The sequence below is a fragment of the Chamaea fasciata genome, unplaced genomic scaffold (genome assembly GCF_029207755.1).
Source record: "Chamaea fasciata isolate MVZ Bird 193981 ecotype frontalis unplaced genomic scaffold, bChaFas1.0.hap1 SCAF_34, whole genome shotgun sequence".
In the NCBI taxonomy this organism is placed as follows: domain Eukaryota; kingdom Metazoa; phylum Chordata; class Aves; order Passeriformes; family Sylviidae; genus Chamaea; species Chamaea fasciata.
The window spans coordinates 1,960,097-2,030,067 of NW_027094119.1; the positions used below are offsets into that span (position 1 = coordinate 1,960,097).

Genomic DNA, 69,971 nt, shown 5'->3' on the forward strand with positions numbered 1-69,971 from the left:
GGAGACAGAAGAAACAGGATAGATGAGGACAAAACCAGAGAGGCTGGGAGATGGTTTGGGAGTAGGTGAGGAGTCCAGGAATGGCATCAGGAGACGGTGCTGCCGTGGACAGGGAGATAGGCAAAGGACTGAGGGGGAAAAGGGGGGAAAAAGAATTGGGAATGATCAGTGGGAGGGAATCCAACCAAGAGGAGAACCTGGAGAGGAGATGTCTGAGGAGGCCAAAAGGATGGGATGGTAGGCTACATAGGGTAGGATATAGGGACATTGTGATATTGGGCCTCATCTTGGCCTGTACTGGGAGGCACAGCAGGATGGGGAGGAGCAGGGCCATGCTGAGCAGAGCCACCTTCATCTTCCTGTCACACTGGGCAGCTCTGGCTGAGGTGGCACCAGAGCGGGAGCACCTTAATCCCCTCCAGAACTTCTCCCTGCCCCCTCCCGTACATGCCTCAGGCCAAAACCCAGTTTAGCACAGCCCTCAGCCCTGGCTATGAGCCCAGCCCTGGCACAGAGTCCATCCCTCCTGCGGCCCTGGCATCTCGCCGACTTCCTGCATGGGCCGCCTGCCCCTGTAGGGCCCAAGTACCTCTGGGGGCCAAGGGATTTGGCAGGGAGCTGAAGGCAAGTGGATCCCTACTCCAACACTATCCATCCTCCAACAGTCCCCCAGATCCCCGCATCTCCCAGTGCTCCTCCCCTCCGGGAGCTTTCCCTGCAGGACACTCTAGAGCTGAACCCAGCCCCAAAGTGGAATGTGGGAGAACAATGGGGTCATGGCTAATAGGATCAGCCGCATAACTGGGATCTCCAGGCAATGGGGAATGGTGAACACCTGCAGACACAGCTGAAGCTTTGAGAATTACTCAGCTGTAGCACTTGCCACATCCACAGCACCCCATTTCTCAACCCTGCAGACACCAAACTGCTTCTGTCTCCAGCCCCAGAGCAGATTCCAGATGGGAGTATACCCTGCCTTGCCTCTCGCCCTGTCACACCTGCAGCCACTCTGCCATCTCAGAGTACCTGGCTCCCTCTCTGCACAGCTGCCCCGCACAAAGACTCCCAGGGATCCCATCCCCAACAAGGCTCTAACTGCCCCAGGCTGGGACCTGCCCACAGCTCCCCAAGGGCCCTTGTCCCCACAGAGGGTCTCTGCAATGCCCTGGCAAGCCAAATACTAGGACAGTAGACATCTAGACACGTCCACACACACACACACACACGCACACACACACAGAGGGACACAACTCTGGGTTTGCTGAAGGGGTTTATTGATCATTCAACAGGAATGTCCCTGGGCTCAAGGGAAAACAGGGGAGTCACTCAGGGATGATCATCTCCTGATGCCTGTGGAGCTCCCTGGGCGGCTGCTGGAAGGGGCCGAGCTGGGCACAGCGCAGCTCCCGGCCGTCCGGCAGCACCCGCTCCCTGTGCAGCAGAAGGAAGCCGCGGGGCGGGCGCCCAGGCGGCAGCGGCGGCCGCGCCCTGGGAAGCTGCTGGGAGCCGCAGGGCGGGCGCCTGCGCCCCTCCCGCCCCGCCGCTGGCCGCTGCCTGTTGGCCGCGCTCCGGCGCCTGATGCGGAGCAGGAGGTCGGGGCGGTCGCGGCGAAACCAGGGGTTCGTGTAGTGGCGCCAGGCGCCGGCATCGCCAGGCCGGCCCGGCACCTAGCGGCAGCCGTAGCGGTTGAGCTGGCGCAGGAAGTTGCGCAACCGCGTGGCCCGGAAGGTGTGCGGGGCCGGCCCCTGGGAGCCGCCCGGGCCGAGCGGCTCCCGCTCCAAGAGGGAGCGCTCGATGAGCAGCCCCTGGGCCTGGCTGTCCCAGCGCACGGAGCGGACGCGGGGGCTGTTCGCCAGGCGCCACAGCTTGGCGGGGAAGGTGCCGGCGCTGAGCCCGGCGGGCAGCGGCAGCTCCGCCATGGCGTCCATCGCCGACTGTGGCCACAACGGCCGGAGGGCAATGGCCGCGGCTCGGCTCGGCACGACTCAGCTCGGCACAGCTCGGCTCAGCGCGGCACGGCTCAGCGCGGCACGGCTCGGCTTGGCACGGCCCGGCTCCCTCCCCTGTGCCCAGAGCGCTGCACACACTGCTCACCTTGGCCAGGAGTTACAGGGCAGCCGGCACAAGGGTGGCAATCCTCAGCCAGGCCTGCAGCCCTTGGCTGTGGTTTGCCTTTCTCTGCTCCTGTGCACGCTCCGGACGGCCGATGCCACCGGTCTGTGCTGTGCCCAGCATGGCCACGCTTCCCCTCGGGAGCAGCCGGCTGCCAGCTGGGCTCTGAGAGCGCAGGATTCGCCCGGGGCCACCAAGAGGCACCCAGGGCCGGGCTGCTGCCTCTTGCAGCTCCAAGGGCCTCCTTGCAGCTGCCTCTGCCCAGGCTCAGGCTGCTCCGGGCTCTGCCAGGGCTCTGCTGGGGCTCCAGCCTGGGCAAGGCGGGGCCTGGGCTCACCCTGCAGCCGCTGACAGCTCTGCGCCAGCTCTGCGCCTTTCCCAGCAGCCTCCCTGATCTTTCTGCTGTCTCACTTGGGCAAAACTCTCCCCCAGACAAAGAGATTGCACTTAGGGATACAAATGCAAGTGGCAGGAACCCAAATGCTCTCGAGTCAGAGCTCAAGGCCTGCATCTGCACAGGGTATTTGGGCTGCCCCACTCGTCCTTTGGTTCTGCCTGCAAATGCCACCGCCCTTCCTGCCTCAGACACAAGTGCCACAGCTGGGTAAACCCAGCCAGTGGGCCATATTCCAAAGGCACTGCGGTCTGGAGAGCGTGACGAAAGAAGAGCCTACTCCCCCTTCAAACCGTACCAAAGAAGGCATCAATGTCACTTTCCACCTCTAAGCAAAAATGGACAGCTCAGAAGGAAATGTTGAGCATTCTCACAGGCTCAGAAGGAGGAGAATCTTCAAAATGACTTGAGGTTTCAGAAACTTTATTTACAATCCTAGGCCAAAATACTACCCTACAATCCTAGGCTAAAATCCTACTCTACAATCCTAGCTACAATCCTACTCTACAATCCTCTACGATGCTGGTGATGGAGGAAAAAGTTTTTAAGTGACTGGTCCATTCCTGTCAACTCCTTCCACTTCTTAAATGTAAGGATGAGTGGCACCAGGCTGGATGTAGGCTTGGCTGATGTTACAAATGGATGCTGCACAAAGGAAAACAAAAAAGCCAAGAATGAACCATTACTTTCCAAGCTAAGAGCCCCAAAGGCAGGGTAATCTTTTTTTCAATGAAAAGGGGATTGAGTCAGAGTAGGTCTAAGGAGCAACAGTGGGACAACAGTGGCACAGCTTGCTGCAAGAGCTGCTATGTGCCCCAGGCCTGGAAATATCTCCGGTCTGAGCATCCTGATCTCTTGAAAGAGGTCCCTGGTCATATTGCAGGGCACTTGGAGCAGATGACCCTTACAGGCCCTTGCCAGCCCAGCCCAGTCTAGGATTCCTGACTGTTCTCATTTGAACAGCACCAAGAGTGGAGGTGAGGAGGAGGAGGCTCCCCTGATGCCTTGCACTTCAGTGCAGGAGGAGCCCGTCCCTGGGACACTGTTTCCCCTGCAGCCCCTTGGCATTTTACCTGCAGCAGCTCCTTGGCAGACCAGCGCCGCGCCTCGTCTCTCTGCAGGCAGCAGCTCAGGAAGTCACACAGCAAAGGGGAGAGGAGCTTGGGCTGCTGCAGCTCTGGGATCCCTTTTGTGGCTATCAGGAATCGAGCAGCTTCAGAGTGCTCTAATTACTACTGTATATAAAAAAACCCTGAGAAAAAGTGTCAGGATACATTTCATGAAACTTCCATGTTTCAGTAGCTATTACTCCTCCTACTCCCATTTTCTTCCTACACAGGGTTTCTTTTGAACTCTGGAAACATTAAAAAGAAAGTATTGCTTGGAGTGAATCTTACTTGCACTTTTAATTCCGTGCAGCAGCAGCTGGTCTCGCCTCCGTTACCTACAAAAACCAAAGTGAAGGAGCAAAATACACAGGTACATTCCTTCCCTAATTTAAGAGGTAACATGTAGCATTGTCCAGGATTTTTAGAAGAGAAAGTCATTTAGCCACCCCCTGTGCTTACACGCCCTTCAGAATAAGTAAACTGAAGTAATCAAGCTAAAGTATGTACCTTGATGTGCAGGGTGCGAGTTTTCAGCACTGCAGGACCTGACCAAACCCTCCTTTAGCAGTTTGTCAGCTACATTCACAGAACCATTGTCAAACTGTTTCTCCACTGTGACCAAGTTAACATTTCCATTAATCCCTTTCACTGTAATTGTGACATATTGCTTCAATAATAGTTTTTTCAACTTGTCAAGCACTAATGGAGACCACTCAGCTTTCTCTATTCCTGCAAAAAAAGGAAAATCAAGTTTGTTGTATAAATAATTCCTTTAAGCTCTAACTTGAATCGTACGTACATGTTTTGGAAAATATGATGCTAAATTTTCCTAATACAAATAGCTTAAATTCTAGACATGATGAACTAAAATCATGTTTTCTAAACCAGCTTTTACCATGTTTACCAATATACAATTTCAGAAGATCATCATTTTGTTTACCAGTATTAAGGAATAAACACCACCACCTGTTCTGGTGGTATAATTTATAATGTTATTATTATTATGTTATAATTATATGAAATTTATAATGTTCAAGAAAACCAGTCAGGGGTTTTTGGGGTGGGGTTTTTTTTGCTTATTTTGGGGAGGCTTTTTTACCTGCAAGTGAACATGTAATTGTCTGAAAAGGCAGCTTCAAATAGGAATCTGTGATTGGCAGCACCTTTGAAAGGGGTAAAATTTCTGTGCTGCCATAGTCTCCATACAGTACTTTCACTGCAGCTTGGGAAACTTCCTGAACAACAGCCCTGTACCAATTGCCATTGCCTGAAAAGATTGGGACAAGAATGGTCATGTCTGAAGAATCATCTTATAAACACAGTTTATCCTGAGAATAAGAAACCATAGAGTTTTCCAGAAATTTTTAAATACTGTGGTGGATATATAAAAGGCCAATTGACAAGAAGCACAGTTAAGAGATCCATAAGCACTTTCAAGTTGTTTTTCCTTTGTCTAAAGCAAAAATGAAAGCTGTGTTTTACACTGGCCAAGGAAATGGAAGGACAAACGATTGTCTCACCTGAAAACTGAGCACAACAGGCTTCACCCAGTTTTGGTAGGAAGGGCTCTTTGTTACAAGATCTACAATAGTCTTCCAGTGAAATCAGCTCCTTAAGGAGCTTCTTTTGACCTAGAGAAAAAACCCACATTCACTAACCACATCTCAGTACAATGAAGAGCATACTTAAGCCCCCCTGCTCCCACCTTTGATATAAAATATAATTTTTTTATATTTTCCTCCTGCCCAAGATACATTTCCACACGGTTCAGTTCACCACACACATTCATTTTATTAACTAGCTTGTAACAGTGACTTCTTACTGCTACTAGGAGCAATGAACACTTTTTCTTACCTTTATTTGGAGCTGGTACAGCATAGAACAAATTTGGGCTTACAACTTCTGTTACCCAGACAGACATGGTTTCATCTACAGCCAATTCAATTGACTTCCAGTGCCCAACTGAGGTTGCTAATAGAAATAGCAAGAAAATGCAGTGTTATCACTGTCCACCAAGCATACATACATTTTAAGGAAGTGTTATTTGATATTTAGAATAAGTTTTTCAATTTCAGACACAAACACATTATCTTCCCTTCAGGAAGACAAATCTAAACCAAGATAAATTATCCTAACTTTGCTGCTCATAAACTGTTGGCATATAAAAACAGCTCAAGTAAAAAACACCTCAGAAAAAATAAGATCCTGAAAAGCAAACATGAGAAAAGGTTCAGTCATAGAAAACTTCTAATTCTCTGATTCCCACAGAGTCAAACAACCTTCATTTGAGACAAACACAGCTATTTTTACCTTTCTCTTTTTGTCTGTAATGCCACCTGCAAGGCAGCTGGTGTTCAACTGTAAAAACTGACAATATAACCAAAACTATGCATTGATATTAATTGTAGTTAAAAAAGAAAATAACAGTTAAAGGCTGGAATACTGAAAATTCTTTTTAAATGTAAAAGTTAACATTCCTTTAATTACCTTTTTGGTCAACAGACTTGTCTGGGAACTTATTTTTATCATGTAGAACTTCTTTTACAACCAGATTTTCTGAAGTTAGTATCTCATTGATCGTTTTTGGACAATCTGTGGAATTGTCAGTAAGCACTACACCTGCCCCATCCTCAGAAATAGAAGTTACTGTGGCTTGAAGCTCTAAGCCTGAAGTGTACATATGAAATCTTTTTGTAGCTTCTGGATTCCATTTGCTATTTCCAGGCTTTATACCTAGGAAGTAAAATAACTGTTAAAATATCTCCCTTCATTAATATTAATTTTCCTCAGCATTATAATTTCCTTTAAAAAATTTCTTTAGAGCATACCCTGAAATATCAAGGCCACTTTTACTACCCTAGGGCAACACATTGTCCTTCATCCTGTTAACTGCTCTCCCTCCTCCTCCTTTTTTCTAAATGCCAACATTTCCTCAGGACTCCAGAGTTTCATCTTCTATATTTTATGATTCAACCAAGTAAATCCTTAGCACAAACAACACCAGTAAAACTGTTTTTGAATCAGTATAATCAGACCTTTTTATCAAAGAAGCAGACAAAACCTATGTGTTTTAAGAGTGGGTGGGTGGGGGAACTGCAAAAGACACTTGAACAAAATGAGGTTTTGAGCTTATTCCTGTTTCCACATTTTTCATTTTTAAACCAAGCAGACTACATCAGAAAGAAAGAAAAATTCTGCAGAATTTTGAATGGTGTGGAAAAGGAATTTGCAGAGCATTGAGAAACAGCCAAATACAAGTACAAATACAAGTACAGTGCCAAATGAAAGAGAACTGAAAGGCCAACTTGCTTCATTAAAACAGATTAGCTCCCTTGCCTTCAAAAATTTTGAGAAGTAAAGTTGAACAAAAGCACATTTACTCCTAGCAGGGCAACAACCAAAAACCAGAAAGCACTACAGGATGACGCAGTGCTAAACAAGCACCCTTTGACCAGTGAAGCAGTAAGTGAAATCCATGGAGATCACTCCAGAGAACTGGCAGGAGTTCAGAGAAGTGAAAGCAAACAAACAAATCCAAAACTACAGAATTACAGAGCTCTGCAGAGTATTCCCTGTCACCACCTCCTTCCCCCAAAGCAGCAAGTCTCTAAAAGCAAGAGCCCTTGTAAGAGAAAGTTCACAGGATTCACCTGAGAGCCAGCATTTAATGGCTTGAAATGGAAGTTTCAGGAACGAGGATGAGATCAGGAGGATATTATCGAGTAGTACCTCCTCAGTATTGCCATAGTCCACAAAGCTCACTCGAACACTCCCATCTGAAGTGACATCTTGCACCACCCCACGGTACCAGTTACCATCCTCTAATTTTAGAAAGGATTAAAGAAAAGATTAATAATTACTTCACAAATTTGCTAAGTTTACCAGCCTTCACTTGTTAGTAAATAAAAAAAATTCTTTGCTGTCCTCTGCCAATGTAAACTATCAGCTAATTTTTCATGCTCACCCTATAAAAACAAAAGCATTTTAAGTCTGTTACTTGCCAGAGTAGAAAGCACAGCAAAGGTCTCCAATCTCAGGCTCAAAAACATCTGGAGGTGTTTTCTGACAGTATTCAGACAACGATTTGTTAAGTGAGTTTAGAGCAAGTAACTCTGAAAAAACAAGATGAGATCAGTGAAATGAGCTGACTTAAATTTTATCAATGCTGTTCACTCTACAGTTTCCTTGTTAACTTTCAAATGCATTCCTTGACTATGTAAGCCAATGAACAAACATCCCTGACTTTTTAAGAGCTACCCCATATTTTTTGTTTGAATGCCTTTAGCTCCCTCTTCAGCCACTGAATTTTGTCACATTCCTTTTCTAGCACTTAAAAGGCCAGTGGCAATCAGAAGTCTTTATATAGGCTTCTGATAGAGAAACAAGATTCCTTTTTAACTAATCCAATAGGAAGTCACATCTCAATGGCTGCACTTTCATTATTAGATCTCTTTAAGTTTTTATAAATTACAAGAGCGTACTAGAAGAGAGCTCCAGTAAACACTGTCTTGGCACAGGGAACATTTCTCTTACTTGCTTTTATTAACAGAATCAATAAATCATGAAGGGTGGAAAAGACCTTCAAGATCATTTAGTCCAACCATTAAGTCAGCACCACCATTATCACCCCTAAGTACCATATCCAGATGCCTCTTGCACACTTCCAGAGGCAAGAACTCTACCACCTTCCTGGAAAACTTATTCCAATGCCTGGCCACTCTTTCAGTGAAATACAATTTAAGATATCCTTTGGCTAGGTTATGGTAACTCTTTCACTCTCCTCTACTGCTTATCTTCAACATTTTCAGATTTCAATACCATGATCCAATTTCTTTGTCACTCCACTTGTATTCTTAGATAAAAACTCCAGAGGAAAGCCTTCGTGCTGTAAGCTGACTTGACATAGTAGTTCATTAGAACTATAATAAATGACAAATCAGACAGAATTAAGCTGAATAAACTTACCATGGCTGATTGAAATCTTACAGTAGAATTCTCCAGGATTGTACATTGTACATACTATGACACTGAGTGTTTGGTTAAGAGTTAATTTAATCCACTTGCACATTCCTTTGTTCGTTGTGTCCTCTAGAGAGGACAGAGAAAAGCACAGAATTAAAAGAAATTAAAGTAACTTTTACAGGAAAAAAAAAATAATCCCAAATGCTTATTCCCATCCTCGAATTTCTTGTTATAAACTGTCCAACAGACTAATTACCAGTGAGAGCCTCTTTGCAGACTAAAACCAAGTAAGAAAAGCATGCCAGCTGTTTGATGCATTTCTTCATTATCAAAAAGAGCAAGCCATAGATAAGAGGGAAGAGTAACCACACAGAAAGGTAAAGACTAGCTGGCAGCAGCCTGGGCAAGAGGGACACTGGGGAACCTTGGTTCCTGCAAACTGGGTAGGGAGCATAGAAGAGGGAAACTACTGTCACCAAGGCTACTGGAAACAATCTAAGGAGGAAGAGCAAAAAAGATGACTAGAAAGACTGGTCACAGAAATTGACACTGTATATTATACTCAGGCACCTGAAAGAAGCTTATGGACTTGTGAAGGCTGGACTTGATGAGCCAGACTGAAAAGTTTACTAGACAAGAGCTTGCATTCTCTGTGCCCACTCTAGCAGGAGGTTAAATAATGCCAGTGCAGCAAGATGTGTTCATACTCACCATGGGCTTGCTCATCATCACTCCCTCTGGCTGCTGGTAGGGCCATGCTCAGTTTCTCAGCTGCCCAGCCTTCCTTGATGAGAAGGCTTGATATATTTACTGCTGGGGTACCTGATGCATCTGTAAGCTCCACCACAGATCCAGAACTCTCTTTATCCACTACTTTTACTGTCAACACTTTGTCTTTCACCAGCCTTTTCATGTAAGAAATACCTTCTGAGGTCCATGATCCCAAGGGTGGCTTTACATCTAGAAAGTCGCATAGTATGGAAAGGTTTGAGGTCAGTCCAACTCTCATCAATGTGTGGACAGGTACAACAACTGCAAGGACATTCTGAAATATTTGTCGCATCTCGTAGATATGCCATAAAAGTTAAGAATTCTGGAAATAATGCCTACCATTACCTCCATCCTTCCCCATGTTTCAATGTGAGATAACTACAGGTGTGATGGTTATGTAATACCACTTGTTGTTCCCCTGTCTAGTTTGAAACTTTCATACCTGCCAGGCTACATCTTATGGCTTGAGCTGGCAAGTCCATTAAGCTTGGAATTATAGGATGAAGTCTGGTCAGTGGAAGAGAGTCAGAATTACCATAATCCATATAGTCCACTAAAACTGTGTCTTCAGAAGCATAAGCTGTAACAGCAGCACGATACCAAAGGTTGTCTTCTAGAAAGGAAGATACAGATGTAATGTCTGAGAACACAATTTTACTTTTTTTGACAGGCCAATATAAAAATACATCCATCCCAGAACAGCTCAGGACTACCAGGTGTTGGCTAAGTAGCATTTTGAGAAGCAGTCTATCAGAGCAGCATCATTACATATAATCCCATTTGTTCTGTGCTTCTTTTGGGGACTGAAATGTCAAAGATATACTTATTTCCAACCCTGGGGAAATAGTACTTAGCAACATAAAAACCACAAATTTTCCATTCTATTCTAAATAATCTGAATCCAGTATTAAGAGTTTGCTCAATAAAGGGACATTTTAAATTTGGTACTTTACAGATATCGTTTTTAAATCACTACCAAGCATTATCCACAGCCAAAAACCAAAACCAAAAAACTCTATATGAAACATTTCTGAACATAATTACAAAATGCATCTTTTTGGTAATAAATTTAAGTGACATAACTTAGTATTTGCACTCCATTTTTACCTGTGAACTGGGCACAGCACACATTGCCAGCAGCAGGACGGAAAGATGGACTACTGGGAAATTTGTCACAGTATTCATTAAGAGATGCTTCAAGCTCAGCAAGTTGACCTGATGTTAAAACACATAGGGTTTGGAACACAGCCTGTCTTGCAATCATTATAAAATAATTAAGCTCAAAGCCTGGAAGAACATCTTGTAATCTAATGGAGATTATTTCAAATGTTTAGCATTGATCAGACTAGGGCTCCTCAATCATTAACATCCAAGAGAGAGCCCTCATGTGTGTCAGGGAACAGACAGGGAAAACCAGTGATGGATTTTTTTGGCAAAGTGACAAAGTTGATGCCAGTGCAAATTGAAAGCAAGCTAGTGGAGGCATGCCAAGAAGAAACCAAGGAAGACAGCTCTTCCAACAACAGGCAGATGATGAGGTAGGCCACTTCTTCCCAAAGGACACAATTTGCTACTGATTACCCAGAATTAAAAGGCTGCACATGGACACAGATGAAAAAATCACCTTCCTCCAGCCACTGCGTACCAAAGAGAAAAATGCCATACTAGGAATTCTACATCCCATTTCTAGCCCATCACTTACGGGCATTTTGCATCCGCTGACAAAAAAAGGTGTCAGGATTTTTAATGTGAGAAACCACACCAGAAAATTCATCTCCGATACTTAAAGAGACAAACTTGGCAACTGAATCAGCACAGTGAGAGGAGTCTTCATCCTCGGGGAATTTTTTTGCACTTCCTTTCGAATGGTTTTCTGATACTGCACATAAAAAAGAAAAAAAGGTTGCCAGTCAAAAGCTAGCTGACTTTGAAAATATAAACATACTGGAATAGTTTATTCTTTCTATTGATACTTTGGATTTTGATAGCTCCTGTCCTATTATGAAATTAATGCTCACATAATAACCACTATACAAATGTTATGTACTATATAAATATATATGAGCTAATGCCAGTAGTGACCTGAAGGCAGCTCCATTAGCCAACATTTTTTAAGTCTGAAGTGATGCTAGTGAGCAGCTAGAATATTATGCAGCCCAGAAGGACTTAAAATTCCCCAAGTTCAGTTTGATTTGCTTGCTTACCGTTTGGAGAGTCTCCTTTGGCATCACATCCTGAAGTTAAAGGAGGCTTCATTTCTAAGGGAACTTTATTTAGGCAGTCTTCTAAAATACAGATACAAGAATAAATGATTTATCATACAAAATAGCCATCAGCTAGTTTCACTCCAGAACCACCCCCTGAGCCAGATCTATATCCCTATCACAAGGTGAGCATGTTCTACTTATTTGTTCAGCACTTAGTGTTTAAAATGCAAAACAAAGGTAATTTCAGAGCAGCTCAACTACTTGAGTTCTCTGAGCACATTCACAGCTCCAAGACTGTCTGACTTCATAAAATGAGCAAAGCAGTAACAATCAACATTTACCTGCAGCCCCTAAAGACTGTGGGCTGAAAAACTGATCATAGCTTTTCAGACACAAGGATTCGTAACTTACCTCATTATTTACAATACTGAGTACGGAATGATTTAGTTGAGATGTCTTTGTAAATTCGGGTTTCTCAGCTATTACATACTCCATACCTGATGCATGAAGCCGTAGTCCTAACTTTCAATACCATTATGTTGCTTTGATTTTTTTAGTTTTCTGATGTTTGCATTTTTGTAGTGGAGTTTCTCACGTTTCATGTAAGCTTAGCAAGGTATTTCAGGCACTGACATTTTATGGAAAGGTGAAATAAAGTAGAATTGAAAAAAAAAAGTCAAGGGAGTGGTTGGGAAAGGGACAAGAGGGAGGAGGGCAAAAGAAAAAGCACTCATCTTTTACAGGTGTTGGGGAGGGCTGTTTATTGTGGTAGGATTTTTACCCACACAATCAAGCACTTACGAGAATCTGGAAGAACATCATCTACAGCAAAACTCAACCTCACTTCCTCCTGTAATATATCAACACCAGTTAGTGAATAGCGCTTTCTCATGAGCTGTGGAAAACAAAGCTGGCAATGCCTACATCACATCCTCTCCTTTTGGAACATAATGGGAAAAGAAACACTTAATGGACTGGAAATAATTATAATTGGAACAAGAGGGGATAGTAGATTATTTCCCCCTAAGTGACTAAATAATTAAGGCCTTCAGAAATATTGCCTTGCATATTAAAGCTGCTTCAAGTGGGGCTTGAAGTGCAATCAATTCAACTACCTTCTGCACTCTCTTCCAAAGAACTGGCAAATTAAGGTAAAAATAAAGAATCCCCAGAAGTTGAACTACCCTATTTAAAACAAGTACAAGTTATGTTTAATATGAAGCTGTTCAGCTGTAGCTCCTTAGAGTAAGGAAGTTCAAGAAACTCTGCAAAGATACACTGAACATCAATGAAGAACAAGACTCACACATTCTCCCGGAGACTCACACATTCACCTCCTCACACCTGTTTTACAGGACAACTCAGCTAAAATTCCTAGTTATAACACTCTCATAAATGAGAAGAAAAGAATTCCACCTGCTTTCCTGTAACCTTAACACCCCAGAGTAGATTAGAGCTGCTGCTTTATCTGCTGGCATCCATTTTTAAAAAGTCTAATTTAATGTAACGCACCTTAATATCATTCAACATGCAATCTGAGCTCTCTTCTACAGAACTTCTGAGAGCTTCAAAAGGTGAACAAGATAAAAAAGCCCCTTTCATTCTTTGAAAATAAAGTGACTGCAAATTTTTTATTCATATTGTGCAACCATTTGGTAAAAGGGCCCTCACCATCAGTTGATCAGTTTCATTAGAACCCAGTCACAAGCACACACACAACAGGAACTAACAGGATGAGCTAACAGAAGTCCCATGACATGTAGCTTCCTTTCTAAATTCCTTCAAAAAGTTAAACAGATGAATAAGCTACTTCAAAGAAGTACATGACAAAGGAGTTCTACAGGCTAGTTGGAGGTTTGCAAACTTATTCACCTTCATAGATGTGATCCCAAGAAAACACGAAGAAAAATCAAATCCTGCAGAAGAGTTCATAGGAAAACTGGAAGAAATGTTTGGCTCAAAGTAAGATCAAGAGATTTCAGCACATTACAAAGGAGAACTGTGTCATCTAGTTCCTTCCACAGCAAAGAACAACAGCTTACCTGCATCTGTTACTGTAAAATACATTAAATGTATTTCTCTAATAAATGTCCAAGGCTCTAGGTCAGCTCATGATTTTGTCACAGAAACAAGACACCAGAAGTTTTCTGAATTGGACACAATACATCTGTATTCTAAGTGCTTCTAAGAGCTCTAGAAGTAACAATTTTCTGAATGCGTCCCCCAGTAACTTTTCGTTTGAAGCACTGATCTTTCTAAAAGGAGGAACTTGTTCATTTCCCATACAGGTTAAATGAAGCACACTGTCACTCACTCACAGCAGATCCATTCAAGACATAGTCAAAATCGTATTCCATACCTTAAGACAAACTTCTGTCTTGGATTTGCTATTACTTAAACTGTAATCAAAGAAAAACATGTCAACTTGAAGAACCAAAGACTGACAAGTAGCATTAATAATACAATCTACTTGCAAACAGATAAAAGGCTGTGTTCATAGTATGTGATTTTTGCCACCCCTTATTCCTCATTCACTATAATGCAGAATTACAAATAAGGTAATATGTAATAATGACAGGCATAAGATAATGCAGTTCTAGCCTAAGAATAAGCAGGACATTTTACTGTAACAGTGCCTTCCCATGGTCATTTATGTTGTAGTGGGAAGGACGTGGTCTTTCTGTGAAGATTATTTGGCAGAATTTCCAACAAACTTACTTCTGTTTAATGGGATCACAAACTACTCTGTGTGTTGGCCAGTCTTTTTTCTGACAATCTGCAGAGCAATAGTATGTTTGCAGATACTGTGAACATCTGAACTTCCCTAGAACAAACAAAAAAGATGAGAAGTCTGAGCAAAACACATGTTGGAAGGAACAACTGTTTAAATAACTGCTTTACAAAAACAACTTCCCTGCAATTCTAAGCAAATAAAAATAGGCATTTGTATTCACATACAGCTATCAGACATTGTTGCCCCAAATGTCCCAAATTCCTTCTACTTCTTTTTTCAAGGAAAAAAACCCACCACTTTTGATAAGGAAATGCTGTCTTCTGCTTGTCAGTTCTGTTACTCCAACTATGTTCTGAACAGTCTGTACTTGTGTCTGAGAGTTAAAAATATACATCCATTTAAAGACATTCCTGAGCAAACCTGATCTAGTTTCACTGATAAATGTACAGTATGTCACAGACTACAGGACAGCACTTACCAAACAGACCACGACGACGGCAAGTGCCCCCTTTACGGGGTGGTACTAATAAACTCAAGAAACTCTTATCACAGCGAACAGAAAAGGCACCCTTGGAATATTGCCATTTCTTTGGCTTCCCATTTATCCAATTAGAATGTGACACCTGTGGAAGAAAAACTCGAAGTCATTCTTACTGGAAAGAAGCTGCCCGTTGGGGTAGAAATATTCTAATACACAAAAATATGACAACAAAAGGAGACAAAACTTCTAAGTTCTAGAAGGAGAAATACATGCTGGTAATTCCTTCTATCTAGAAATGCTCAGAACACTTGGGGCAACTATAAAGTGAAATAACTCACAGTATTTTCTTTATCAGATGCAGCTATGCAGTTCTCTCTACCAGTTCTGTCTTCCATAGAACTTCCTAGAAGCAGAAGTATTTGCAAAAGGGATCTGATTAACAACGCTAACACATGCCTATGTTAAGGAATATTTGCAGGAAGAAACAAGGCTCTTGGCTACTCCTACTATTCTGCCAGCCCATTTGAGTGAATGGAGATGCCTGGACCATGACACACTCTGGAAGTCACTTGTTTTCATTCTGATACCACATTTGTTCAGTAATGCAATCAGTGGTATTACTAAAACAACAGTTTCACCTTTTGTGCTTATCACTCAAGACTGAGAAACAAAACACTCTGAAAGCAGAGATTCTGACTTTCCAGTGAGTGCCTTATAAACCCTCTGACTTTTTCTTTACCAAACAATTTTTAGGAGACATTCAGCTAAGCCTGCATATCAGTATAGTAGGAACTCTCTTTATAAGTGGGCAACTCATCCAGCTACAAAGAATTTGTTTCTGTTCTAGGCTACACATGCCATTCACATCTTGTCCCAGCCTGGCAGGCCTGTCGAAGGTCTCCACTGAGACAGCACAAAGCTTACGTGGCCTTTTTTTTCCCCACCTGGAAGCAAGTTAATCCTGTAAACTCTGCCTGAACTATAACTCTTGCCTGACATGAAATCAAACTCCATGAGCTCTCCAGACCTAAGGTGTTTTTACATAAAGCTAGTTCAGATCTCCCAAAGTGAAGCCTTCCCCTCTCCCCAGCTTGGAGTAAGAGACCATGGATCAGACAGTACTGAGGCACTTAAGAAGCAAGAAACATTGCTGAAGGAACTCCAACTCCCACATATCAGTCCAAATTCCCTAACACTTCAATTATCCTGGTGGGTTTTTTTAGTTTCTGAGACATTTCAGCAGGCAGAAGTTTGGATAATTAGTAGCTGTATTTATAAGCTATACTCATACTAATGATGTGCATCAATAATAAAGCATATACACAATCACAGAAGAATAAAATCAAGATACCTCTGTCAAGCTTAGGACAAAGTCTCTCGTTATTGCACTTGTGCTGCTGTTAAAACTTTCTGTACTGTTTCTACATTTGCCAAAAACACCCTCTACTGTTTGCTTACAAAATATTGGATTTTGTTAGATATTTCAGAAACTCAGCCTCAAAACTAAAAGTTTTCAACAGTAAGTTTGTACCTGTGACCCTGCTGCTTAAATCTGCATCTGCAACTTCATTATGTTGAAGATTAAGTGGTTCTGCCATCATGTAAAGGTTACCATTAGAGTATAACCAAAGGTGGCTGTCAGCCAGGTAACTGCAAAAGCATGGATTTAAAGATTAATTCAGGTAGGCACACAAATGAAAGCATTTTTGGGTCATATTCTGAAGATATATTTAAGCATTCACTTTGGAAGGCTAATTCTCTACCATCTATTTCTTCTATTTGCACAGCAAAACACTTTCTGCATTAAAGAACTCAACAATGAATACTGCAGATTGATGAAAATTCCTTTAGGAGAGGATCACACCGACAAACGGGAGTGACCATCAACACCTGCAGGTGAAGCTCACTGTGTTACTGGAGGAGACACCTCGCTGTGCTTCTGTTAAAGAAGTTTTTAGTAACGAAAAGCACAGGCTGCACTCCTGGGCTCCTCAAGCCCGGGAGCCTGAGGGGAGGCACTGCCCGAGGGGAAGCAGTGCCCTGGGCTCTGCTGAAAGGTGTCTTCAGCACCTGCCTTCCAAATGCTAAGACGCAATATAATTGTTTTAAGTGAAAAGTATAGGAGAAAACAAACCAAAACGAAGCTGCTAATAAAGCAGAGTAGTCTTCGAAGCGACGCTGCGAACCAACTCCACCAGTAACGCGCTTTCAACAACGGCAACTAATTAAACAGGTGCTATTAAAATTAAGTCATTTTGAATAACTCAGAATAAAATTAGACAGCCCCGTCCCACGGCCTCCAGCCAAGCTCGCAGCCACCGCGCCACCTCCGGTCCTCTCTCCCTTCAGCAAAGCGCACACCCCGGGCCGGCCCCGGCTCCTTTCCCGGGGGAAAGCGAAGAGACCACCGCCCGCCCCTCTCTCCCCGCAGAGCAGCGCTCACCCCGGGCCGGCCCCTGCCCCTGTATCCCCGCAGAGCAGCGCTCACCCCGGGCCGGCCCCTGCCCCTGTATCCCCGCAGAGCAGCGCTCACCCCGGGCCGGCCCCTGCCCCTGTATCCCCGCAGAGCAGCGCTCACCCCGGGCCGGCCCCTGCCCCTGTATCCCCGCAGAGCAGCGCTCACCCCGGGCCGGCCCCTGCCCCTGTATCCCCGCAGAGCAGCGCTCACCCCGGGCCGGCCCCTGCCCCTGTATCCCCGCAGAGCAGCGCTCACCCCGGGCCGGCCCCTGCCCCTGTATCCCCGCAGAGCAGCGCTCACCCCGGGCCGGCCCCTGCCCCTGTATCCCCGCAGAGCAGCGCTCACCCCGGGCCGGCCCCTGCCCCTGTATCCCCGCAGAGCAGCGCTCACCCCGGGCCGGCCCCTGCCCCTGTATCCCCGCAGAGCAGCGCTCACCCCGGGCCGGCCCCTGCCCCTGTATCCCCGCAGAGCAGCGCTCACCCCGGGCCGGCCCCTGCCCCTGTATCCCCGCAGAGCAGCGCTCACCCCGGGCCGGCCCCTGCCCCTGTATCCCCGCAGAGCAGCGCTCACCCCGGGCCGGCCCCTGCCCCTGTATCCCCGCAGAGCAGCGCTCACCCCGGGCCGGCCCCTGCCCCTGTATCCCCGCAGAGCAGCGCTCACCCCGGGCCGGCCCCTGCCCCTGTATCCCCGCAGAGCAGCGCTCACCCCGGTCTCCTCCCCGCCGTCCGCGCCGCCCCACGCGGGCAGCAGGGCCGGCCGCTCACTCGAGGCGCACGGGCGGGAAGAGAGGAAGCAGCCGCCCCCGGAGGCCAGGCCCGTCTCCAGCCGGGGCCGGCGGGTCCGGGCCGCCCATCCCGCCCCGCCCAGGCGGGACCCCGACCCTCAGGGGCGGAGCGGGGCGTGTGCTGCCCGGCCGCTCGCTGCGCCGCCATCGCGGCCCGGGAGGAGGGAGGAAGGTCGGAGGGGTCTTCTACTAATCCAGGTTACTTCAAGCTCCGTTCGGCCTGGCCTTGAGCCCTTCCAGGAATGGGGCATCCACAACTTCTCTAGGCAACCTGTGCCAGCACTTCGCAAAGGGTTTCTTCCCAATATCTAATCTAAACCCGTCCTCTCTCAGTTTGAAGCCATTTTCCCGAGTCCGATCGCAACGTGCCCTTGTAAAAAGTCCCTCTTCAACTCTCTTGTACCTTTAGGTACTGGAAGGTGCTCTGAGGTCTCCCCAGAGACTTCTCCAGGATGAACAACTCCAGTTCCCAGCCTGACCCTATAGCTGAGGCGCTCCAGGCCTCTGAGCATTCTTGTGGGCATAATTACCCACAGCTGAACCAGTAACACAAGTTTATTTCATACAAGTTCAGGAAATGGCTGTGGGAGCTATGCAAAAAGCTGAGATTTGATACATAAAATTGATGCATTTGTATTTTAAAGTATTTGAATTTTGCCCTGCAGCCGAGAACGTACATCACTTCATCTCCCATTTCCAACCTATTCTCATTTTCCTTTGTCCTTTTTTCCTCTTTCTCTTCTGTACAAGGTGTTTTTCCCTTTTCTTCAACTTTTGTTTCCCACCTCCATGTCTCTATCTTCATGGGAAAATACACTTCATCCTCAAGACTGCTGCAGGTTTATGCTGCTAGTCAGACGTGATCTCAGGTGTTCCCAATGCCGTGCAATTAAGCTTTCACCAAAAACTAAATTAATCTGATCTATTTTACTGCCTAAATTGTTGTACTTATTATTGAAGTGCAGAAAATCACTGATGGATTTTATTGTTACATGTTCTGTACAGCAGGGAATAATTATCTCTGTTCACAGAGAAGTAGCTGAAGCACGGCTATTTTGCCTTAAGTCATTTGGCATCTGGCTGTGACAGTGTTTCAGTCTAAATCATCTGTATTTAAGTCTAGGATCCTGTCTGCTAAACTAAGCATTCTCAAAAGTGAAAAACACATCTGAGGACTGCTGAGTTTTCTCTCAGTGCTTTAGATACCACCTACTAAAGTCAGAAGAAAGGCTTCTCCTGGCTTACATGAACCTCCAGCCCCTAGCTCTAGCCTGAGCAGAAGCTGGGTGGATCAGAGGCTGCTCTTACAATGAGAAGGAAAATTAGGTGGGATTTGGTGGGATGTGGTGGGATTTCAAGAAATCCACTTGCCAAAGCACTCAGCATTGCATATCAGAGTAGGCACACTTGTTATGTGGGAGATTGCGAGGAGACAGGGCAATCATGATCATACCGCCTTCATCATCTCCCTGCCCCTTGTCCCTCTGTCCCTAAGATTAGCCCAGTAATCTTCATGCCTAGGAAGAACTAAGAAATAAGGCACTAAGAAGTACTTCTCTGTCATTCAAACCTCTTTAAAAAAAATAAATTCAAAAAATTTAGGCTTTCTTGTAGCTTAAAACAGCACCCTGTCCAGCTGAATCTTAAAATTGCCCAGTGCTGGGGAATCCACCACTTTCTTGGGGAGATTTTTCCAATGGCTGATTTTTCCTATTGCGAAGCATTTTACTCCTGTGTCTAACTGGAATCTCCCCAGAAGTGATTTGAATCCATTATCCTTTGTCTTTTCCATGGGAGTCCATATAAAAAAAGGATTTTCCACCTTCTCTGTAGCCACCCTTTAAATACTGGGATGTGGTGCTAAAGCTTTCCCTGAGCCTTCTCTTCTGACAGCTGAGCAAGAACATTTCTCTCAGCTGTTCTTTCTATGTCAAGCTTCTCAAACCTTGATGTTCTTATTTTTGGCTCCTTTTGGGCCAAATTTTGGACATTTTTGACATTTTTGATCTTTTTTATCATTTTGGGTGGTTTTGGCTCCTTTTGGGTCAATTTTGGACAATTTTGACTCATTTTTGAATATTTTTGGGTCATTTTTCGGCCATTTTGGGTCAATTTTGGGTCAATTTTGAACGACTTTGTGTCTTTTCATCATTTTTGGTACATTTTGGTTCATTTTGGGTCAATTTTGACGATTTCTGTGACTTTTTCTCTCCCCTCCCCTCCTGCCGCAGAGGAGGCGCCGGAGCTGGAGCTGCCCCTCCCCCCATGTGAGGAAATGGGGGGAAATCCCTCGGATTTGGGTAAAAAATGGGGAAATTGGAGAAATTTGGGTGGAAATTTGGGAAATTTCGGGGGGACATGGGAAATTTTAGAGGATTTGGGGAAATTTGGGGAAAAATTGGAGTCAAAAATGGGGAAATTTGGAGAAATTTTGGGGGAAAATTGTAAATTTTGGAAAATTTGGGCCAAAACCTGGGAAATTTCTGAAAAATACTGGAAATTTTGGTGGAAATTTGGGAAATTTGGGGGGAAATGGGAAGTTTTAGAGGATTTTGGGAGCTTTTGGGAAATTTTGGTGGAAATTTGGGAAACTCGGGTCAAAAATGGAGAAATTTGGAAAGGGTTTTTTTGGAAAATAGGGAATTCTGGGAAATTTGGGTCAAAACTGGTGAAATTTGGGAAAAATTTCAGAAAATTTGGGAAAATTTGGGTCCAAAATTGAGAAAATTTAGGGAAAAATTTGGGGAAAAATCAGGTATTTGGGGGGAAAATTTGGGGAATTTTGGGATAATTTGGGGGAATTTTGGTGGTTTTAGGTAATTTAGGGAAATTTTAGGGAAAATTGGGGATTTTTGGGGAAATTTGGAAGATTTGGGGGAATTTTAATAGATTTGGGGAGATTATTTGAGGAATTTTTGGGAATTGGGACATTTTGGGGAAATTTTGAAGATTTTTGGGAAAATTTTGGGAATTTTGGGGAAATTTTGGAACAATTTTGAGGGATTTTGGAAAGTTTTCAGGAAAATCGGGAATTTCCGGGGAAATTTGGAGGATTTGGGGGAAATTTTGGAGAATTTTTATGGATTTTGGGAGATTTTTGGGAATTTGGTGAAATTTGGTGATTTGGGCTTTTTTCGGGGATTTTGGGGGAAAATTTTGGGGGATTTCAGGAAAATCAGGAAAATGTCTGGAAATTTGAGGGATTTTGAGAAAATTTGGGGGAAATTTTGGGATTTTTTGGGAATTTTTCGCTAATTCTGCCTCTCCCCCTCCTCAGAGCTTTTGCTGGAGCCGCTGGAGGAGGAGCCCACGTTGAGGCGGGGTCTAAAATGGAAGTGAGAGGAGCCAGAGCCCCAAACGAGACTCGGGGGCGAGGCCAAGACCAACGATGGGGCGAAATTCCCAAAGAAATCGTAAAAATACTGAGAAATTCTGGAGAGAATGTATAAAACGGTGAAAAAAACCAACATGGCGGCCAACAGTGGGTGGGGCTTAAACCGGAAGAGGGCGCGGCCTAAGCAGAACTTGAGTCGGGGCGGGACCAAAAACCAAAAATGGGGAGAAATTCCACAAAAAAATTTTGGGAAACTTTAAAGGAAAACTGAGATAGAGAAAGAAAAAACCCAAATGGCGGCCGGGTGGGCGGGGCTTAAACCAGAAGTGTGTGCGTGTAAACAGAAATGGGTGGGGCTTCGAACCGGAAGTGGGCGGAGAAATCCGGATGTTGAGATTCTGGCAATTTTAATTGTCCCTAATGAGTGGGAGGAGCTTCAACAGGAATTTGGCGGCGTGAAATCCGGACGTGGGCGTGGTTTAAAAAGGACATGACACCGTTTAAACACAAAATGAGCTCAGGGTGAGAATGTCAAGAAGGGGGCATGTCCTGATGATGTCACGACTTCTCTCCCTCATTACCATCCCGCCCCTTCCGGCCCCGCCCCCCGAGGTCGTCCCGGAAGTTCCAGAGCCACCGACGCTCGATCTCAAGAGGTGAAATCCTGAAATTTTGAGGGCGAGATTTGGGAATTTGGGGAAATTTGTGGGATTTTTGGGGATTGTTCCAAGTTTCTTGGGATTTGGGGGAGAATTTTGGGATTTTTTGGAGATCTTTTGGGGGGGGCGGTGAAAATTTGTTGGAATTTTGTCAAAATTGTTTTAAAATTTGTCCAAAATTCATCAAAATTTTGGGAAAAAATCGGGAAAATTTGGGGGGAAAATTGTGAAGAAAAAAATTTGTAGAAATTTGGTAAAAAAATTGAATCAAAATTCTTCAAAAATTCATCCCAAAACCATCAAAACTCTGGGAAAACTCGGGGAAAAATTCGGGAATTTTTTCCTGATTTTCCAGGAATATTTTAGGGAATGTTTTGTTAAACTTTTTCGGGATGATTTTGGTCAAGTTCAGTTCTGGTGTTTTTGGAGAAATTTTTCGCGATTTTTTGAGTCAGAACTTTGGATCAATTTTTAACAAATTTTTAAAAACAAATTATTGAAATTTAATGAAATTTGAATTAAATTTTTCCCAAATTTTGGCCAAAATTCCTCCAAACTTTGCCTGATTTTCCTGATTTTTTTAATTACAATGTTTTAATTTTGGGGGGAATTTTTTGGGAACTTTCGCAGTTTTTCGGGGAATTTTGGGAATTTTTCCCCAAATTTCTCCTCCTCCCCCTCCCAGGCTGCACCTTGACCACGCCCAGCCCCCGGAAGGGGCGGAGCTTGGCGCCATCCTCAGCCGGATTGGCCACGCCCCCTGGTGGCCGAGCTTGGGTGGGCTTTGGCCACGCCCCTTTCTCCTAAACCACGCCCACTTCCCCTTCAACCATGCTTTAAGCCCCACCTCTTCATTTCCCTCCACATTATCCCCCACCCACTTTACTCCACGCCCACTTGTCATTCAAGCCCCGCCCACTGAAGCCCCGCCCACTTTCCTCAACCCGATTTTACGCCCACTCCCGTTTGGCCACACCCATTTAAGCCCCACCCCTTTACCTTTAAGCCTCGCCTATTTCCACTTTAAGCCCCGCTCACACAAGCCCCGCCCACTTTCATTATCCCTGCTATAACCCCACCCCTTTAAGCTCCTCCCACTTCACTTCCCACTTACATTCTGCCCACTGAAGCCCCGCCCCCTTTCCCCCAGACCTCGGTGCCGCTCATTGGCTGCAAGTGGAGCAGCCCCGCCCCTACGGCCCAATCAGCATCAAGCTCCCCCCACGGCACCAATAAACCACGCCCACATGGCCGGAAATGGAGTTGTGAAGCTCGGGGGGCTGCCCTCGAGGGGCTGCGGGAAGCGGCGGGGGCTGGGCTCAGCCCCGCACGGCGCCAGAGGAGCCCGTTCAGCAGCCGGGCGGGGAAATGCCCGTTGGTGGCAGCGTCCCCCTCGAGCCCAAGGCTCGGCAGCGCTGCCGTTGCCCCAGAGCCGCTCCAGCCCGCACAGCGGCAGCTGCTGCGCTCCGGCCGCGCTCTGGCTCTCTCTGTTTCTCGGTCTCCTGGCCCAAAAGCAGCGCCGGCATCCCAGCTTTGCAAGGCCGGAGCCAAGGCCGCGTCCCCCGCACGGCATTTCCCCAAGGCTGAAGCCGCCGGGTCGCTCCGAGGGACGCCGCGCTTAGGGTGGATCCCTGCTCCGGGTTAGTTTGGGGGACCGGGGGCAGGGGGAATGGCGAACAGCAGCAGAGCGAAGGGAGCGGGGATGGGATAGGATGGGGCGGGAGGGGATGGACGAGTGGTTTAGGGTCCGTAGGGTGGAGGTGTCGGACTCTGAGGTGCCGTCCTGACCCGTGGCAGGTGTGAGAAACCGCCTTGCTTGGTGGGAGGGCAGGACTGGATTCGTGTTGTTTGAGGGCGGGGAGGGGATGTTGATTTTCTTTCGTTCTTTCTGCGGCCAAAACCTCGCCGGGCACTGGGTGGGGTTGGCTTTGGGGGGCCCGGGGACGCGAGGCTTCGAGGGAATTTCCCCGAGGCTCGAGGCTGCTAAAGCCCCTCCCAGGGCAGACGTTGCGGCTCCCGCGCCCAGCGCCCCGGGGACGCGTGTCACCCAGCGGCACCGGGGACACCCGGCGCTGTCCGGGTGCTGCTTCTCGCTGAACCTCAACCCTCTGCCTCTTCTCCCTGCAGCATCTGCCCCGTGCATTTTCTGCCTCCACGTGAGCCCTGCCCGGCGCCGAGGCCATGGCGAGCCCCAGCCCCGTGCTCGAGGCTCAGGAGCAATCCAACTCCAGCCAGGAGCAGCAGCAGCAGCAGCGCCGCGAGGAGCCCAACATGCTGTGGCTGGTCAATCTCACGGGCGCCGACCTCGGCCTGCCTCCCATCTCCGAGGATCCCAATGATCGCTGCAGCATCTGGGAGAACCTGGTGAGCCTGGTGGACTTCCAGAGCCCGGGTTTTCCCCTGACCTCCGAGGAGCTCTGCGACTTCCTCGACATTCCCAGCACGGCCGCGTCCTCCTCCTCCGCCTCCAGCGCAGGCGAGGTGACTGCGTCCCTGCCCCAGACCGTGCCCAGGTCCCCTCCGCCCGCCGAGGACGTCGACTACAAAACCAACCCGCACGTCAGGCCGCCCTATTCCTACGCCACCCTCATCTGCACGGCCATGGAAGCCAGCGGGAAGCCCAAGCTCACCCTGGCCGCCATCTGCAAGTGGATCCGCGACAACTTCAGCTACTTCTGCCGCGCTCATCCCAGCTGGCAGGTAGGAGCCGTTGGCAGGACTTCAACCCTGGGGTTTGTTCTCTTTTGCATCTAGAGCGCCATCCGGAACAACCTGTGCGTCAACAAGCGCTTCGTCAAAGTTCCCTGGGACAAGGGGGAGTCGGGCAGAGGCGCCTATTGGAAGTTTCACCCTCAATACGCCACGTGGCCCAAGAGCAGCAGCTCCGAGGGCCGCGGGGCGTTTCCAGAGCAAATCCAGCCAGCCTCCAGCAAGCGAGCCCAGCCAGCAGCTCAGCGTGCGCCCAGCCCGGCCCATGGCAGCCTCGAGGTGGGCGCGGAGCTGCAGCAGCCGCTCCAAGAGTTCGAGGAGTTTGGGAGCAACCTCTACAGCGATCCTGTGGGGAACGAGGAGGGGCAGCAGGTCCCGCAGCAGCTCCCGCAGCAGGTCCCAGAGCAGTTTCCAGAACAGTTCCCAGAACAGGTCCCAGAGCAGTTCCCAGAACAGTTCCTGGAGCAGTTCCCAGAGCAGGTCCCGGAGCAGTTCCCAGAGCAGGTCCCGGAGCAGTTCCCAGAACAGTTCCCGGAGCAGTTCCCAGAGCCCTGCCCCACAGCCCTGGTGGCCGAGGCTTCTTGCCTGCCCAGCGATGCCCCGGGCGACCCCGAGGAGCCGCACGAGCTGACCGCACTGATGGGCAGCATTGACTGGGAGGCTCTGCTCAGCCCCTCCCTGGAGCAAGATTTCCTCGCTCTCGACAACCTGGAGCTGCCACCTTCCACCCTGGCTGAAGTGTTGCCCCTGTGCCCGGCAGGGGAGCAAGAGCAGCAGCAAATCCCCGCCGAGCCCGGCCTCACCACGCCGGGCTTGGATGAAAACCTGACAGCCGCGGCTTTCCTGGAGGTTGCCTGGAACGAGGAGACACCGGAGAATCTCCTCCCCAGCTGCAGCCTCCTGGAGCAAGGGGCTGAAAACATCCAGGCCTCGCTGCCCAACACGGATGTCATGGACTTTGTGGACGACCCCTTTAAATCTCTCGTAGAGATGGGCAATTAGACTACATTAGATAGGATAGGATAGGATAGGATAGGATAGGATAGGATAGGATAAGATAAGATAAGATAAGATAAGATAAGATAAGATAAGATAAGATGCTGCTTCGCCTCCTGGGTGGGACCCGGGGGCGTGGGGGGCAGACAGGACCTGAACAGGATGGGGGGACACGGGCAGTGCCCCCCTGTCCCCGCTGTGCCTCCCCCGTCCCCGCTGTACCCAGCCCCCCAGTGCCCCCCCCCCATACCTCCCAGCGCCCCCTGCCCCCCCCAGGCCCCTCCTGACCCCCTGAATGCCCCCCTGCTCTGCCCCCCTCACCTCCCCGGCGCCCCCCTGCCCTGTCCCCCACCCCTCCCAGCTCGGCCCCCCCAAATCCCGCCCGCCCCCGCGTTCTCCGCTGCCCTGGCGAGCGGGGGGGGGGGATGGGGGGAGTGAGGTTTGAGGTGAGGGGGGGTCTGGGGTGCAGGGATGGGGACACGGGGGTCAGGGAGTGTCCGGGGGGGGTCACCACTCACCCCAGAGTCCTGCCGGGGGGAAGGGGGCGCTCCGTCCGGCACCTGGGGAGAGGAAAAGGGGGAGGATTCCAGGGAGGGAAGAGCAGGGCAGGCAGGATGCAGGCTGGGGGGAGAGGCCAAGGAAAGCCCCCCGGGGTGGGGAGGCACAATTTAACCCAGAGTTTTTGGTGTTTGGTCCCAAAGGGATCAGGGGATGGCTGAGGTTGGAAAAGGCTGTGGTCACCCCTGGCCACGTCCCCAAGTGCCACATCCACACAGCTGTGAAACCCCCCCAGGGATGGGGAGTCCCCCTGCTCTGGGCAGCCTGGGCCAAGACTGCCTTTTCCAGGAGGAATTTTCCCTCAGATCCAACCTAAACCTCCTCTGGGAGCCTTTCTGCCTCACCATGTCACCCGAGAGCAGAGCCTGACCCTCACCTGGCTGCCCCTCCTGTCAGGGAGCTGTAGAGACCACGGAGGTCCCTCCTGAGCCCCTTCACATCCCTCAGCCTCTCCCGGTGCTCCAGCTCCATTCCTGAAACATTCATTTTGAAGAATTAAAGATTTTAGTTGAACCAGATATTGCTGAAGTAAGACAGATAGACTTCCCTTTTGATAAGCAGAAGCCGGATTTAAGGAACTGATAAATCATGGGGCCTGTCAACTTATGTTTGTGTATTCTGACTAATCAATAGGCTTCAAGAAGGACAATGAATTCATAAATCAAATACTCCTGGGAAAACAGGATTCAGTTGTCACGCAACACTAAAAGGTTAAAAAGTCAAAGCAAAGAAGACTCACTTACTTCATCATTTTGAGACCCCGCCCCATAAAAAAGACCACTGACCCATTTCAAATAACAAACCACGCACGCTTAATAGCTTTTGGCTAATTACCATACGAAGCGGGGAATGGGATGTACTAAAGTCATGAATATGCATTTGTGTTTTGGGTATTCAATACTTCTGTAGATAAAAAGACCCTGTGATCTTCTGTGAGCGCGCGTGTGTTTGGGAGCTATCCCGCAGGCTGCCCGGCATCGTAATTAAACATACACTTTCTAACTTTAAACTCTTAGAGAGTCTTTTGTCCGTCATAGTTGGATATCGGCATTAGGGCGATATTCATATTTTTTTAATAATTCATTATGGCGAGCCAGGCAGGAGCCTGCTCTCTCTCGCTGAGGGGGCCATCGGGGTCTAGGACCCTTTTGGGCGCCCCCCAGGATTTTCTGGGTAGAAGGCTCCTGCGACCCCCTGACGCCCCCGGAGACAGACCAGAGCCTGCTGGAACTACGGACAAAAAGGTATGTTTAAAAAATAAAGTAAAGAACAAATACTGAAGACAGGTACCTTTGAATAGAGGCAGCTTGTAAGTCATAAGAGACGTCTTATGCAAAGCAGAGGCCTGAATGAGTTTTGGAAAAACTCCACGGAGTATCGTAGATGGTTGTTTTGTTTCCAGGTAAAGAACCTGGCAGTTGGTGGCTGCATCCCGAGTGGCGGGGCAGCAACGGCGGCAGCAGAGCCACTGGTCTAGGGTCTTGTTGGTTCTAAAGCAGTACTAGCTCCGGTTTCGGCTTGTAGTTTAAAGGTGCACCTTGGTAATGCATAATCTGAGGGGCTAGCCTGAGTTTTGAGATGCAAAGGGTCCCGTTTTGAGTCGTGGGCCCGCGCACCGGATGTGTGTGTGTGTATTGCGGGCAGATCTGTGTCTGCTTGGCGATCCCGAGGTTTTGTGATCGTGAATCAATTTTGTACCGTTTGTGCTGCGGTTTGTGAAAGCTTGTAGAGCAGTCGTTTCTGTTTGTGTAATTTTGGAATCTGCTACTAATCTCTAACCTCTGTGTTTTTGGAAATTCTGCAACATGGAAGAGATTTTAAAACCCCCGCTCATTGGCGGAGAGATACCTCTGTCTGAGAAGGAGAAGGGATTTGGGAAGGCTGTGGCGTCTCACGGGAAGGCTGTGTGCTAGTTTTGATCGTTTAACTGATAGTGTGACTTCAATTAGTTTGTTGTTCAGTAGAAAAGCCCCGTGAGTGAATAAACTGTTTGTAGAGAAAAAAAAAAAAAAAAAAAAAAAAAGGAAAAAAAAAGGAACAAAACAGGCAAGGAGGTTTTTTTCCCTCTCTTTCTATCTATGCCTGACATAGCTGGTGATCAAGGGTACTTAGTGTCACCTTGGTAGTCAGACAACAGGCTGAACTCACAGCCTAAGGCTATGTTTCCCAGCTCTTTGTAAAACGCCGAGGGATTTTTGGCAAGTGGAAGTTTGCAATTGCCAGAGTGTGTGATAATATCTTCAAAGTGCTGTAGTCCTCGGCTGCAACTGCAGAAGAGCGAAGGGGGAGTGTGGGATCGAGCCCCGCCCCCCCTTTCCTGCAGGAGGGTCTGTGCTGTGTCCCGGCCGAAGTCTGTAGGATTTTAAGAATGTATTCAGAGTCATAGAGGATCTCCCCCCCACCTTGGCTGCTTCCTTTGCGAGCCTAAAACTGTGCCTGACTGATTGGAAAAGTTTTCGTTTGTCTGTTTTTGCTTTTTGTTTGTTTGCTTTAATAAAAAGACGTTTATCCTTTTCTTAACCATAAGTTCTTGTCTCAACAGGTAATGCTTCGAGCCTTAGTTTGAAAACATCTGTTTTGCTTTTTATGCCTCGAGCCTTGTTTTGATTTTTCTTTTTTTGCTTTTTAACCATAATTCTTTCCTCAACAGCTGAAAGTACAGCTAACTTTTTCCTTTTTAAAGTCAACAAACTGGTTTTTGTTTCGTTTTGTTGTTTTTTCTCTCTTGTGTTGATTTTGATATATGCCCAGGAATAGGAGGCACAAGAATTGGGAAGCTGGTTCAAAAGAGTTCCCCTGCCCAAGGAGGGGCTGCTACTGTAAGCAGTGGACTGTGCTTCGTGGTGCAGTCTGTCAAGGCTCGTGGGTCCGATAAGGGTACAAGTGGCTAGTACCTAAGAGTGGAACCATAAGCCCGCGCAGCAGTAAAATATTTGAGTTGCTGGAAAACGAAATTTCAAAGATCTTAAAGAAACCAGTACAAATTCCTAAAGTTGAGTGTGGCCAGCATATTTTTGTACCAGAATAATACCAAGTGAAACTTAAGAATTAGAATAAGATCAAAAAGCATTAAAAAAAAAAAAAAAGAGAATTCTTAATAGACACAGGGGCAACATTTTCAGTGCTGAATAAGGCCCTAATACCTGTAAACAACGACTATGTTATGGTAAAAGGAGCAACTGGCCAATCTGAAAAAGCTTATTTTTTTTGCAAACCATTGAAGTATAAATTGAAAAACAATAAAGAATTCATTGATTTTCATATATGCCTAAAGCTCCATCTGCACTTTTGGGCAGAGATGTGCTAGAGTAGCTGGAGACAAAAATAGTATTTAAGAATTGGAAAATTATTTTGGAGGTAAAAGATCAACAATATGTAGAACTGTTAAGCTTAATGATGATAACCAAAGAAATTGAAGTTGCCAATGAAGAAGAGAATTTCAAAAAAATAATAAATCAAGTGTTTCCTGGGGTGTGGGCTTCTGACATACCAAGCAGGGCAAAGAATGCACTATCCGTATAGGTCAAACATAAAGAAAGAAGGCAGCCAGTAAAAGTTAAACAATAGCCCCTAAAGAAGGAAGACAGAGAAGGGATTAGTCCAATTATTGAAAACATTTGAAGATAAGACTACTAAAAGAGTGTCAGTCTGATTTTAACACTCCTCTCTTGCCAGTGAAGAAGCCTAAGAGATCATACAAGCTAGTACAAGACTTAAAGGCTGTTAATAAGATAACTGAAGACTCGTATCCAGTAGCTGCTAACCCTTACACCTTTTTAACTCGTTTAATCCCTGAACTAACCTGGTTTACTGTTTTAGATTTGAAAGATGCTTTCTTTTGCCTCCCTCTCCATGAAGCCGGCCAGAAAATCTTTGCATTTGAGTGGGAGAACCCCAAAAGTAGACGAAAAACTCAGCTCACATGGTGTGTTTGCCTCAAAAGTACAAAAACTCCCCCACCATATTTGGGGAACAGCTTGCAAAAGATTTGGAGTCTTGGGAACCTCCACCAGGAGAAGGACAGTTGCTCCAGTATGTGGATAACCTCCTAATAGCCACCCAGACCCAGGAAACATGTGTGGACTGGACGGTATGCCTCCTCAACTTCTTGGGCCTGCAGGGATATCGGGTGTCCCAGAAGAAAGCCCAAATGGTGAGACAAACAGTAATTTACCTGGGCTATGAAGTGAGTGCTGGACGGAGAACCTTAGGGCAAGATCGCAAAGAGGCAATATGCCAGACCCCAAAGCCTCAGACAGTGAAAGAACTGAGAACCTTCTCAGGCATCACAGGATGGTGCAGACTGTGGATTTATAATTACGGATTACTTGTTAAACCTCTGTATGCCTTGATCACGGAAGGAAGCAGAGATCTTCAGTGGACCAAAGAAGCGGCTCGAGCCTTCGACCAGCTAAAGAAAGCCCTCATGTCAGCACCAGCCTTGGGACTTCCAGATGTAAGTAGGCCATTCTTTTTGTTTTCTCACGAGAAGCAAAGGATCGCTTTAGGGATACTAGCACAAAACCTGGGCCCGTATTGAAGGGTAGTTGCCTACCTCTCTAAGCAGCTGGATATGGCAGCTAAGGGGTGGCCAGGGTGCCTCAGAGCCGTTGCAGCAGTGGCAGTGAACATCCAAGAGGCACGCAAGTTCACCCTGGGCCAGAAGACGACGGTGCTAGTGTCTCACAAAGTGTGTACAGTCCTGGAAGCGAAAGGGGGGCATTGGCTCTCCCCACAGAAATTCCTGAAGCACCAAGCTATACTGGTGGAACAGGATGATGTTGAGATTGTGGTAACTAACACTGTGAACCCAGCTTCCTTCCTCAGCGGAAGCATGGGAGAACCAGCGATCCATGATTGCTTGGAGACCATTGACGCCACCTACTCCAGTCGCCCGGATCTGAAAGATAGCCCACTTGAAAATGCCCAGACCTGCTTTACTGATGGGAGCAGCTATGTCAACAGTAGGAAAAAGCATGCTGAGTATGCAGTTACCTCAAGCAGAGAGACTCAAGGTATGCATTTGGAGTTGTGCATGCCCACGGAGCCACTTGGAGAAAGAGAAGACTGCTAAACTCACAAAAGAAGAATATTAAACACGCACAAGAAATATTGAGACTGTTGGAGGCAGTACAACTACCTGAGAAGGCAGTCATCATGCATATCAAGGCACACCAGAAGGTGAGCTCGGAATTGGAAGAGGGGATCATGCTGGCAGATAGAGAGGCAAAAGAAGCAGCAAAAAGTGAGATACCTAATGAGACAATTGAAGCAGCATTAATTCCAGATGGAAAAACTTCTATTGAGGGTAAGCCAATATACAATAAAGAGGATAAAAAACTCATTAAGGCAGAAAAGGCAAGTTATAACCAGGAGGGATGGGCTGTAACAGAAGAAGGGAAACTTGTAGTACCCTCCTATTTGTTGTGGGCATTAGTACAGACGGAGCATGAGAAAACACACTGGCGAATGGATGCCCTGTCTAACCATTTCAAAGAAAAGATCATGGCCAGGAAATTGCAGGGCACAGTGATACAAGTAACTCGTCAGTGTAGCCTTTGCCTCCCAACTAATCTCAAAAATACTCCAAAGCCTAAAGTGGGACAAATTGGGAAAGGCTGTGGACCTGGGCAACAATGGCAAATTGACTTTACAGAGCTGCCCAGGAAGGGAGGACATCGTTACCTATTGGTGTTAACTGATACCTTCTCAGGATGGCCAGAAGCCTTTTCTGGCCGGACAGCTAAGGCCCGAAAGGTAAACAAGCACTGTTACAAGAAATAATACCGAAGTTTAGAGTTCCAGCCACCATATCCTCAGACAGAGGGCCACACTTTATTTCAAAAACTGTGCAGCAAATAAGTAATCACCTGGGAATAGATTGTGAATTGCATACCCCATACCACCCTCAATCTAGTGGTCAAGTGGAAAAAATGAAGCACTTGATTAAACAACAAATTGTGAGATTGGGGCAAGGAGTAAATTTGCCCCGGCCCCAGGCTTTCCCATTGGCACTATTGCAAATTCGAACAAAACCAAGGGCAAAAAAAGAAACTAAGCCCTTTTGAAATACTGTATAGAAGGCCATATGCAGTTCAAAAAAGAACAACACCCATGCAAGTAGGGGAAGAAACCCTACATGAGTATATAAAGGCCCTAAATAAACAACTTCGAGAAACTGAGAAATACGTGGCCGAAGCTCAAAACCGAGAATTAGATAAGCCAGTATGTATATGTTAAGTCTTTTGCAGAAAAGACCTTGGAACCACAGTGAGAAGGACCATTCCAGGTGCTTCTTACTACCTTCACTGCAATCAAGATCAAAGAACAGAAAGCCTGGATCCATCACTCCCGAGTGAAGAAAGCCCCAGAAGGAATCTGGAAGATCACAGCAGGTGATAACGAACTGAAGCTGAAGCTCACTCAGAACTATGAAGAGATAGACTAAGAGTTATTGCGGACATTATGTGGAAAATTGTAATTATTGCAGTAATTACTGTAACTTATTTCCTTTAAAGAGTGAATGAGAAATTATTTTGCACAGCAGAAAAAAAAAATCCCTAGTGATCTAATTCTGAAAATATACTGTTTCCTTTAGAAGCATCTTGCTCAACACTCGATTTCAGAGTTTCACCCACAGATTACAATTCTTTGCATTTTGATGTCCCTGAGCTCCCCACCTTGTGGTTTCCAAGTGCAAACAATTTCCTCAGTGTTATTCACGGCCTGAGAGAAGGAAACGAGTGTGTTCGCCTTGCTGTTCCCCACAAATGCCAAGTGAATAAAACACAAATCCTCAGATACAGGGGAGTATCTGAGATATTCCCCTGGCCTTTCCTGGCACCACAACCAGCTCATCCCCACTCAGGAAATGTGAAGGGAATTATTCCCAGCCCAGAGTTTCAAGGAAAGATTCATCCCAGCTTCCTTGGCTTGCAAAATTTGGTCATTTCTTAGGGGACCTCCAGGACTCACCTTCTTCCCCCGAGGCAGGAAAAATGGTGCTGTGCTTTCACCTGAGTCACAGCTGGGCCTGGGCTCCACATGCTCCTTGAGAAGGAGGAAAAAGAACAGGATTCATTGACAAGAATCTGGTTTGAGCAGAAGGAAATGAGTAAAGCAAGTTCTCGGATTGTTTTAGTGGAAATTGTGAGAAGCTTTCCCTCACAACTTGGTTTCTTTCTATTTTTAGTTCTTCCATTTGGGCAAATCCTGAATTCCACCCACCCCTGACCACCAGCACGAGGAATGGATCCCAGAGACTTGGGAAGGCCACAAGGGATTTTACCTCTGCCTGCTTCCACTGGGAACAACATTCCCAAAGATACTAAGATGTAAATGACTGTGACTGCACATAGGAACCAGTTTCCCCTTGGATGGGGAAGGAAATCCCACCAGGCTGACCTGGCCATGCACATCTCCTGTGGAATCTGCTTGGGTTACAGCCAGAGGAGCTGAAACCCTTTGGAACCACCAGTTCTTTGTCCTTTTAGAATCACCCCAGAATCCCTAAAGTTGGAAAAGACCTCCAGGAGCATCAGCCCAGCTGTTAACCCAGCACATCCACAGGATTGTGAAACCCTTTCAGGGCTGGGGCCTCCACCACTCCCTGCATGGGAACCAGGAGATGAAGTCAGATTAGAAGAAACTGAAGAAAAAAGGAATGAATTTTTCCTTTTTTTTTTTCCTTATCTGGAAGGTAAATACTGTTTTGTTGTTGTTGTTGTTGTTGGGTTTGTTTGTTTGTTTGTTTGTTTGTTGGTGTTTTTTTTTCCTGGAAATTTGAGATCCACATCACAAAACATTCATAGAAAACACAACTCCAAGTCGAAATATCTGACATTTGCCAACCAGTGCCAAGGGTATGGCTCTGGAAAGCGATAGGGAGGGGAAAATGGGGAGAGAAAAGTGACCTCAGGAAAGGGAACGGATAAAAATCCCGCTTTAGAGAGCCACGCCAAGTCAGAACATCCCAGCCTTCAGTGGGGTGTTTGCTGCCTTGTTTGAGCTGCCTGGCAAACTGGGAACTCACACTTCTTATGTTCCACCCCAGCAAGAAAAGCTTTGGGGCAGGCCTTGGCTCCAGGATGTCCAGCTGAATTCCCTGGATCCAACTGAACATGGAGCCTGCTGGGGAACAGACTCCTCATTCCTTTGGGAATTCACCCCTGGGACTCTGCCCAAGCCCTGCGAAGCACTGGGCTCTTTTCCTTGGCTTCTCTGAGTTTACATCCCCACCCAAAGAGGAGAAACAACCGATGAGGGCTTTTGTCACTCCTTCAAATCTGATTCTTGCGGGGAATTGGAGCCAGCAGATGCACCGGAGATAAGGGGTGGGATGAGGCCCAGCTGAGCCCTGCTCTGGGGGTGCTGGGGAGGAGGGGATGGCACCACCACAAAATTCACAGCACAGCTCTGACAGTCAGGGACCCCAAATCTGTGTCTTCAGGAGCCCAAACACGCTGCGAATCGGTCATAATTCATCAGCTCTGTATAAATTCTTTTGTCTAGAATTCACATGTTCAAGCTTTCTCTTCTTTTAAGGCTGCCTGTTCCTTCCCTGCTGAGCATTCCTGCCTCCAGCCCGAGCTGTCCCAACATCATTTCAGCTCCGACTCCACACATTCCCAGCACTTTTTCCTGCACTTTCTGCCCACCAAGCAGAAATGGAGCTTTTTAGAAGCTTCTTACAGTGACACCTGAAAGAGCAGTGCTGCCGTCAGCACGTTCCCAGCCTTTCTTCCCTGGGAATATTTCTTTCCCAGAGCCAGCCTCACACCCTGTGTGCCCCGTAGGAAAAGTGCTTTCCCTACAAAGCTGAAGGGATTTTCAGGGAGTCCCACCCAGCAGAAAATGCCTGAGAGGGGCTATGGATGGTGTCCAGCAGCTCCTCGTGGCCCAGCAACCTTCCCCAAACACCGAGCGCTTCCAGGAAACGGGAAAGAAACACACATCCCATGGGCCTGGGAAGAGGGCCTGGCTGAATCTCTGCTCCTCACACACATCTTCAGGGGAAGGAGGAAAAATAAACGGGCTCCAAACAGGATAAATGGCTCCCTGCGGGGCTTGGCTGGGGGTTTATCCTACAGCCACAGCATCCCAGTCCCAATGGATGCAGGGCCTGGCTCAATCCCAGTTTGGGGCTGGAAGAAAAGCACCAACAATCAGCTTTGCTGAGGCAGAAGCCTGTGGTGGAGCTGTGAGAAAACCTTTGTGCTGTTGCAATGTTTTCCTCATTGCTTTTGTGCGCTCTGCAAACAGATTTGGCAAGCAGGCATTGTTACCCTGGGATCCTCCTCCAGGATTTATTGGGGGTGTTTAATACCTGCCACAACCACCCTGCATTTCCCTGAGCTGACACTAAATGCTGGCCCTGAAGTGACAATTTATGGTTGGGTCTGTTGTCTCAGGATAAACCACAAAGCCAATAGTGGTTGTAAAAGTGCCACTCCCAAAGCGTCCCACTCCCAAAGAGTCCCGTTCCCAAACTGTCCCAAAATGTCCCATTCCCAGTGTCTCATTCCCAAAGTGTCCCATTCCCACAGTATCCCAAAGAGTCCCATTCCCAGTCTCCTACTCCCAGTGTCCCATTCCCAAAGTGTCCCACTCCCAAAGTGTCCCACTCCCAGTGTCCCACTCCCAGTGTCCCATTCCCAGTGTCTCACTCCCAAAGTATCCCGTTCCCAAAGTGTCCCACTCCCAGTGTCCCCTTCCCAGTGTCCCAGTCCCAGGGCCTGGGGAAGCTCCTGCTGGTCGTTCCCATCACCTCCCAGCTGAGGGACAAGGAAGAAAACCCAGGGATAAAATGTCTGCAACTCCTGTTCTGATAACAGCTGGGAAGGTGCTTTAGCCCCCAGGCACTGCTGCCTCCAATCCAGGTTATCTTTGGGTTGGAATCATGGAATTTGGGGTGGAAGGACCTTCAAGCCCCACCCTGCCACGGGCAGGGACACCTCCCACTGTCCCAGGGGCTCCAAGCTGGCCTTGGACACTCCCAGGGATCCAGGGGCAGCCACAGCTGCTCTGGGAATTCCAGCCCAGCCCTCCCCACCCTCCCAGGGAGGAATTCCTTCCCAAGATCCCATCTAAATCTCTCCTCCTGTAGTTTAAAGTCATTCCCCCTTGTCCTGGCACTCCAGGTCCTTGTCCAAGGTCCCTCTGCAGCTCTTTCAGGCTCCCTTGTGGTCTTGGAAGGCCCCAATGAAATCTCCCCAGGTCTTTCTCTTCTCCAGGCTGGACAGCCCCAACCCCCAGTCTGAGCAAAGTCTCCTGCCGCCAGCTGCAGAAAAACGCAAAAATATCCAACAACTTCTCCAATTCTGCATTTGTAGTTAATGAAACAGATTGATGAGGGAAAACCCAAATTGCTTTATCAGCAAGGCTGAGCTGAACCAGCCCCTCCTAAACTCTTGAGAAGTGACTTTGTAATTTTTTTCTCATGTGTAGAAAGCTTAAGATTCCGTGTCTGGAGTCCTTCAGCAAAGAAAAGTAGACTTTTTACCAGAAAGATCTTTCTTGTCCCAGTATCTTTTCAGAATACTTTTAAATAAGTAAATGCTGCACATTGTAGTCTCTTGATTTGCCAGCATTTCCTGTATCACTACTGGTATCCCAGGTTTTCCTCTGGCATAGAAATTGCAGGAGTAAACTTTTACTGCTTTTTTTTGGTAATACAGTACTGCTTGAAAGTAAAATTACTCATGTCAGGAATCTAAAGTTATTTCAGCATCAGACTCTTCTCTGCCGTGCAATGCTATGATGTTGTTTTTTTTATTTTTTTATCCTCCAGAATTATTCAGAGCTATATTTTGAGGGAAGAGGCTGGAACCCTCTCATCAGAGGCCTCTGACTTCAACAAAGTTCACTTGAGCAGGCGTGGTGGGATTATGGCATCTCTGTATACATCTCACCCTGCAGACAGTGGGCTCACCTTGGAACTCTCCTTAGAGATAAACAGGAAGCTTCAGGCTGTGTTAGAAGATACATTCCTGAAGAATATTACATTGAAAGTGAGTAGCTGTGCCAGTTCTTGTGCACATTCTTGTGGTTCTTAGATGCTTCCTTCACTGCATGCTGTGAAAGGCTTTTCAGAAGTCAGCTCATTGTGATTTGGTGCCACTGATAGCATTGAGGTTAACCGGGGAGTTACGTGACATGATGCCATGTTCCTCCAGTTTGGTACCCTCAGAGTATGCTGCACTAATGGGCTGCTGCTTGAGATAAGACCTGGAGTGCCTGTGCCTTCAGCAGGGCAGGGTCTCTCCATGCTCTCCCCTGGGCATGTGGAACCAGGAGCATGGGCTCTGCCTGCCTGGCCCTCCTGAGCTGCTGGGGCAGCACCTCTGCTGCCACGGAGAGCTGGCAGGCTGGAAAATGGTGTGCAGGCTGCCAGCTGGGCTGCAGGGTTGTGCACAAGCTGGAGATCTCTTCCTGTAATCATCATTTCCCTTAAATGCTTAGGGGAACTAGCATTCTACCTTCTGGGCATCCTGTGGAGTACTGGTAACTGCAAAAAAGGACTTGCCAAGAGCTTTGAGTTTTTTATTGAAATGAGTTTGGTTTTTTTCTGACTCTGATAATTTGCATTTGTTCTGGATACTTGAAAGTATCAACCTGCTGACATAAACACTAATTTTGACTTATTAGTGTATTTTGTGCTGATGGATTAATTTCCCTGTATAACTTATCTTATCATTTTTTTCCCTCCCATGAAGGAAAACCTGCAAACTTTAGGAACAGAAATAGAACGGCTTATTAAACACAAGCATGAACTGGAACAGAGAATAAAGCAGACATAACTAAAACTTCTGGGGACTAACCAATGTGAAGATGCAGAAGAGGCAGGTGCTACAGACCACTGTGTTTTGCATTCTGCCTGCCAGCACAAGCATCTGGGTTTTTGCAAAAGAAGCCTTTGGCCACACAGGCTCACTTGTGTGAGAGATCAGCAGGGTTTGGCATCTGTGTGGTTCCGTCTACCCAGTACCCCAGAGCCTGAGGTACTGCTGGAATTCACTGCACACTACATTTATCTGAAACTTCTATTTGAATTACAGATGCTTTGCAGTGCAGACTGTTTGGAGTGAGTTGCCATGAGATTTTAATTTCTGCACTGTGTAATTAATCAGTCTCTTAATGATGGAGCTTGAAAAAAAAATAAAGCCAATTATGTCTTAGTTGCTATTGAACATATCCAGTGTTACTGAGCTTTAAAGGCTTTCAGATGTTTATTTCCTTTCTTGCATATTATTTCTGATCTTTGGGTTGATTAAGCATTTTTGACATGTGCATGGAATAATGCTTTATTACAAAAGTTTGGGTTTTAAGTGGTGGCCATAATATTGCATATTTTTTGCTTTAGATTAACATTCAACTGGTCAATTTCTTTATTCCAGAGGAGTGAAACAACAGTAAAACTAAGGAGAATTTGAAAGTGTTGTGATTCAGTTCTTGAGTTCATTTAGTTGAAACCAATGTCAGTTCAGCAAATCTTGTAAACCCTTGATCCTTAGACATGCGGATCAAAAGAAGTTTGATACCAGATAATTGGTTAATAAAGTTCTCTGGGCTTCTGCATCACTAACAGCATTGAAGGAATTTAAGCTGCCCATTGTAAATCTATGTAAGTATATGCACACATGATGATTACATCTGTTTTCAAAGACAGCTGGAAGCTAATGAAACTTTCTCATTAGCTGTGACTAGACTAACTAGTGACAATATTGGTAAGAAATAAGAAATAGATCTAAATGGGATTCTAATCTATTGTTGTGAAAGTGGCACAGAAATCTGTGCGACTCCTTGATTTTACTGTCGTGAAGAATTAATTGGTCAAAGTAACTGAAAACTGTTGCTTAGTCCTTCAGTGGCTGAGAGGGTGATGGGGGAAGAGTGACAAGGTTTGGTTTAGTCACAACATCATGTTCACATTTGAATTCCAGGATAAGTAATGTACAGGATCTGAAATATCTTTATTCCAGCAGTAAATGTGTAGTTTCTGTATCTATCACCTTTTGACCAAAATCAATTGATCAGATCACCGTGTAAATACATACTTCAGGTTTTTATTAAATACTTGAACTTCCTATTGCCATGTACAAAAGAGTCAATGTACATTTACAATAGCAATGCTTTAGCTACTTTAATCAAAAAGGGGAGTGTGGGGAGAATCCGTCTTACTGCAGGTACGTTTGCGTTGTACACAAAACAAGGGACCTGAATTTGGCAGCACAGAGAAGGATAATTGATCAGACATCTGGGTGACTTAGGGGTGTGAACACTCGGCTAGAAGCAGCTGGACTGTCTACAGACTGTTCTGGCCCCCACCAAGACTCTTCTTGTTGCCCTCGAGTGCCTCTTGCTGTAGGCAGGGGCTCCGAGCGGTGCTGCGGGGTTCTGCCCCTCCGTGCTGGCTGCCGGCCCCTGCTCGCCTATTGCATTTCACTTTTTTTTCCTCATTTTTTTGGGTCAATTTTGGTCAATTTTTTGATCTTTTTTTTTTGGCTTATTTTTGGCTCCTTTTGGGCCAAATTTTGGACATTTTTGACATTTTTGATCTTTTTATCATTTTGGGTGGTTTTGGCTCCTTTTGGGTCAATTTTGGACAATTTTGACTCATTTTTGAATATTTTTGGGTCATTTTTTGGCCATTTTGGGTCAATTTTGGGTCAATTTTGACGATTTCTGTGACTTTTTCTCTCCCCTCCCCTCCTGCCGCAGAGGAGGCGCCGGAGCTGGAGCTGCCCCTCCCCCCACGTGAGGAAATGGGGGGAAATCCCTCGGATTTGGGTAAACAATGGGGAAATTGGAGAAATTTGGGTGGAAATTTGGGAAATTTCGGGGGGACATGGGAAATTTTAAAGGATTTTGGGAGCTTTTGGAAAATTTTGGTGGAAAATTGGGAAACTCGGGTCAAAAATGGAGAAATTTGGCAAGGGTTTTTTTGGAAAATAGGGAATTCTGGGAAATTTGGGCCAAAATTTGGGAAATTTGGGTCAAAACTGGTGAAATTTGGGAAAAATTTCGGAAAATTTGGGAAAATTTGGGTCCAAAATTGAGAAAATTTAGAGAAAAATTTGGGAAAAATCAGGAATTTGGGGGGAAAATTGGGGAAATTTTGGGATAATTTGGGGGAATTTTGGTGGTTTTAGGTAATTTGGGGAAATTTTAGGGAAAATTGGGGATTTTTGGGGAAATTTGGAAGATCTGGGGGAATTTTAATAGATTTGGCTAGATTATTTGAGGAATTTTTGGGAATTGGGACATTTTGGGGAAATTTTGGAGACTTTTGGGAAAATTTCAGGAATTTTGGGGAAATTTTGCCCTTCCCGCTGCGGCTGCGTCGGCAGCCCTGGGGGCTCCTTCTGCCGCCCTGAGCCCGCAGAGCAGGGCAGCGGTTGCCGATGGCTCGAGCCATCAAATCATTAAAGGTCCTGTTGGGCTCTCTTAGACACTTGGGCCGAGGGATTCCTTCCGACCTGGGCCACTTTGGGTGGAGCGGGGGCAGGGCCGGGGCAGGTGGCAGGGTGTGCATGGGCCCTTTGTGACATGGTGCAGCAGCATGGTCACCGTGGCAGGGAATGGCACAGGGTGTCCGAGGAGCCTTTGTGACACGCGGTGACATAGGTGCTGGCAACAACGCAGCCACGCCACAGTGCTCGGAGCACGCCACGGGACAGGACGCGCCAGAGAGGTGCTGTGAGGAGTTCCCACACAGCCCGCTCGTTTGTGCCCGACCCGGAGCCTTTCCGAAGCGCTGCTCCTGCAGCTGACCTCGCGGCCAGACTGCGGGACTTGGTGACTCGGAGCTTTCCCGAGGCATCTCCCAACCCTGCGGTCGGTGCCCTCGCAGCCAGACCACAGGATCTGGTGACCTGAAGCACCACGAGGAGTCTCCTGTCTTTGTGGCAGGAGCCCTCAAGACCAGTGTGCAGGACTTGCTGTCCTGCAGCCTTCCTGAGGCTTCTTTGTCGCAGGTGCCTTCAAGGCACAACTGCACGACTTGTTGCCTCAGGGTTTTCCCTGGTTTCCTCAGAGGCATCTGTCTGAAGGTGCCCTCGAGGCCAGACGCTGACATGGCGGGCAGATTTCGCGACCTCTTCACAATTTGCTGGAGGAGAAGAAATACAAGCCCTGGAGATGCTCCAGCACAACCCCCTCAAGAGCTGGAGCAGTTCCAGCCACAGCAGGATGGTGAGTGGCAGAGCCGGGCCACAAGGCCGATGGCTGCGGACAGCTTGGCCCCATCCCATCCCATCCCCGTTCCCATTCCGCCCACTGACAGGATGGAAGAGGGGCCGAGGCTGCCCCTGCAGCAGCTGTGCTCCATCCCCTGGGGCATCCCGGGGCTGTCCCTGCCTGGGGAGAGCAGGGCTGGCTTCTCTGGCCGCTCCTGCAACCCCTCAGCTCTGGCTGCGCTCGCTCTTTGCCAGATGCAACCATGGAGCAGACACAGGAGAAGAAGCCCACCCGTGGCCGCTTCCGCAGATCACTGAAGGTACGTGCAGCCATCCCCGCCTGGGCTGGGCCTGCTGTCACTGCTCGGCCGAGCTCCGCGCTTGGAGCACTCCATGGAACGCGTCTCTCTTCCCTGTCCTTTGCTCTCCTGCAGATGTTCCGGAGGCTCGTGCCCATTCGGCGTAGGACGACCAGAAGCCGTGCAACAGCTGAGCCTGACCGCAGGCCGACTGAGCTCCAGGCAGAGCCCAATGTCAGCCCAGATTTGGCTCAGCGCTTGGATGCTGCAATCAATGACGCAGCAAATATGAACATGGCAGTGACTGAGTGCGTGGCCTTCAGAAACACCAACACAAAAGAGACCCTGAGTCTTGGAGGCCAGGAGAGTGTGGCGGGAGGGGAAGCACTTCTTGGGGAAAGCTGCTCCCTTGGACAGCGCTCCAGGTCTTCCCCATGTCTCCTCCAGGTGCCAGCCATGGTGAAGGACCTTCACCAGAGACTGGCGGCCTGTGTCACTTTGGATGCCAGGATGCGCTTGGACTTTCTGAGGCTGGCCGAAGAGCAACCTGCTGACGTTGTGCTGACCCTCCTGCGCTGTGCCCCAACGTGTGACAGGTATGGGGCCCACCTGCCTTGAGAGCTCAGGGCTCAGCAGCCTTTAGGGCCCATTGCCCTGCAGAGCCTGTCCAATGGGCTCTGCCAGACAGGCGGAGCGGTCCAGGACCCTTGGGCCCCTCTGTTCCACCAGCCTGCTGCCATGCTCCCTCCCTGCCCCTCAGGGCACCAGGGCTCTGTCACCTGGGCCTCCACAGCTGCACAGGGCATGCTACTGTGACTGAGACGGCCCTGACACAGAGCTCCAATCCCACAGAGCTGCTGCAAGCATGTGGAGAGCCATAGGCTCGTCAGCTGTGACAGCGGAGAAGGTGCTGCCAGCACTCATCCGCGTGATGGAGGATTGGCCTCTGCATACAACGACCACCTCCGATGGCGACGACGAGGACGTTTTTGCCCTGGCGGTGAGCTTCTGGAACCGGCCTCTGCTCGCTCCCCGGTCGCCTCTCCATCAGCTCTCCGTCCTCTCCCTGCCTCAGGCACTGGCTTAGGGCAGGCTCAGGGGGCTCCAGGCCCGTCGCTCCCCCCGCGTCTCCCCTCGGGCCCTGCCACACGGACATCTTAGCACTGAGCTCTGTCTCGGGCTGCTTCTTTTGCAGGCAACTCTGGGGCTGTGGCTGACTGTCCAGGTGCCCAAATGCCACAGGGCAGTGCTCCTTCATTCAGCCCGTCTGTTTGTTGCTCTCCTCTTCCACATTGTCATCACCACACAAGAGATGCCAGTGGAAGTTGCTAACTTCTGGAGAGCGTGCCAGGAGGAACACGGCCTTCCCAGCAACCCCAACAGGTGCCAGTCCTCCTGTCTTTTCAATGTCCTTGTGGCCGGCGCCAGCGCTCGCCGTGTGACCTGGGTTTTGCTCTGCACACAGGTTTGCGGTGCAGGCCATGAAGGCTCTGTTCAGCCAAATGTGGTGGAACACAGAGATGATGGCTATGGAGCGCAAGCGTGGCTGGGACACGCTGCTCTGTGCTGACACCCAGCACTATGCCGTGGGTCTGCTGGCCAGGTGAGAACCCCTTCTCTCCCACATTTGTCCCCTGTGCCCCACACAGTCCCTGTGCTCATGGCCTCGAGGGCCTCGTCACCGAGGGACGGCCAAGCCGACTGGAAAAGGCTGGCAGAGGAGGGTGCCCAGAAGGGGCCGCCTCCCAAAGCGCCCACATCCCCCTCCAGGGATACTGGGGAAAGACCGGACCTGTGAGTTAGACCTCCTGGGAGAAGACTGTCCCCCCCACCTCAGGCTCTTGCTGCCTTTTTCCCCCTGACAGGGAGATGCGCCGTCACTTGGGCCACAGCTGTTCCCGCATTGGCTTCTACCTACTCCAGCCACTAAGCAGGGAGGAGCCACGCTGGGATCTGCCCTCCCTGGCATTCCTGGTGGAGGTGAGCCAGCGCTGCCTCGCTCAGCTGCCTCTCAGCCCTCTGCCCTCTCGTAGCTGCAGCTGCCTGGGCCGGTGCCCGAGCCCTGTGCTGCTGCTGCTGCTGCTGCCTGGGCCCGGCCCTGTGCGCTTCTGGGCTCCTGCTGTTCGGGTCACCTGTCACTGCCCTGTGCCTTTCAGGTCATCAAGTTCCTGGACCTGAGGGAATGCGCAGGCCGTGTCCTGGAGGAGATGTCAAGGCACCTGCGGGGCACGTGCAGGCAGAGACGTCACCTGGCGCTCAAAGGCCTTGTGCTGCTCAGCGAGGAGCCCTCGATGGTGAGAAGGGGGCAGCGGCTGAAGCTGCGCTGGGGAAAGCAGCCCCTTGGGCTGGCTGGGCTTCAGGAGCTGAGGCAGCTGCTCCCAGCTCTCCTGCCTCCTGCTCCAGCTGCTCGAGTGCTTCGGGACAGGCCTTTGGCCTCTGGGCCCAGCAGCGGCAGGGTGGGCTAGCAGAGCCAGGGCGGTGTTGGCGCTGCAGCTCTTGGTGGCTTCCCAGCACAGCCTTGTGTTCCATACAGGCCGGAGGTGTACGCAGCCTGCTTCCAAGCCTCCTGGAGCGGCTTGGGGATGCCGACGGAGAGGTGGTCGCCATGTCCCTCTCTGCGCTCACCAATGTGTGCCAGCGGAAAGACTCCGTCATCGGCAGGACCACTGCCCTGAAGCTAGCCGACCTCCTCCTGTCGCTCTTTGGAAACGTAAGGCTCTGCGTGCCACGGGCATTAGCTGCTGCGCAGAAACTTTGTGCCCTGGGGATTTTTAGGCTTTTGCCCGGCTGGGCTGGAGAAATTGGTGCTGAGGCCTCCTCCGCTTCCTTTCCTTCAGGACAACAGCCAGGTGCAGCTGCTCTCCATTCAGCTTTTCCAAAAGGTGATGGGCTTGGTAGCGGATGAGGGCAAAGAGCCCCTGAACACAGTTGTGAGCCAGAGCCTGCTCCCACTCTACTTGCACTGCCACGAGGTGAACGAGCGCGTGGCCAAGGTGAGGCGTTGTGTGATGCCGGTGCATCCCTGACAGGGGGCTCGGCTGCCTCCTGCCCGGGCACCTCTCCCGGCTCGCAGCCTCCTGCTGGCCCTGGCGCAGGGACGCAGGGCCCGTGCCCTGGGCTGGGCTGCGCTGCCAGCTCCCGTCTCTGCTGCTCTCCAGGCCTCTCGGGAAACGCTGCATTGTGCGGCCGGCTTCCTGAAGAGAAGCGACCTCGAGCACATGCTGAAGACGGAGAAGCTGTTCAAGTTCGCCGAGTGTGTGGTAAGGACGGCCTCTGGAGAAGCCCCCTGACGGCGGGGCTCGGTGTGCGGGGCTGGCAGCCGTGGCCCCTGCCCAGCGCCGCACGCAGGGGCTCCGGCCTGCGCCCCACACGCCGCTCCCTTCCGTGGGGCCGCGCGGGCTCTTCTCCAGGCTCCTGTGCCCCGAGTCGGGCGCCGACGGAGCGCCGGCCCAGCGGGGCCGCGGGGCGGGGCGGCACCGCGGCTCCCCGGGCAGCACCCGGCCCTCCGCCCCCTCCGGAGCCCGGCGCCCGCTGGCCGGGCCTCGGGGCTGTGCGGGCAGCGCAGGCCGGGGCTGGGCGCCGGGAGCGCCCGGCCGAGGGGCTGAGCCCGCGCCAACCCTTCCCTCCCTCCTGCCGTTCTCTCCAGCTGGCAGACGACAAGAGCCGAGCGGCCGAACACCTGCGCCTGGCCCTGCCCTACCTGGAGCACCCACAGGAGCCCCTGCGAGAGGTGGCCATCAAGCTCATCGGTGAGCCACGAGCCCGGGCTCCCTCCCAGCCCCAGCCCCAGCCCCAGCCCCCGTCCCGGCAGCGGCATCCGCGCCCGGCGCCGTGGAGCCGCGCCTGCCCTCGGGGCTGCTGCCGCCCTCTGCGGCCGTGCCCTGGGGCGGCAGGATGCGGCAAGGGCCCGGGCCGAGCCCTGCCGGGGCAGGAGGCCGTGTGGCCACAGGGCTGGCAGCGCCGCTGGCAGGGCGCCGTGCCGCTGGGGCCCTGACAGGCTCTGTGTTCCCAGGGATCGCCGGGGTGCGCCTGAGGAGGCAGAAGGAAGAGCTCCAGGCCCTCAGCGAGGGTGAGTGAGGGCAGCGGGCTCTCAGCGGGGCTGCCGGGGGGAGCCGCAATGCTCGCGCAGGGGGCTGCAATCCCTGTCCTGGCTGCGGAGGGCCTGGCTCCCTGTGCGGACAAGGGCTGGCGTGCGCAGAACACGGAGAGATTTCGGGGACGCGGGCGGGGCGATTCGTGTTTAGCACCTTGCGGCGAATCCCGTTGGCCTCTCTCTCCTCTCTTGTGGCGGCCACGGCAGGAGCTGGCTCGGATGGCCCTTGGCAGGAGGGTCTCCTTGGACTCCCGCACATCCGGGCTCTGACCGGGGCTCTGTGCCTGTCTCTTCCAGCTCTTCAGGCCCTGAGAGACGACGACAGCCCCTCCCAGATAAGCCTCTTTGTCCAGCTGATGTTCGAGGAGCGAATTGCAGAACTGCAGTCATCTGCTAGCTCAGAAGAACCGGTGGCCTTAGAAGACCTTCAGGGGCCACAGAAGATGAGACCGCCTGGAGACGGAGGAGCCGGAGCTCCAGGCACAGCTGATGATTGACGCAGCTGATGCCTGTGGGAAGCTCCCGTGCCTTCAACCCTCTCCCTGCCTTGCTACACCATCCGTCCCTTTTCCCTCCACCCTTCCTCCCTTTTGACAGCTCCATGTCTTCAGCCCTCAGACCATGCCCCTCCCCTTTTTTCCCTCCCAGCTCATCCCTTTGCTTTGCCTTCCATTAATAAACATTCAAAGAGAAGCTGATTGAAGGCACTGAGGTGCTTTTCCCAAAGACTGGACTCGGTTCCATGGGATCACAGACTGGTTTGGGCTGGAAGGACCTTCAAAATCACCTTCCACCACACCAGGGTGCTCCAAACCCCAATGTCCAGCCCGGCCTTGGACACTGCCAGGGATGGACACCCCAGGATGGACACCTCGTGCCAGGACCAAGGCTGGTGCACATCAGGCACCCAAACAAGCCCCAGCAGCTGCAGCCTCGGTGGTTTAAATCCCAACCATCCAACATTCCCGAGCCGGCAACGTGGCAGTGCTGACCTCTAGTGAGAGGTCCCTGGAAAAGGGAGGATTTCTTGGGATAAAGTTCCCTTCCTAAAGCCTACGAAGGCAACACCAGAACCCTCAACAACCAAAAAGCACGGGTGACAGTGTCCAACGAAAGGTTTTCTTTAAAAAACACCCCAAATTCACAAGGAAAGCGTCCAATCAAAGCCTCAGGGCTGGTCCCGAGGAGCCCAGAAAGGACCAGGACAGCTCAGGGGGACAGGGAGCTCCCAAACTGCTCCTTTGGGTCCCCTCATTGTCCTCCAGAATCCAGAACTTTCACCCAAAATGTCCCTCGGGAAGATGAGAATTTTCCAGGCATGTCAAAGAAATCTCCACTGCACAAAAATCTCTTTTAAAACCAAGCTTTAAGACTGGGAGTTCTGCTTAGATTGAAACGATGAAATTCAGGATATTCTACATCAAATGCAGCTTTTTGATTCTAACGGACTCCTCTCCCTGCAGCCAAACAAACATCAAAGGCTCCTGAGCTTTTTGTGGCATACCAGGATTCCCTGGAGCCATCCCAGGAACATTTCCTGGAGTATCCCAGGAATATTCCCCATTCCTGGGGCTCCACAAACCTCCTGCCCCTTTACAGCAAGCTCAGCTCGGGTCAGAGATAATTGATCCAATTACCTCCAGGAGGAATGAAAGCAAAGCAAAGCGCACTCTGCCGGAGCCCTGGTGTCTTGGTTTAGGAAGACAGGTATCTGCTAGGTAAAATTACAATCAGAGGCTCTTTGGCAAAGATTTGGGAAATAGGAATAGCAGTTCTTTACTAGTATGTAATACAACGCAAACAAACACAAAAATAAAAAAACTCCCCCCCACCAAACAACTACAGCATTAATGACAAACGACAACAGTACCAAGAACCTTGAGGGCTTTGTTTCACAAAACCCAGGGCAGTTTGGTTTCGGTGTCCCTGCAGGATCCTCAGAGCACCAAGCTGGAACAGTGGAAAAGTCCCAGGCTAGTAGCCGGGATGGCAGGGTGTCCCGGCAGCGCAGGGGGTGCAGGGTCACGCTGCAGCAAGAGGAGCAGCGCCGAAGAAGCCGAAGGCGAGGCAGAAAGCGGCCCAGCTTCCGCGAGTGGCAGAGAAAAACTCAGGATTCAGGTCGAACCGGTGATAGTAGATTTCCCAGGACTGGATCCCTTTGGCCACAGTGAAACTCCTCCAGCCAGCAACAGCCGTTCTCCGCTCGGCGTGCTTTGCGGCGGCTGAGCTCCTTGAGGAGCGGGAGACACGCGTCTCCCCGAACGCCGGAAGCAGAAAAGCACGCAGCTGCCTCAAGCTTTGTCTTTTACCTGCGTTATCTCCCCCTTCCACTTTTTGTCCACCTCTTTGTTTCGGTTAAGTGCTCTCCAGTATCCAACACTTGGTCTCCTTGGTAACTTGTGGGGAAAATTTCTTTAGAGAAAAAAAAGGAACAAACCTAACCCCCAACATTATCCACCCCGAATTTTTTTCCCATACCAACATATTACATTGAGTTTTAACTGTTAAAAATACATATATATATGCAAATATGGATACAGCCACATTGTCATGGGTAGTTCACCCCAAAACAAGGTCCCCTTGAGGTATGCATCGGGTCTCTCCATCCTTTTGCATCACCCACCAGGTGCAACCTGGTCCCTGAGCGAAGACAACCCCACGGATGGGATTGTCTTTGCTGGAGGCAGGATTAATCCAAACAGTTTTTCCCAGCATACCTCTCATGTACCACTGGAACCTTATCTCCGTCTGTCTTTTGCAAGGGCTCAGATTGGGCAGGACCTGCTCGGTTGGTGGAACCTCGAGTGTTCACCAACCAGGTGGCCTTTGCTAAATTAGTATCCCAATTCTTGAAGGTTCCCCCACCCAGTGCTTTCAAGGTAGTTTTAAGCAGGCCATTGCACCGTTCAACTTTCCCGGCTGCTGGTGCATGATAAGGAATATGGTACACCCACTCAATGCCATGTTCTCTAGCCCAGGTGCTTATAAGACTATTCTTGAAATGAGTCCCATTGTCTGACTCGATTCTCTCAGGGGTGCCATGTCTCCACAGGACTTGTTTTTCCAGGCCCAGGATGGTGTTCCAGGCAGTAGCATGAGGCACAGGGTAGGTCTCCAACCATCCAGTGGTGGCTTCCACTATGGTTAGCACATAACGCTTGCCCTGGCGAGTTTGGGGAAGGGTGATGTAGTCAATCTGCCAGGCTTCCCCATATTTATATTTGGACCACCGCCCACCATACCATAAGGGCTTCACCCGCTTGGCTTGTTTGATTGCAGCACATGTCTCACAGTCATGGATAACCTGAGAAATACTGTCCATGGTTAAATCCACCCCTCGGTCTCGGGCCCACTTATAGGTGGCATCTCTGCCCTGATGACCCGAGGCATCATGGGCCCATCGGGCTAGGAACAACTCTCCCTTGTGTTGCCAATCTAAATCTATCTTTGACACTTCTATCTTGGCAGCCTGATCTACCTGCTTGTTGTTTTGGTGTTCCTCATTAGCCCGACTCTTGGGAACATGGGCATCTACATGGCGGACTTTCACAGGCAGCTTCTCTACACGAGTGGCAACGTCCTTCCATTCATCAGCAGCCCAGATTGGTTTTCCTCTACGCTGCCAGTTGGCCTTTTTCCACCTTTCCAGCCAGCCCCACAGAGCATTGGCTACCATCCACGAATCAGTGTAGAGGTAGAGCTTTGGCCACTTCCCTCTTTCAGCAATGTCAAGGGCTAATTGAACAGCTTTGAGTTCAGCAAGCTGACTTGATCCCCCGTCTCCTTCAGTGGCTTCTGCAACCTGTCGTGTGGGGCTCCATACGGCTGCTTTCCACTTACGGTTCATTCCCACGATGCGACAGGAACCATCAGTGAAAAGAGCGTAGTGTGTTTCTTCTGCTGGCAGTTGGTTGTACGGAGGAGCTTCTTCAGCCCGTGTCACTTGCTCCTGCTCCTCTTCGTCCGTGAGACCGAAGTTTTCTCCTTCCGGCCAGTTTGTAATTATCTCCAAAATCCCAGGGCGATTTGGGTTTCCAATACGGGCACGCTGTGTGATGAGGGCAGTCCATTTGCTCCATGTGGCATCGGTGGCATGGTGCGTGGAGGGAGCCTTTCCTTTAAACATCCACCCCAGCACTGGTAGTCGGGGTGCCAAGAGGAGTTGTGCTTCTGTGCCAATCACTTCTGAGGCGGCTTGAACTCCTTCATAGGCGGCCAAGATCTCCTTCTCTGTGGGAGTGTAGTTGGCTTCAGATCCTCTGTAACTTCGACTCCAGAATCCCAGTGGTCGGCCTCGGGTCTCCCCTGGCACCTTCTGCCAAAGGCTCCAGGACAAACCGTTGTTCCCGGCTGCAGAATAAAGCACATTCTTCACATCTGGTCCCGTCCTGACTGGGCCAAGGGCTACTGCATGAGCAATCTCCTGCTTGATCTGGGCAAAGGCTTGTTGCTGTTCAGGGCCCCAGTGGAAATTGTTCTTCTTGCGGGTAACCAGGTAGAGAGGGCTCACGATCTGACTGTACTCAGGAATGTGCATCCTCCAAAAACCTATGGCTCCTAGGAAAGCTTGTGTTTCCTTTTTGCTGGTCGGTGGAGACATTGCTGTGATCTTATCAATGACCTCAGTGGGGATCTGCCGCCGTCCATCTTGCCACTTTACTCCCAGGAACTGGATCTCTCTGGCAGGTCCCTTGACTTTGCTCTTCTTGATGGCAAACCCGGCTTTCAGCAAAATCTGGATGATCCTCTCTCCTTTCTCGAATACTTCAGCTGCAGTCTTTCCCCACACAACGATGTCATCGATGTACTGTAGATGTTCCGGAGCCTCACCTTTCTCCAGTGCAGCCTGGATCAGCCCATGGCAGATGGTGGGGCTGTGTTTCCACCCCTGGGGCAGCCGGTTCCAGGTGTACTGCACGCCCCTCCAGGTGAAAGCAAACTGAGGCCTGCATTCTGCAGCCAGAGGAATGGAGAAAAATGCATTGGCAATGTCAATAGTGGCATACCACCTCGCTGCCTTGGACTCCAGCTCGTACTGAAGTTCCAGCATGTCCGGCACAGCAGCGCTCAGCGGTGGAGTCACTTCATTCAATGCACGATAGTCCACAGTCAGTCTCCATTCTCCATCAGACTTGCGCACAGGCCAGATGGGGCTGTTGAAGGGTGAGTGGGTTTTGCTGACCACCCCTTGGCTCTCCAGCTCACGGATCATCTTGTGGATGGGGATCACGGCGTCCCGATTTGTCCGATACTGCCGACGGTGCACTGTCGAGGTGGCAACAGGTACTTGTTGTTCTTCTACCTTCAAGAGTCCCACTGCAGATGGGTTCTCTGATAGTCCCGGCAAGGTGTTCAACTGCTTAATGTTCTCTGTCTCCACAGCAGCTATTCCAAAAGCCCATCTGAGTCCTTTAGGGTCTTTATAATATCCATTCCTGAGGAAGTCTATGCCCAGAATACATGGAGCCTCTGGGCCGGTCACAATCGGAAGTTTCTGCCACTCCTTCCCGGTCAGGCTCACCTCGGCTTCAACCAGAGTCAGTTCCTGTGATCCCCCCGTCACCCCGGCAATGGAAATCGGTTCTGCCCCCACATGTCCTGATGGCATTAGAGTACACTGCGACCCAGTATCTACCAAAGCTTCATATTTTTGTGGCTCTGATGTGCCAGGCCATCGAATCCACACAGTCCAAAAAACCCGATTTTCCCGTGCCTCTTCCTGGCTAGAGGCAGGGCCCCTCTAACACTGGTTATTATTCCCTTCTTGGACATACATGGTAGAGGTTCCTTCGAGGGAATCTGACACAGCATTCCCACCTCCGTAATACCTGGCAGCTTGCTCATGGGAGGCTGAGGCTACCTTCATTCTAGTGGAACTCCCTCTGTTAGCGTTTCTCTCCTTGAGCTCACGTACCCATGCTGCCAGGACAGAAGTAGGTTTCCCATGCCACGCTCCCATGTCCTCCTCGTGGTCTCGCAAATAAAACCACAGGTCAGCTCGAGGGGTGTACCCTCTCTCTCTCGCTGGGGGATGTTGGGCTCTGATTCTGGGGCCTGTGACTCGCACCGGTGCTACATGGGAACTGTTCCTTCTCATCTCCTCTCTCACCTCCTTTATCTCCTCTTTGAGTTCCTTCACCACCGCAGAGACATGAGCCTGCATTGGGCCACTGATCATACTTTCATAATTTCTGAGCTTGTTGGCAACAGAACCCACTGTCTCTCGGTTATCCTCGGCATTAATTGTTGCGATGAATGTGGCGTATTGGGATGGTCCATGAGTTGCCAGATTCCACAACATGTGCCCTGTGCATTTAACCTTGTCAGGGTCATTATCATGCTGTCCGGTCCTCCCAAAAAGTACTTCCAATACTGCCACTTCTCTCAACTGTTGGATTCCTTCCTCAAGGGTCTTCCATCGCATTCTATTGTTGTGCTCTTGCATTCTGTCTCTGTGGACAAATCTCTCTCTCACACTCATTAGAAGTCGTTCCCAAAGGGGAAGGGGCCTTTGCTCTCTTACAAATATCTGATTTATACCTGAGTCCTGGGTCAAGGGTCCCAAATTCCTTGCTTCAGCACTATCCAGTTGCACACCTGTGCCCATAAGGTCCCAGACTCGAAGTAGCCAGGCTGTATAAGCCTCACGTCCTCGTCGTGCAATATCTTTTTGCAGATTACGTAGACTTTCATATGTCAGGGACTCAGTGATGATCTCAACCTGTGGCTCTTCTGTGGACTGTGAGGACCCTCCTTTCTTATCCTTAATACCAGGATCTGACGATTTCACTTTACACTTCCTTGTTTCCACAGGGGCGACTGCTGCTGGCTGTGGCTGCCCTTGTGGTTCAGCTGGAACCTGGACAGTTGTAACATCTGTGGGTTCCACTGCTGCACCATCAGTCTCTGCCTTCTCGGGGCAGGGGGAGGGTTTTTCATGAGCTGGGGAAATGTACTCCTTCAGCATCTGGCCCATCTCTTTTACCAGAACCTCAACGCAATCCGGGTGGGTCCTTTCTGAGGCAGGCTGTGGGGCAGAGTCAGGCTCTGGGGTATCATCCCTATTCTGTGGGGTAGGTATCAGGGTGGTTATCCAGGTCAGTCTTCCCTTATCTCTGAATGCTAAATAGAATACGCATATTAGCAGCACCAGCCATTGTATGATATCATTAGCATTCAGAGAGGATTTAAACCCTTCAAAAACTGGTGGGGCAGACCCAAAGAGATGGGTAAAGGGTTGGGAAAAAGAAACTTCCCCCGGTGTCATTTCCTCACAGTAGGTACCATTGTTAAAGTAACTCCAAAAACACACAGTTAGTGTACGATAGCCCTGAATCCATGTGCCTGCCTTCCAGAGGAAATTAAAAATCCATGAGTTCTTCACCTTATTAAGCCATAAAATAAACTGGATGACAGTCACAGTAGCCTTAGTTACAGGGCCCATGTTTAGATAATGGCCTGCAAATGGAAGGAATACAGCCACAACCACATGCCACCCAAACCAGGCTAAGTTAGACCACATGATGCAGCCTAATGAGGTTTTTATATCCAACGCACACAAAAGAAAGTACTAGGTTAGTTAAGAACTGCTATTTCTCTTCCCTTTTCTTTTCTCAGTGCCCTCAAGCCCCACACTTGGGCACCAAAATCTGTCTTGGTTTGGGAAGACAGGTATCTGCTAGGTAAAATTACAATCAGAGGCTCTTTGGCAAAGATTTGGGAAATAGGAATAGCAGTTCTTCACTAGTATGTAATACAAAGCAAACAAACACAAAAAAACCTCCCCCCCCACCAAACAACTACAGCGTTAATGACAAACGACAACAGTACCAAGAACCTTGAGGGCTTTGTTTCACAAAACCCAGGGCAGTTTGGTTTCGGTGTCTCTGCAGGATCCTCAGAGCACCAAGCTGAAACAGTGGAAAAGTCCCGGGCTGGTAGCTGGGATGGCAGGGCGTCCCGGCAGGCAGGGGCAGGATGTCCCGGCAGCGAAGGGGGTGCAGGGTCACGCTGCAGCAAGAGGAGCAGCGCCAAAGAAGCCGAAGGCGAGGCAGAAAGCGGCCCAGCTTCCGCGAGTGGCAGAGAAAAACTCAGGATTCAGGTCAAACCGGTGATAGTAGATTTCCCAGGACTGGATCCCTTTGGCCACAGTGAAACTCCTCCAGCCAGCAACAGCCGTTCTCCGCTCGGCGTGCTTTGCGGCGGCTGAGCTCCTCGAGGAGCGGCAGACACGCGTCTCCCCGAACGCCGGAAGAAGAAAAGCACGCAGCTGCCTCAAGCTTTGTCTTTTACTTGCGTTATCTCCCCCTTCCACTTTTTGTCCACCTCTTTGTTTCGGTTAAGTACTCTCAAGTATCCAACACTTGGTCTCCTTGGTAACTTGTGGGGAAAAAATTCTTTAGAGAAAAAAAGAACAAACCTAACCCCCAACACCCTTGCAATCAGCAGATGTCCCAGCTCAAGGAAAATGGCTTGCAAGCCCAAAACATTCACTTTCCCTGCCTCATTTCTTATGGTCTTACCAAGGAAACAGCAAGACTTGGATTGCGCTTACTCTTTGCAATGAAGAAGTTGTTAATGTTGCGTTTTCATGCTCCCATCGTCGTTGTACTCCAAATGTCTGTTCTGTGGAATGGGCAGGATTAGGCTGTTTAAGACAAAGCCACTCCACATTTACAGTGCCTGTAAGGTCCACAGTAAGAGCCCTAAATGGAAGTATCGTTTTCAAGATGCCTTCTATTTTACAAGCAGCCAAACAGAAAATGAAACCCTGGGTTGAATTGTAGTCTTCCTGAAGGAAGTGTCAAAGCCTAACAAGGGAGCTTGACCCAGCTTTGTTCTTGTTGTTCAGTGAAATAAACTTTAATTGTTAATGAATCCAAACACTGTTAATGAATCCAATACTACTACTTTACTGAGAAAAGCTGTAATTACTGGACAATCCCCTGATTCTCAGCTGCTGTAAATCACTCTATCTTCACAGAATGGAGAGGGGCACTTCATTTAACAACACTGAAGAATTAAGACAGGGAAATGGCGTAAAAATCAGAAAGGATCTTAGAATTATAATCAGGGGAAACAGAGTAAAGAAAAACATGTAAAGTTGGGCATTGCTTCTGTGTAAAGAGAAGTTGTACATCCGTGTACATGTAGTTGCATTAAGGAAAAGCATTAGTATTCAAGCCGAATGATGTCATGGAAAAACCGGATTGTTTTTTTTAAGCATGCAAAACTTCTGTCAGTTGAAAGGGGAAAAGAACAGCATATTAATCAATTTCCCTCCTTACCTGTTTGTTTTGTGAAGTAGTTAGGATTGCTGGCATTATCCATCTGGAATTTTATGCCAGTGGCAGATCCCTGACTGTGATGGTAGAAGGGTAAGGACCTCATCCAAATGCATCAAGAGGAATAGTGTTTCACTGCGAAACTGCCAAGTATTTCAGACCGGTGCCTAATAAGGCAAAAACTTGTTGCAATTATGTGTAAAGTGTAATTTATCTAATGTAATTATGAGATGTTTAGAGCCAGTCATTTGAAATAGACTCCACTCCTCTGTTAACTTTTGACATTGGAAGGACTGTAATCATATTGCAGGCCATCAGCCCTTGGATTAAAATTTAAACCTACAGTGAGCTTCAAACTGCTTTGCATTTACCCTTAGAAGAAAAGGGAGGTTGAATAATTTTTCTTACGTTGATTTATCTTAGGAAAATGGGTGTCAAGGTTCTGAATTACAGTAATTATTGTAAGCATGTAAAATATTATCAACTACAAGATACGTCTGATGTGGTGTGGATGGATTAGTGCACATGCTAAGACCAATTTGAGAACATTTCACTTTTTGCTACGTTTGCTAGGGCTAGTTGCATCCACTTAAAATACAGATTGGCTCTAAAATGGCAGCGGTTTGCAGGTCCTAAGTGTTAGGACTTTGGTTAAAGCAAAAGGAACAAAATAATTCTTTTTCTTTTAGCTTGTCATGCAGTTTGTGCTGAGGCTTTCAGTAGTACTTTATTGTGACAGCTCATTTTCCTTTTCATTTGATGCCCTCATATACACCTTGTCACTCTATTAAACTAGAAACATTTAGTTTCTTAAAGAGCCTTCAATGAAGCTGTTATAAAGCCTTTTCTCAAAACAACAAATATGGAGCCTGAACACATGAGATTACATTGTTTTAGTTTATGTTGCTTTTTTGAGGAAATAAAAACAGGAGAGAGCAAGCGTTTATTGCCTAATAAGTATCAGCTATTTTCATAAAAAGGGTTCATAATTTTGAGTTTCATTTTTATTTTGACCAGAACACTTTTAGATAATAAATGTTGCAATTGAATTTTGGTTTTTTTAGGAAGTTGTTAAAACAAGCTAAATGCTTTCCATTTATAGATAACAAACTGATGCTCTAAGTTTAGGAATTACTGTGCCAAAATTTGAGTATTTCTTTGATTTCCTTGTAACCTGTAAAACTGACTGTTTCTGGTTATTCTGGGACCTTTGAACTAGGGGTCTTACCTCAGGTGGGATGTCAAAAGAATATATAGATTGTGATGTTGTTTTCTCTCCATTACTAGGAACAGTTTTTGGTCTGGGCAAGTTGTGATTCAGACAATGCCACTAGATTTCTACTTGAGAATCTGCCTTTTGTGGCCTGTTTTGTAGGTATTTTCACTTTTTTCATTGCAAGTTTTTAGGATTTTCTAAGCGTGTGTTTCTAAAAAAGCAGCACCCAAATTAATTGCATCTTCTGAGTACGTAAGAACTACTCTATGGCATTTTAACCTGCAAACGCTATGATAGCGTGTGTGGAAATGGAATTTACTTCACTTGGTGGACTTGAAATATATCCCTAAGCAGTAATTGCAACATCTTATCAAATTGTCGAGCAGGAAACAAACCTTTTTCTAAATGGAATTTTTATGAACTGTTTTAAGGACTGTTTACTGGAAAGCTGCCTAATCACTGCCTTCCCTGGGTAATGGCTGAAATATGTGTGCTGAATTAGTAGCAGGAAGATGCTCAACTACTCTGGCAGGGAAGAGTTGATACTGTTTTTGCTAATGCATGTAAATCACAGGAAAAATTCTGAATATGGAGAAAATTTTTATCAATAGCCCCATTTAATTGTATCCTTCATTTGAACGGTGCCTTGCTTCAGCGATTTTTAAGGAAATTATTGAGACTATTTTTTAAGTGGTAGAAGTAATAATTAAAACCCGTCTATTAAAGCATTTGGGAATACATTTAATTGATAGAAAGATTAGGTATATCAGGGGAAAAATCCACTTTGCTGCCATTCTTCTGGTTTTGGGTCTTGGCAAAAGAACTAAAATGGGTTAAGAGGAAATTGCTTGTTCCACAGTGTGCTGTGTGTGGCTTCCTGGGGATTTTACCTTTACGGTGAGTGTTCCTCTGAACACAATGAAGCTGCAGGCGTGTGCTAAATCCAGTTAAGGGGATTTCCAGTCTAGTCTTTTGGCTCTGGAAGAGTCCCTAACTGTGCACCTGGGACATAGGATTGTCCAAAAGTGTCCCCATTGCACATTGCGAGGAATCCTGGTCTTCATTCTGCTGGTTTAGTTTGATGTTTCCATATTCTTCTAAAAAAGAATAATTGCTTTCTGTTCAGTGCCTGCATTCACAGCTGTCTGGTTTTTACCTTTTCTTCAGCTGCCTCTTCTCCACACAAGTGCCCTTGTCTACTTAACTCTTTCTTTTATGGCAGCTGTTCAATAGCTGGAGTTAAGCTTCTTGCCCTACTCTGAATTTCCAATTTCCCCTTTGAGGATGAGGCAATCACCGCTGACTTCCCAGAGGGCACTCCTTCGCTTAGTTATCCAGCTCTTAGCAGCTTTGAAAGGGACAGAGAAATGGAAGGGAATAGCTTTGGTTCATAAATATTTTTGCATTAATAATAATTAAAGTTAAGATCAATGATTGTAGTACAGATGACTACCAATAGTGCTATATAGCCCCTTTGGGAACTGAAATTATGTGAAATAATTCAAAATAGCCTCCCTAGAATGGTTATTCTGTAGCAGCAGTAGGTCTGTTTTAAGGCTGGCGTGGTGTCAGGAGGTCTCTGGGCATGCCAGGAGTTTCAGGTTGCTCACTTTTCTATTATTTTTGCCCATCTCCAAGTGTTTCCATTCTACATTCGGTCTTCCTGAAAATATTTGTGTGTCTTCCTTCATTTGGACATTGCAAAGCATGACTGCTTTTGTGGAGGACTTTTCACCCTTTCCCAGCCTTGTGCCTTTTGTTTCTTTTGGATGTAAATCCAAGCAAGCTGCAAATCTTTTATGTCTTATTGGGATTTAGCAGTGGTGTCAGCAAGTACAAAAAAGAGTTCAACATGTTTTATCGTTATCAAAAGCATTTCCAGGAGTGGGAATGAGGGATAGGAATCCAGCACACAGGGATGGTGGATCCCTGTTTATCTCTGTAGTATTTTAGAGTGTGTTTCAGTGTATCCCTCAACCTCTTTTGCAAATATTGTTAAAAAGGCAGTGCTTCCCAAAGCAAGAAATGAACCCAGGAAAAAAAATCTCACAGTCTTATCACAGCATGCTTTTTCTTTCTTATAAAACCAACAAAATCAAAATAAAAACCAACCAAACCAAAACCAAAACCAAAAACCTCAAAAACTAACCAAGCAAAAAACCCCCCCAAAGCCCCCAAAAAACTAAAACAAAAAACCCCAAGCTTCTATCCAGTAAATAAGACTTAAGTTTTAAGATTTATAACTACAGAAGGTGTCTTGATCACAGCTGAAAGAGGTTTGTAGTTATGCACGGCAGGCCTGTGAGTTCCTTAGCAAACCTATTATTTTCTTCTTTTCTGAAGTATGTCTGTGAAATGTTTTGGAGTTTTGTATTGGAAAATATTTTTCTGCAGAACACATTTTAGTGGGAATAAATAAAAACGCCAACTAGTATAAAGATGGAATCATGTCTTTAGGAATTTATACTAGAATAATCTTGAATCTAGAGGAAACTTGAATGTGGGGAGGAGAGTGGAGGTATTGAAAATCTGAGAGGGTTTTTGCTCGCACCAGTTGTGTTTTCATGCTGTTTACTTGGGGTAATATAGTTCATGCTGCACTGCAAAACTTTTAGGTGCCTTCAGCATGTTGAATAAGAAGCTGCAGTTTTATAAAATAGCATTTATTTTGTTGTGGATGGGCTGCTTTATCACCTACATACAAGGACTTGCAATCACATCCGTTGTATCTCGTGTTAAACAAGGATTTAGGAGAACTCCATGGAGTTCAATGAGCCCATTTCTAGCTGTGTTGACAGCAGATTTCTACCCAGATGCCGGATAAGCATACTTGGTATTTTGAAAAGTTTTTCCAGGCTCCAGCTCTTTTGAAGCATGCACTTAATGAGCTTCTGTGTATTTAGCAACCTTCATCAGATGCCTTTACATCAACTTGTGCAGGCTGCCTTTGGGCTCGTATGAAAAATCAGGCGTACGTTCTAAAATGTGAGAATGCTTTTTTTCTCTGTGAATGTTTGAGGGATCTCATGCTCTTTTTCCACAATTTAGTCGTTCAAGCCTGAGGTGCTCTGGTCCCAGGGAAGATCGATAGGATGTTGCCATTACGGCCGTGTCTGTCAATTACAGCCAGATTCAGGCGGTCAGGTAGGATTGTAAATTTGTGCCAACCAGTCACAGATGTTCCAGCTGTGCAGATATGTGGCACTATTTATTCTACTCTTTTTTCATAAAGGCCACAGGGGGGAAAACATTGTCCCTACCCAGAGACTGCAGCCGTTCTCCTGAAAGCACCTTTCAGTCTTCCTCTCCACGCTGGGATGATGGCATTAGGTCTTTTTAGCCCTCACATGTTTGTTTCAAACTCCCACAGCTCACAAAATTAATTTCTGTTGGGAACACAATGTGGTGATGAGGCAGGTTATTCTGGCTGGGCTTTTCCTTTATCTGCTGTACAAAGCAACTGATTCACTTTCTATTAATTACCACCAGCTATGGGGACTGCCTGGTGTTTTTCCTTTGGACTTTCAGCCTTTTGAGATCGTTCTCAGGTTTGCTGTTTGGAAAAGCAGAGATGACAGGAGCGGGAAGGAAGGATACAGGAGAAAGAGGCTGACTTACCCAAACCTTAAGGCACATCTCAGCTGGGAATGGTTATTGTGTGTGGAGCACTATATTTTACTTATATGCAGCACAATATTACTTGTCTCAACTTCCCTCCTCCCCCAACCCTATGAAAGGAAATTCTAAAAAATTGCTTTTTAACTAATTATAAGAAATCCAATAACACTAGCTGCTTGTTTCTTTCTGACTAAATGTAATGAGATTGGAGCATTGCTTCATCAGGAGAATGACCTAATACAATAGCTCATTGAACCATGAAAGATTCATTAAAACTACCTTGCAAGGGGATTTTTTGGGCAATGTTTTATGTGGTGGACTTTTTTTCTTTTAAAAATGACTTCCAAGTCTAAAGCAGTTACTGCATGTAGTTGTAATCAATTTTGTAACACTAGGCAACAGAACTGGTTTTTAATTACCTCTTATGTTCTAAAGATGTTACAGAAAAATCCTCACAGCTGAGCTGCACTTCATTTGTTGGAGGCTGAGGTTTGCAGCCAGGTGACTTTGCAAAATACCCAGATGTTGCACACTGGGATTTTGCACAAAACTTCAGGAGTTGGTGATAAGTTTCAAACTGCCAGAAAATTTCCATTTCCTGCTGACTTAAATGAAAAAATCTATCCCTTCCCTGAGATGTGAGTGGCAATGTGTCTGTACAGCTTTTGGAGTTGGTTTCTCACAAAGGGTACATGATGCCCATTTGCCCCTCAGCTTTGTATCTATTACTAAATGATGCATTTTAAACTGTTCTTTGTATCCATGATAACTGTGGGTTCTGAAACAGTAGAGACTTTAATACACTAAGCTTGAGGTATAAAAATGAGGCATCTGTCAGAAAAAAATACGGACTGACTTACAACCTCTATAATTAAGGTGTAAGGAAATCTCAAGCTGTTAAAATTTATTTTGAGCTACCCTAAAACATTACATCCAACAAGACAATATCCAATAACAGTAAGAGAAGGGGCAGAAGGTAAGATGATGGTTTGCAAATGCATAAAAAAAGGAACTAAAAAACTAGATATGGAATTCTAGAGTTCAGTTCGATTGATGTAACTGTCCCCATCATCCTTTCTGCTGCCAGTAGGAAAATGTCCAGAGCATGTGTTTAAGCAACACACACCGAAGCCTGTGGGCATGTTTGACTCTTTCTGGCAGTGTGCACAAACCCAGGCTGCTTCCACAGGTGAGAGAAGTAAATGCTCTTTCCTCCTGAGATACATCTGAAAAAATCCTAAAAGGAGCACCTTGTAATCTGGGGAAAAACCAAAAGGTTTCTCTTTCTACTGAAATCTTGGAGTGAAATAAAAGGAACCTGCAGAAATCAGCCTCTCTCTTTCTTTACACTGAGTTACTGAGCCCTGCGCCTCTCAGGGTCGTTCACCTGCTGCCCCAAAGCGTTTCCTAGGTGTTCAAACAACAACAACAACATTAAAATATGAACTAACACTCAAATAACAGCAGTTCCCTGCTTTGGCAGGCTTTTCCCTCAGGGCAAACCATCTTTCGCCGCTTTCCTTTTGCAGAGCAGAAGAGCAGGAGAGGCTCAGGAGACAGAAGGACGATGATTTGGCCAAATTGCTGCCAAAAGCTGATGCCTTTAGTTTAAGGAATAAATACCTGTCCAAACTTGGAACTCAGGTATCACTGATTAAAAACCAGAATGCTGAGGGGTTTATTTAAAGGATTTGGTTGTTTTTACCAGCCAGCAACTCCACCTCTGAGTGAAATCCCTGGGATTTGTTCTCAGGAAGAAACCTCCCAGTAATGAAAAATCTAATGAAGAGAAAGGATTCGAAGGTTAGCCCATTTCAGAAGCTGAGGAATGTCTTGAATTTTATTTTTTTGCAGCTCCCAGCTCATTACTCCTCCTGTTTCTCAACCCTGGCCCACAGAAGTGTGTTGAAATAGCAGCTTGGCCCTGTGGAGAAGCAGGAATCCACTGAATTTCCTGGGACGCAGAGCCCAGCGCCAGCAGATGCTCCGTGCTTTGCGGCAAGCCTAGATCCTAGATTTCCAATATTGCCTAAAAATTCCTCCTTCCTGGACAATCCAGAGGATCCTGATGGGGGATGGTGGCTCTGGTGGAACCTGTGAGTACCTGCTCCAGCCTCTTGGCTCGAATTACTCCGTGAGTAGCTGAGTCAGGGGCCAGGGGTTGCTCTCTGGCTGTGAAATGGGAAAATTCCATCAGGAAAGTGCTGGGATGAGCCTGGAGGGAGGTGGGGCTTCTCCAGCCTCTCCTTCTTGGACACCTTCCTTGCTCTGCTTCGTTTTTCTGGGGGAGGAAAAGGTGAGGAGAAGCTCCCCAGGGAATATTGCAGAGGAATCTCCAGTTCCAGAAGTACAAAAAGTGCCCAGCCTCAGGAATTTATCCCAGCTCAGGAACAGCACTAACCTCTCCAAGCCTGAACAATGTGAAAACCGATTTATTTTTTAAGACTTAGTGACTAAAACCAATAAAAAGAGGTAATGCAAGGACTGGATTTTGCTTCCAGAGGGAAAAGCCTTGAATTTCATGCTGGAACTCATCATTTTCCCATCATTTCAGTGGGAAGCTCCTTGCTGAACAGGGACTTCCCAGGGCTCCTGCAGAGTGCGCTTTGCTTTGCTTTCATTCCTCCTGGAGGTAATTGGATCAATTATCTCTGACCCGAGCTGAGCTTGCTGTAAAGGGGCAGGAGGTTTGTGGAGCCCCAGGAATGGGGAATATTCCTGGGATACTCCAGGAAATGTTCCTGGGATGGCTCCAGGGAATCCTGGTGTGCCACAAAAAGCTCAGGAGCCTTTGACGTTTGTTTGGCTGCAGGGAGAGGAGTCCGTTAGAATCAAAAAGCTGCATTTGATGTAGAATATCCTGAATTTCATCGTTTCAATCTAAGCAGAACTCCCAGTCTTAAAGCTTGGTTTTAAAAGAGATTTTTGTGCAGTGGAGATTTCTTTGACGTGCCTGGAAAATTCTCATCTTCCCGAGGGACATTTTGGGTGAAAGTTCTGGATTCTGGAGGACAATGAGGGGACCCAAAGGAGCAGTTTGGGAGCTCCCTGTCCCCCTGAGCTGTCCTGGTCCTTTCTGGGCTCCTCGGGACCAGCCCTGAGGCTTTGATTGGACGCTTTCCTTGTGAATTTGGGGTGTTTTTTAAAGAAAACCTTTCGTTGGACACTGTCACCCGTGCTTTTTGGTTGTTGAGGGTTCTGGTGTTGCCTTCGGAGGCTTTGGGAAGGGAACTTTATCCCAAGAAATCCTCCCTTTTCCAGGGACCTCTCACTAGAGGTCAGCACTGCCACGTTGCCGGCTCGGGAATGTTGGATGGTTGGGATTTAAACCACCGAGGCTGCAGCTGCTGGGGCTTGTTTGGGTGCCTGATGTGCACCAGCCTTGGTCCTGGCACGAGGTGTCCATCCTGGGGTGTCCATCCCTGGCAGTGTCCAAGGCCGGGCTGGACATTGGGGTTTGGAGCACCCTGGTGTGGTGGAAGGTGATTTTGAAGGTCCTTCCAGCCCAAACCAGTCTGTGATCCCATGGAACCGAGTCCAGTCTTTGGGAAAAGTACCTCAGTGCCTTCAATCAACTTCTCTTTGAATGTTTATTAATGGAAGGCAAAGCAAAGGGATGAGCTGGGAGGGAAAAAAGGGGAGGGGCATTGTCTGAGGGCTGAAGACATGGAGCTGTCAAAAGGGAGGAAGGGTGGAGGGAAAAGGGACGGATGGTGTAGCAAGGCATGGAGAGGGTTGAAGGCACGGGAGCTTCCCACAGGCATCAGCTGTGTCAATCATCAGCTGTGCCTGGAGCTCCGGCTCCTCTGTCTCCAGGCGGTCTCATCTTCTGTGGCCCCTGAAGGTCTTCTAAGGCCACCGGTTCTTCTGAGCCAGCAGATGACTGCAGTTCTGCAATTCGCTCCTCGAACATCAGCTGGACAAAGAGGCTTATCCAGGAGGGGCTGTCGTCATCTCTCAGGGCCTGAAGAGCTGGAAGAGACAGGCACAGAGCCCCGGTCAGAGCCCGGATGTGCGGGAGTCCAAGGAGACCCTCCTGCCAAGGGCCATCCGAGCCAGCTCCTGCCGTGGCCACCACAAGAGAGGAGAGAGGGGCCAACGGGATTCGCCGCAAGGTGCTAAACACGAATCGCCCCGCCCGCGTCCCTGAAATCTCTCCGTGTTCTGCGCACGCCAGCCCTTGTCCGCACAGGGAGCCAGGCCCTCCGCAGCCAGGACAGGGATTGCAGCCCCCTGCGCGAGCATTGCGGCTCCCCCCGGCAGCCCCGCTGAGAGCCCGCTGCCCTCACTCACCCTCGCTGAGGGCCTGGAGCTCTTCCTTCTGCCTCCTCAGGCGCACCCCGGCGATCCCTGGGAACACAGAGCCTGTCAGGGCCCCAGCGGCACGGCGCCCTGCCAGCGGCGCTGCCAGCCCTGTGGCCACACGGCCTCCTGCCCCGGCAGGGCTCGGCCCGGGCCCTTGCCGCATCCTGCCGCCCAAGGGCACGGCCGCAGAGGGCGGCAGCAGCCCCGAGGGCAGGCGCGGCTCCACGGCGCCGGGCGCGGATGCCGCTGCCGGGACGGGGGCTGGGGCTGGGGCTGGGGCTGGGAGGGAGCCCGGGCTCGTGGCTCACCGATGAGCTTGATGGCCGCCTCTCGCAGGGGCTCCTGTGGGTGCTCCAGGTAGGGCAGGGCCAGGCGCAGGTGTTCGGCCGCTCGGCTCTTGTCGTCTGCCAGCTGGAGAGAACGGCAGGAGGGAGGGAAGGGTTGGCGCGGGCTCAGCCCCTCGGCCGGGCGCTCCCGGCGCCCAGCCCCGGCCTGCGCTGCCCGCACAGCCCCGAGGCCCGGCCAGCGGGCGCCAGGCTCCGGAGGGGGCGGAGGGCCGGGTGCTGCCCGGGGAGCCGCGGTGCCGCCCCGCCCCGCGGCCCCGCTGGGCCGGCGCTCCGTCGGCGCCCGACTCGGGGCACAGGAGCCTGGAGAAGAGCCCGCGCGGCCCCACGGAAGGGAGCGGCGTGTGGGGCGCAGGCCGGAGCCCCTGCGTGCGGCGCTGGGCAGGGGCCACGGCTGCCAGCCCCGCACACCAAGCCCCGCCGTCAGGGGGCTTCTCCAGAGGCCGTCCTTACCACGCACTCGGCGAACTTGAACAGCTTCTCCGTCTTCAGCACGTGCTCGAGGTCGCTCCTCTTCAGGAAGCCGGCCGCACAATGCAGCGTTTCCCGAGAGGCCTGGAGAGCAGCAGAGACAGGAGGTGGCAGCGCAGCCCAGCCCAGGGCACGGGCCCTGCGTCCCTGCGCCAGGGCCAGCAGGAGGCTGCGAGCCGGGAGAGGTGCCCGGGCAGGAGGCAGCCGAGCCCCCTGTCAGGGATGCACCGGCATCACACAACGCCTCACCTTGGCCACGCGCTCGTTCACCTCGTGGCAGTGCAAGTAGAGTGGGAGCAGGCTCTGGCTCACAACTGTGTTCAGTGGCTCTTTGCCCTCATCCGCTACCAAGCCCATCACCTTTTGGAAAAGCTGAATGGAGAGCAGCTGCACCTGGCTGTTGTCCTGAAGGAAAGGAAGCGGAGGAGGCCTCAGCACCAATTTCTCCAGCCCAGCCGGGCAAAAGCCTAAAAATCCCCAGGGCACAAAGTTTCTGCGCAGCAGCTAATGCCCGTGGCACGCAGAGCCTTACGTTTCCAAAGAGCGACAGGAGGAGGTCGGCTAGCTTCAGGGCAGTGGTCCTGCCGATGACGGAGTCTTTCCGCTGGCACACATTGGTGAGCGCAGAGAGGGACATGGCGACCACCTCTCCGTCGGCATCCCCAAGCCGCTCCAGGAGGCTTGGAAGCAGGCTGCGTACACCTCCGGCCTGTATGGAACACAAGGCTGTGCTGGGAAGCCACCAAGAGCTGCAGCGCCAACACCGCCCTGGCTCTGCTAGCCCACCCTGCCGCTGCTGGGCCCAGAGGCCAAAGGCCTGTCCCGAAGCCCTCGAGCAGCTGGAGCAGGAGGCAGGAGAGCTGGGAGCAGCTGCCTCAGCTCCTGAAGCCCAGCCAGCCCAAGGGGCTGCTTTCCCCAGCGCAGCTTCAGCCGCTGCCCCCTTCTCACCATCAAGGGCTCCTCGCTGAGCCGCACAAGGCCTTTGAGCGCCAGGTGACGTCTCTGCCTGCACGTGCCCCGCAGGTGCCTTGACATCTCCTCCAGGACACGGCCTGCGCATTCCCTCAGGTCCAGGAACTTGATGACCTGAAAGGCACAGGGCAGTGACAGGTGACCCGAACAGCAGGAGCCCAGAAGCGCACAGGGCCGGGCCCAGGCAGCAGCAGCAGCAGCAGCACAGGGCTCGGGCACCGGCCCAGGCAGCTGCAGCTACGAGAGGGCAGAGGGCTGAGAGGCAGCTGAGCGAGGCAGCGCTGGCTCACCTCCACCAGGAATGCCAGGGAGGGCAGATCCCAGCGTGGCTCCTCCCTGCTTAGTGGCTGGAGTAGGTAGAAGCCAATGCGGGAACAGCTGTGGCCCAAGTGACGGCGCATCTCCCTGTCAGGGGGAAAAAGGCAGCAAGAGCCTGAGGTGGGGGGGACAGTCTTCTCCCAGGAGGTCTAACTCACAGGTCCGGTCTTTCCCCAGTATCCCTGGAGGGGGATGTGGGCGCTTTGGGAGGCGGCCCCTTCTGGGCACCCTCCTCTGCCAGCCTTTTCCAGTCGGCTTGGCCGGCCCTCGGTGACGAGGCCCTCGAGGCCATGAGCACAGGGACTGTGTGGGGCACAGGGGACAAATGTGGGAGAGAAGGGGTTCTCACCTGGCCAGCAGACCCACGGCATAGTGCTGGGTGTCAGCACAGAGCAGCGTGTCCCAGCCACGCTTGCGCTCCATAGCCATCATCTCTGTGTTCCACCACATTTGGCTGAACAGAGCCTTCATGGCCTGCACTGCAAACCTGTGTGCAGAGCAAAACCCAGGTCACACGGCGAGCGCTGGCGCCGGCCACAAGGACATTGAAAAGACAGGAGGACTGGCACCTGTTGGGGTTGCTGGGAAGGCCGTGTTCCTCCTGGCACGCTCTCCAGAAGTCAGCAACTTCCACTGGCATCTCTTGTGTGGTGATGACAATGTGGAAGAGGAGAGCAACAAACAGACGGGCTGAATGAAGGAGCACTGCCCTGTGGCATTTGGGCACCTGGACAGTCAGCCACAGCCCCAGAGTTGCCTGCAAAAGAAGCAGCCCGAGACAGAGCTCAGTGCTAAGATGTCCGTGTGGCAGGGCCCGAGGGGAGACGCAGGGGGAGCGACGGGCCTGGAGCCCCCTGAGCCTGCCCTAAGCCAGTGCCTGAGGCAGGGAGAGGACGGAGAGCTGATGGAGAGGCGACCGGGGAGCGAGCAGAGGCCGGTTCCAGAAGCTCACCGCCAGGGCAAAAACGTCCTCGTCGTCGCCATCGGAGGTGGTCGTTGTATGCAGAGGCCAATCCTCCATCACGCGGATGAGTGCTGGCAGCACCTTCTCCGCTGTCACAGCTGACGAGCCTATGGCTCTCCACATGCTTGCAGCAGCTCTGTGGGATTGGAGCTCTGTGTCAGGGCCGTCTCAGTCACAGTAGCATGCCCTGTGCAGCTGTGGAGGCCCAGGTGACAGAGCCCTGGTGCCCTGAGGGGCAGGGAGGGAGCATGGCAGCAGGCTGGTGGAACAGAGGGGCCCAAGGGTCCTGGACCGCTCCGCCTGTCTGGCAGAGCCCATTGGACAGGCTCTGCAGGGCAATGGGCCCTAAAGGCTGCTGAGCCCTGAGCTCTCAAGGCAGGTGGGCCCCATACCTGTCACACGTTGGGGCACAGCGCAGGAGGGTCAGCACAACGTCAGCAGGTTGCTCTTCGGCCAGCCTCAGAAAGTCCAAGCGCATCCTGGCATCCAAAGTGACACAGGCCGCCAGTCTCTGGTGAAGGTCCTTCACCATGGCTGGCACCTGGAGGATACATGGGGAAGACCTGGAGCGCTGTCCAAGGGAGCAGCTTTCCCCAAGAAGTGCTTCCCCTCCTGCCACACTCTCCTGGCCTCCAAGACTCAGGGTCTCCTTTGTGTTGGTGTTTCTGAAGACCACGCACTCAGTCACTGCCATGTCCGTATTTGCTGCGTCACTGATTGCAGCATCCAAGCGCTGAGTCAAATCTGGGCTGACATTGGGCTCTGCCTGGAGCTCAGTCGGCCTGCGGTCAGGCTCAGCTGTTGCACGGCTTCTGGTCATCCTACGTCGAATGGGCACGAGCCTCCGGAACATCTGCAGGAGGGCAAAGGACAGGGAAGAGAGACGCGTTCCATGGAGTGCTCCAAGCACGGAGCTCGGCCGAGCAGTGACAGCAGGCCCAGCCCAGGCGGGGATGGCTGCACGTACCTTCAGTGATCTGCGGAAGCGGCCACGGGTGGGCTTCTTCTCCTGTGTCTGCTCCATGGTTGCATCTGGCAAAGAGCGAGCGCAGCCAGAGCTGAGGGGTTGCAGGAGAGGCCAGAGAAGCCAGCCCTGCTCTCCCCAGGCAGGGACAGCCCCGGGATGCCCCAGGGGATGGAGCACAGCTGCTGCAGGGGCAGCCTCGGCCCCTCTTCCATCCTGTCAGTGGGCGGAATGGGAACGGGGATGGGATGGGGCCAAGCTGTCCGCAGCCATCGGCCTTGTGGCCCGGCTCTGCCACTCACCATCCTGCTGTGGCTGGAACTGCTCCAGCTCTTGAGGGGGTTGTGCTGGAGCATCTCCAGGGCTTGTATTTCTTCTCCTCCAGCAAACCGTGAAGAGGTCGCGAAATCTGCCCGCCATGTCAGTGTCTGGCCTCGAGGGCACCTTCAGACAGATGCCTCTGAGGAAACCAGGGAAAACCCTGAGGCAACAAGTCGTGCAGTTGTGCCTTGAAGGCACCTGCGGCAAAGAAGCCTCAGGAAGGCTGCAGGACAGCAAGTCCTGCACACTGGTCTTGAGGGCTCCTGCCACAACGACAGGAGACTCCTTGTGGTGCTTCAGGTCACCAGATCCTGTGGTCTGGCCGCGAGGGCACCGACCGCAGGGTTGGGAGATGCCTCGGGAAAGCTCCGAGTCACCAAGTCCCGCAGTCTGGCCGCGAGGTCAGCTGCAGGAGCAGCGCTTCGGAAAGGCTCCGGGTCGGGCACAAACGAGCGGGCTGTGTGGGAACTCCTCACAGCACCTCTCTGGCGCGTCCTGTCCCGTGGCGTGCTCCGAGCACTGTGGCGTGGCTGCGTTGTTGCCAGCACCTATGTCACCGCGTGTCACAAAGGCTCCTTGGACACCCTGTGCTGTTCCCTGCCACGGTGACCACGCTGCTGCACCATGTCACAAAGGGCCCATGCACACCCTGCCACCTGCCCCGGCCCTGCCCCCGCTCCACCCAAAGTGGCCCAGGTCCGAAGGAATCCCTCGGCCCAAGTGTCTAAGGGAGCCCAACAGGACCTTGAATGATTTGATGGCTCGAGCCATCGGCAACCGCTGCCCTGCTCTGCGGGCTCAGGGCGGCAGAAGGAGCCCCCAGGGCTGCCGACGCAGCCTCAGCGGGAAGGGCACGGGGCCTGCCACAGAAGCTGGCACGGCCTCCCTTCTCTCAGCTGATAATTGTCTTCAACCAAAGTCAGACTTTCACTTCAAACCCAGCTCAGTGCAGGCATCCATCTTTCCATTTGCTGTGTTTCCAAAGCAAGGAAGGGGCATGAGTTTAGGAGGGGCTGGTTCAGCTCAGCCTTGCTGATAAAGCAATTTGGGTTTTCCCTCATCAATCTGTTTCATTAACTACAAATGCAGAATTGGAGAAGTTGTTGGATATTTTTGCGTTTTTCTGCAGCTGGCGGCAGGAGACTTTGCTCAGACTGGGGGTTGGGGCTGTCCAGCCTGGAGAAGAGAAAGACCTGGGGAGATTTCATTGGGGCCTTCCAAGACCACAAGGGAGCCTGAAAGAGCTGCAGAGGGACTTTGGACAAGGACCTGGAGTGCCAGGACAAGGAGGAATGGCTTTAAACTACAGGAGGAGAGATTTAGATGGGATCTTGGGAAGGAATTCCTCCCTGGGAGGG

The 69,971-nt window shown here is 49.4% G+C and overlaps 1 protein-coding gene, 1 long non-coding RNA gene and 1 pseudogene across 7 annotated transcripts; 2 read left to right on the forward strand and 1 right to left on the reverse strand.

Annotated features, from left to right (window-relative positions):
* Nucleotides 1-3,703: 3,703 nt before the first annotated feature.
* Nucleotides 3,704-18,933, reverse strand: LOC136303456 (tudor domain-containing protein 1-like). Of its 6 annotated transcripts, XM_066207119.1 has the most exons (22): nt 18,416-18,933; nt 16,905-17,006; nt 16,302-16,420; nt 15,109-15,173; nt 14,768-14,912; nt 14,274-14,379; nt 13,915-13,954; nt 12,357-12,405; nt 11,553-11,633; nt 11,051-11,227; nt 10,456-10,563; nt 9,791-9,961; nt 9,289-9,537; nt 8,581-8,703; nt 7,617-7,727; nt 7,266-7,436; nt 6,103-6,348; nt 5,470-5,586; nt 5,136-5,246; nt 4,715-4,882; nt 4,123-4,344; nt 3,704-3,950 (listed from the first exon to the last, which is right to left on the reverse strand). In XM_066207119.1, exons 3-22 carry the CDS (start codon nt 16,369-16,371, stop codon nt 3,838-3,840), a joined length of 2,643 nt encoding a protein of 880 aa, XP_066063216.1. In that variant the 5' UTR covers nt 16,372-16,420; nt 16,905-17,006; nt 18,416-18,933; the 3' UTR covers nt 3,704-3,837. The 6 variants fall into 6 exon arrangements, with proteins under 6 accessions (XP_066063216.1, XP_066063218.1, XP_066063213.1 ...); XM_066207121.1 differs by lacking the exon at nt 16,302-16,420; XM_066207116.1 differs by lacking the exon at nt 16,905-17,006 and having other exon boundaries at nt 17,934-18,933.
* Nucleotides 18,934-21,480: 2,547 nt separating this feature from the next.
* LOC136303441 (forkhead box protein J1-like) lies at nt 21,481-25,716 on the forward strand (annotated as a pseudogene).
* An 11,087-nt stretch (nt 25,717-36,803) lies between these two features.
* On the forward strand, nt 36,804-39,447 carry LOC136303452 (uncharacterized). Its single transcript, XR_010724227.1, has 3 exons — nt 36,804-36,935; nt 37,058-37,277; nt 37,983-39,447. It is a non-coding gene; the product is annotated as an uncharacterized lncRNA (long non-coding RNA).
* Nucleotides 39,448-69,971: the final 30,524 nt, after the last annotated feature.

Bases quoted from the DNA above. Each gene is read 5' to 3' on its own strand.
- LOC136303456 (XM_066207116.1), bottom strand. From the start codon at position 18,160: ATGGCGGCGCAGCGAGCGGCCGGGCAGCACACGCCCCGCTCCGCCCCT. The intron at 16,421-17,933 runs GTGAGCGCTGCT...ATGCTTTTGCAG, and splicing joins ACGGCGGGGAGGAGACCGGG to TTACCTGGCTGACAGCCACC. The intron at 8,704-9,288 runs GTGAGTATGAAC...TGTCCTCTCTAG, and splicing joins TGATGATGAGCAAGCCCATG to AGGACACAACGAACAAAGGA.